The following is a 72089-nucleotide window of genomic DNA, read 5'->3' as shown; positions in this document are numbered from 1 at the left end:
TGTTACAGTTCTACGATCAAAAACTCTCTCAAATTCATGAACAAAATTTCTCCAGTTGTACAACAAGGGACTATTTTTACGCACAAGAGGAATTGCCCAAGTAGCTGCATCCTCAGACAGATATGATAACAAGAAAGCTACTTTGGACTGGGCATCGGGGAAAGTATTTTGTCTGCAGGTGAAGTGTAGTTCCACTTGAACCAGGAAAGATTGCGCTTTCAAAGGGTCACCTGAGAAACGTTCTGGGGGAGCTAAAGGAATTGCAGAAGGAACATTTAGGGAAATCGGATTACTTCCAGAAGCCTGAGAAGAAGTACCTGGCCAAGACACACCTGTGGGACTTTTTTCCTTCTTCTCTACCTTATCTTGCAACTGACTCACTCTCTCTGCTAAGCTAGTTGTCAATTCTTTGGATGATACCACCTCTGCTTGGAGCTGGGTGATAGCCTTGACTAACTCATCTAGCGTGGCCATGCTGAGAACATACACAAGCCAGGAGGATACTAATTTGTGGGCTCACTATTGTGTCAGAGTCACCAGATCCTCGTGGTCTGTGCACGTTCCCAACACGTCCACCACTGAACAGCTCCAAGACTCTGATTGATAAATCACAGAGACTGAGAGAGTTCAAGAGGGGAAGAGGGGATTAGGAAGGGAACAGCTGGGAAGGAGACCTGTAGTAAGAAAAAGGTTAGAACACACGATATGAAAATTATATCTCCTGAAAATCAATACTAGACTATGATTCTAAGCCTAGTCACTCTGAAAACATGAACAATCTAAGAGTTAAGTTTAAAATGACTACGTTTCAAGATGGCCGGATACCTGTAAGGGAATCAAGATGAATTAAATGAAAACTTTCTTATTCAAGTACTTTCCTTTACATGAGAATCAGAAAAAACATTCTGACTAAATTTTAAACCAGTCATATAAATCCTGTTTTGAGAATGTATATTAGGACTATACAATATTGCATCTAGAAACTCTGGCCTTCTGTGTACTCTTAAAATGTTTTAACACAAATTGTGCATATTGCAGATATATATATATATATATATATATATATATATAGTAAACACCATAAAAGGATTGTGCACCATGAATAACACAATACGGATTCAGGAAACAAATCACATAACTTGTCAACTCGAATATTACATAATAAATATATGAGAATAGTGGCATACAATAAACAACATGAAATAAACTCGAGGAGACAATCGTGCGTCTTGCCGATTCGAGTATCACCATATAAAATACCAAGAAATGGTAGCACGCAATGAATATCAAAGTCAAATCATCATTAATCGAATCGCGCGTCTTGCCGATTCGTAAAACACGATGTAAATGTCAAGAAATAACAGCTCACAATAAATAACAAGATCAAAGTACAATGAAATGAATCGCGCTTCTTTTGTCGATTGTTAAGCCACCATGTAAATGTCAAGAAATGGTAGCGCGCAATGAAGAACAAAGTTAAATCCTCATGAAACGAGTTGCGCATCTTGCCAATTCGTAAAACATCATGTAAATGTCATGAAATAGTAGCGCGCAATGGACATGTTTAAACACCATAAAATGAATCGCGCGTCTTGCCGATTCTTAAGCCACCATGTAAATGTCAAGAAATGGTAGCACACAATGAATAACAAAGTCAAAGATTTATGAAACAAATCGCGCGTCTTGCCTATTTGTAAACTACCATATAAATGTCAAGAAATGGTAGCGTGCAAGTAATCTGTTACTCATTTAAGAATTAAACCAAGAATATGAAAATTCTCAATAACGGTGTTGGAACAGTCCAACCACCGTCTTACCACCTGGAACAATGATCACCAATGAAGGATGAAGGGCAGAAGACTGGAAGATCCAAATAGGCCGCCGGGACAGGAGCTCAGGAAGAAGCTGCTGCTCTGCACCGGGACCTCTGAATAGTGAGCACTGGGAGTTGGGCTGGCTCTCTTTTATAGAGTCTTGGCCCAGCCCAGAACCACGCCCAGGCATGTTGCAGGGAAAGTCTCTGGAAGGCCCTGGAAAGGGGCCACACCCTAACACACTCGGAAAACCTGCAGCAATACATTGCAAAGGAACAGTATTTGTAAGCATATTAAAAATAAGTTTTCAGGATTGAACTCTGGAATGCAAAAGGTTAAACCACAACATATCAGCACAATGCATAAATTACGTTGTTTTGAGAGTGCTGGGTTTTTGCATTTTTGTCGCCAATAGAGCTCGTACTGCTCTGGTGTTGACAGCTCCCTCCAGAACCAGTGTGAAAGTCACCCACCTGAGAGACTGTGGCCTTGCACTCCTCAGCACAGAGAAATGGGCATGGAGCCCCCTCCAGAACCAGTGGGAAAGTCACCCACCTGAGAGACTGTGGTCTTGCACTCCCCAGCACAGAGAAATGGGCATGGAACCCCCCCCAGAACCAGTGGGCAAGTCACCCTCCTGAGAGACTGTGGCCCTGCACTCCCCAGCACAGAGAAATGGGCATGGAGCCCCTTTCAGAACCAGTAGGAAAGTTCCCGATTTCGGCTGAGGTGCCCCCCACTCCCATACCCCATCCCCCTGAGGTGCCTGCCCACTTACAAAATGATGCCCCTGCAGAGGTCTGTGCAGTTGATGTCAGGAGACAAGTTGGGCCTTGGACTGTGCACTGTGGCTATGCGGGCACTTTGTACTTTGGACTCGGCATTGGCCTTTGTGGACAATTGTACATATCATGTTCATGCGGTGGCTTTTCCCTTGCTAATACATTTTCAGTACTTGCGATATCTGGTCCATGTTTCATTGTGCCGTGTGTTGTGTACGATTGGTTTACATGCGCAGATGGTTGTGTGTATGGTGTGTGTGTGTCTGGTGTGTGTTGTGCATGTGGGTGTCACTCTAGTTTTCCTCCCTCCCTCCCTTGTGTGCTAGGTGGCTGGACTAACCGTCGTCGTCTTCGTTGACATTAGTGTTCCAGGTGGAGCATGGCGTAGAAGAGCATTGGGAAGACTTGCAGTTCTGGTTTTATGGCGGCACCGGAGTCCTCTGTGTACTTGTTGGTGAGGCTTTCGTTTTCTGTGTTCTGTTTTTTCCAGGCTTTTGATGACGTTGGCACTGCCCCAGAAATCCTGGCGGTTTCCTGTGTCATAATATGGTGGGCAGTACTTTGTCTTCCGCCTGGCTGTTGATAGTGACCACCATGGTGCGTGGTGTTAACGCCCTGGCGGATGGTGTGGTACATTGGCTGTCTATGGGAGTTCTCACCATCATGGTAATAATTTGTTGGCGGTATTTCCGCTACTTTCTCACTCAGCACCAATGTCATAATGAGGGCCATAGTGCCTAAAAGCTCAAAGCACCAGTTGCGGTCATCTCGTATTGGTATGTCATTACCATTGGACTCTGTGACTTCCTTGATGTTTAAGTCCAGTTCCTTTAGACTCACTTTATAAGCCCACAAAAGTTTCAATTCCTTCAGAGCTAGATTTCTTCCCTCCAGGGTGCTTTCTTCAGCTCTGTCTGCCTCAGCTCTTGTATCTTTTGCAGTCAGTTCCAGTTAGGCCAGCTGCAGCTTGAACTCCATTTCAAATTTCCTGCCCTATGGTGCCCCAGGGGGTAAGGATGGAAGGACACACTGTTTGCTCTGCTAGACCCAGTAGGTGACCTCATTCCTATGGGTCCCTACTTTTCTTTGCTTCTGGGTCTGGGAGCAGAATATTCTCCTCTCCTTCTAGCTCTGGAGCTGTTGCAAAGTTATCCTCCTTGGTCTCTCTTTCTTTTTCCTCCTTATCTATTTCATCCTCCTCCTCATCATCCTCCTGTTCCTGTGCTGCAGTTTGCAGTCTGTGGACCTCCTCCCAGGCTTGAAGGACTATTTCATACACCAATGTTAGATAGCTTTTCCAGTTCAACTATGCTGCACCTTTCAAGGTTGTCGAGATTCAACTCCATCTTTGCGGGAGTCAGAGGTGCACAAATGTGAGATAAGAATAGAATTTGGAAAAAGGAAGAACAGTCAATCAGGGAGGATTTTAAAAGAAGCTGAATCCAATATAAAGTATATTATACAGAAATTTAGTGTTACACAAAATCACTGAGTGATACTTCACAAACACAACTGCATCTCACCACTGAACACTTATGTAAGAAATTATGGGGGTCATTCTGACCTCAGCGGTAAAATGCGCTTACCGCCGGTCAGAAGACCGCCATAACACCGCCGCGGGCGCGGGAAACCGCCACGGTCATTCTGACCCGCAACAGGCAAACCGCCAAAAACCCGACATCCACAAAAGTCCGCCACACCAATGGGCAGGGGAAAACTGGCGATGACCAAACCTCCACCGTCACGCCAACAGAAATACGCCCATTCCACACACCACCACAGTCACCACACTCATCACCACAAACGCCACCCCACACCTCATCCACACCACCCCATGGCACCCCAAAGACACCCCAGGTTTACAGACGCTGAACTCAGGGTCATGGTGGAGGAAATAGTTTGGGTAGAGCCCCAGCTCTTCGGGGCACAGGTGCAGCACACCACCATTGCCAGGAAGATGGAGCTACGGCAAAGAATAGTGGACAGGGTCAACGCTGTGGGTCAGCATCCACGAAATCGGGACGACATCAGGAAGCGGTGGAACGACCTACGGGGGAAGGTGCGTTCCATGGTATCCAGGCACAACATCGCGGTGCAGAAGACTGGCGGCGGACCCCCACCTCAACCCCCAGAATTTACAACATGGGAGGAACACGTCTTGGCGATCCTGCATCCTGAGGGCCTCGTAGGAGTAGGTGGAGGAATGGACTCTGGTAAGTTGAATCTCAACTACTTCATCCCCCCCACCCACCGGCATGCCAAATCATACCCACGCCCTCCCTCCCCACCCCCATCACACATCCTCCTTGCTAATGTCTCACCATCACAACCCACCCATCCCAACACCAAGCCCTGCATGCGACCACAAACCATGGACACCCATCACCTAAGCATGCCCACTGCACATACCCATCCCCCCCCAAACCACCGTCTCAACAGCCCCCACAAGGGAATGCCAGCACTGGGGTACACGGGCACCCACCCATTGCACGCTATGGCACACACAGAAGCAATAACCATACTCTTATACCCCTGCAGGACCCGAACGCCACGACACCGCCCAGGAGGGTCCAGAAATGTCCATTCCACCCCCAGAAGAGGCCCACAGTGATGACAGCAGCTCTGTCTCCCTGGACACAGATGACCAGCCCGGCCCATCGGGGACCTCGGGACAGTCGGTTCCCCTCAGAAAGCCACAGGCCACAGCAGACCTACCCCCCTCTGGGAACACCAGCACAGCACCCACCCAGCGGGCCCATGCCTCTGTCTCCAGGACACGTCAAACAGCGGCGTGTCCACCACTACAGGGCACCCAGGTTAACCCACCACCCCAACAACAACAGGGACCTGGGGGCAGTGGTAGTGGGCACACGGTCCAGGGGACAGAGGCCCAGGGAAACAGGGGAACTGGGAGGGCTGCTGTGCGACAGGGGGGGGACAGGCCCAGGGAACCCACTCTCCACGAGGCCCTCTCCTCCATCATGGGAGCATACCACAGCTCCCAGGAGACGATGGCGACGGTCCTGGCCAGGTTCCAGGAGATCCAGGTACTGCAGGAGGAACAGTTTATGGGGTTCAGGGAAGAACTCAGAATCATCAGTTCCGCAATGGGCACCATCGTTGTGGCTTTCAATCAGATTGTCAGCACATTGCGGGACCATGTGGCACCACAAAGGGCCCCTGTCACTAGCATGGACCGAGAACAGGCTACCACCTCCGCCGGCACTAGTGGACAGGAGGCCCCGAAACAAGAACAACAGGCCACCAGAACCCCACCCCCTGCAGAAGGAGAACCACCCCGCAAGCGGTGCCTGAGATCTAGGAAGAAGACAGAGTAAGATGCCAAGACCCCCGCCAGGAAAGGATACCCCCTGATTGTCATCCCACTGTCCCACATTGTCACCCTGTCCAACCTTAAACTGCCCCTGCTCCACCTTCCACAGGCATATGGACAATGCACCTGTGAGACTGAAAATCTGGACTCTGCCATGGACATTCCTCCACCATCACCCATCACCGAATTGCAACCATTTCCCAAAATTTTACACTTTAATAAACACACTTATTGCATGTATTACACAGCACCGTGCCAAAATGTCCAGTTATATTGTGATGACAACATACCACTGTCACACAGCTGTAGTCCATGGGGAAACAAAGCAGAGGTCACGGAGTGGGGCCCACATCTCTGAAATTGGAAGGGAAAGTCACAACTCAGTCAACATACACTGGGGGGAAACTCAGACAGTAGAGAGGCAGGAGACTTTAATTAAATGTAAAATGCCGGTGTTGATTCTTACCTGTATGTCATTGAAAATACTGCAGCATTACTGTGTCCCTGTTGTCTGTGTCGTCCTCTTCGTCTTCCTCCTCTTCACTCTCCGCAGGCTCCACAGCTGCCACAACACCACCATCTGGACCATCCTCCTGCAGGAAAGGCACCTGGCGTCGCAAAGCCAGGTTGTGAAGCATACAGCAGGCCACGATGATATGGCACACCTTCTTTGGTGAGTACATTAGGGATCCACCTGGCATATGGAGGCACCTAAACCTGGCCTTCAGGAGGCCGAACGTCCGCTCGATCACCCTCCTAGTCCGCCCATGGGCCTCATTGTACCGTTCCTCTGCCCTTGTCCTGGGATTCCTCACTGGGGTCAGTAGCCAGGACAGGTTGGGGTAACCAGAGTCACCAATTAGCCACACACGGTGTCTCTGAAGTAGTTCCATCACGTAAGGGATGCTGCTATTTCACATGATGTACGCGTCATGCACTGACCCAGGGAACTTGGCATTTACATGGGAGATGTACTGGTCAGCCAAACAGACCACCTGGACATTCATGGAATGATAACTTTTTCTGTTCCTGTACACCTGTTCACTCGTGCTGGGGGGGACCAAAGCAACATGTGTCCCATCAATTGCACCTATGATGTTGGGAATATGTCCAAGCGCATAGAAATCACCCTTCACTGTAGCCAAATCGCCCACCTCAGGGAAAACAATGTAGCTCCGCATGTATTTCAGCAGGGCAGACAACACTCTGGACAACACCTTGGAAAACATGGGCTGAGACATCCCTGATGAAATGGCCACTGTTGTTTGAAATGACCCACTTGCCAAAAAATGGAGTACTGACAGCACCTGCACTAGAGGGGGGATCGCTGTGGGTTGGCGGATGGGTGACATCAGGTCTGGCTCCAGCTGGGCACACAGTTCCTGTATAGTGGCTCTGTCAAGCCTGTATGTCAGTATGACATGTCTTTCTTCCATTGTCGACAGGTCCACCAGCGGTCTGTACACGGGAAGATTCCTCCATCTCCTCGCAAGTCCCAGCGGATGGTGCCTAGGAAGGACAACATGGAGCACAGAGTCAATCAACCCACAGGTACGTTCCAACAGCTTGCACAGTACACGATTCTCAATGCATTGAATGGCTTGTATGAGTGTTGATGCAAGGCCTAGGTATGTGTGACGCAGTAGATATTAAGATATGGGGGCCCTTGAAATGGCGGCTGCCTGACCTGTGAAGTGCGACAGTGGGATGTGAGGTCAATGCGCTGGCGTGGCACACTGTGGCGGTAGGCGGTCGAAGACCGCGGCGCAAAGCCGCATTGGTTAACATTGAACCCTATGGGTTTCAGGAGCCAATGAGGATGTGCGCCGGCGGTCGCGGTACGCACCGCCGCGGTACACAACGCAGCGGGCGTGACCGCCATTTTCTATCTGCTTAATCACTCGATACCTGATCATCCACAGGAGAGGACCTATACTGCAAGTGCTGCTGTGACCTCGGTCTGGAAGAGACAATGGCTGCTGCGACTGGGGAAAGGGCCCCTGCCTTCACTTCTGAAGAATTGGAGAAACTCGTGGATGGGGTCCTCCCCCAGTGTGCGCTACTCTACGGTCCTCCAGACCAACAGGTAAGTACACTGGGACCATGCTTTGTGGCCAATGCCTGGGTTGAGTGGGGTGAATGAAAGATGGTGGGGAGGGGAGCGCATGAGGCATGCATCAAACGAAAGATGAGAGCATGTGCCACATGGGAAGGGTGGGGATGTGGGGCCACTCACATCGAGCATGCAGAAGGTGATGTTTGTTTTTCTTTCTCCCCCTGCACATGTCACATAGGTCACCGCCCATCAGAAAATCGACATTTGGCGTGCCATCGCCAAGGACGTCCGGACCCTGGGGGTCCACAACAGACGGGGCACCCACTGCCGGAAGAGGTGGGAGGACATCCGCCGTGGGAGCAGGAAGACCGCAGAGGCTCTGCTGGGGATGGCCTCCCAATGTAGGAGAGGTGCCAGTCGTACTTTGACCCCCCTGATGTCCCGGATCCTGGCAGTGGCCTACCCCGATTTGGATGGGCGCGTGAGGACATCACAGCAGACACAAGGGGGTGAGTACAAGCACATTCTGCTGATTTTGCGCACATTGGAGGTGTCTGGGTGGGGGAGGAGGGCTGTGGGTATCCCTAGGCCAGGGCGTTTTCTGTAGGTTAGGCCCCTCCGTTAGGCATGGCCCTGTACCCCCGCCCCCCTCCTCTGTAGGTTGCCTAGTACAGTTAATCATGGCCCTGTGTCACCTATGTGTGGAGTTGTCGTCCATAGGCTTGTAGGCCATGTCCCACGGATTGAGTAGTGTACCCCAAATGCGCGGCGTAGTGCAGGGGGCTTCTGTGTCTGTCCTCTCCGCCAACGGTGTCGCATGCACTCAACATGTCTTTGTTTCTCCACCCCCCCCTTTTTTTTGTGGTCTTCCTGTTCATGTGTGCATTAGCATCATCAGGCGGAGGAGAAGTGGCATCGGAGCACGAGGGAGCTGCATCTCACATGGCCATGGAGGGCCATGCAACTGACTCTGATTTCACCAGTGAGACGGAGGGCGAGGGGAGCTCCACACTGGGGACACGTGGTGACACCAGCGACACAGACACGTCCTCGGAAGGGAGCTCCCTTGTGGTGGCGGCTACATCCGTGCCCACCGCAACAACAGGTACAGCCGCCACCCAGCGTGCCAGCTCCGTCCTCCCAGCAGCCCCTCAGCCTTCGCTCCGTGCCCGCTCACCCAGGAAGGTGGGCATCTCCTTCGCCTCAGGCACCTCAGGCCCTGCCCCAGTTACCCCTGCTGCCCTCAGTGAGGAGGTCATTGACCTCCTGAGGACGCTCATTGTTGGGCAGTCTACCCTTTTGAATGCCATCCAGGGTGTAGAAAGGGAGGTGCACTGGAGTAATGCATACCTGGAGGGCATTCATTTGAGTCAGGCTGCCCATCAGCAATCGTTCAACGCTCTGGCCTCAGCACTGACGGCAGCAATTGTCCCTGTCTCCTGCCTCCCTCCTCCAACTTCCTCAACCCAGTCCCACTCCCCTGTACCTCTGCCTATCCCAGACACACCATCAGACCAGCCTGCACACACCTCAACACCCAAGAGAAGCTCGTCCAGACATAAGCACCACACATCACACAAGCATTCACACAAGCAACATCCACATGCAGACATGCCAACAGCCACTGCCTCCTCTGTGTCCCCCTCCTCCTCGTCTCCCTCCTCCCTCCCTGTGACGTCTCCACTCACACTTGCATGCACAACATCTTCAGCCACTACGTCCATCACCAGCACACCCACCAGAACACTCCGCACACGTGCAGTCACCACCCCCACTACCATTTACACGTCCCCTGTGTCCTCTCCCAGTGTGTCTGTCACCCCCTCTTCCAAACCACACAAACGCAGGCAGCCAACCACCCAACAGCCATCCACCTCACGACAGCCTCCAGCACAAGCACCTGCACCCAAAGACACCAGACTTCACTCTCCTACAACCACATCCTCTTCCTCCACCCCCATACCCACTACAACTACCCGTCCCTGTCTTACTAAATTGATTTTCCTTTCCAACCTTGACCTCTTTCCATCAACTGACCCCCCCCCTCCATCTCATAAGGCTCCAATCAGCACCTCAGCCACCACAAAACGTGGACCTACTAAGAAAATAGTCCAAGGATTTTGGAGTACACCACCTTCAAGCCCAGCTACTTCGGCTGGGAGTAAAGAGACGGCCAGCCCACCCCCTGCAAAAAAAGCAAAGAAAGCCAGTGCCCGGCGCGAGAGGCCAAAGACAGCAGGCTCCACAAGCACTACCCTGCCACCGTCAGGGAGTGGGTGCCACCTGGCACACCGGCAAAGGGAGGAAAGGGCCACAGACGAGCAGGGAAGGGTGGCAAGGGCAGCACACCCAACAAGTCCGTCAGCAGGCGAGCTGCCCAGGAGGGCCCCGCCAGCCCCAGCCCAGCTGCCCAGGAGGGCCCCGCCAGCCCCAGCCAAGCTGACCAGGAGGGCCCCACGAGCCCCAGCCAAGCTGCCCAGGAGGGCCCCGCCAGCCCCAGCCAAGCTGCCCAGGAGGGCCCCGCCAGCCCCAGCCAAGCTGCCCAGGAGGGCCCTGCCAGCCCCAGACAATCTGCCCAGGAGGGCCCCGCCAGCCCCAGCCAAGCTGCCCAGGAGGGCCCCGCCAGCCCCAGCCCAGCTGGGCAATGAAGGAGCGCCAGCCACAGCCCAGCTGGGCAATGAAGGAGCGCCAACTCAAGCAACGCTGAACATGGCAAGGACTGCCAAGGCAAGCACCGCTGAACAGGGCACCGCCATCTCAAGCACCGCTGAACAGGGCACTGCCATCTCAAGAACCGCTGAACAGGGCCCTTCAAGTCAAGAACCGCTGAACAGGGCCCTTCAAGTCAAGAACCACTGAACAGAGCCCGTCAAGTCAAGAACCGCTGAACAGGGCCCTTCAAGTCAAGAACCGCTGAACAGGGCCCTTCAACTCAAGCACCGCTCCGCTGGGCCCTTCAACTCAAGCACCGCTCTGCTGGGCACCGCCGTCTCAAGCACCGCCCCGCTGGGCACCGCCGTCTCAAGCACCGCTCCGCTGGGCCCTTCAACTCAAGCACCGCTCCGCTGGGCACCGGCGTCTCAAGCACCGCCCCGCTGGGCCCTTCAACTCAAGCACCGCTCCGCTGGGCACCGCCGTCTCAAGCACCGCTGGCCCATTGGCAGAAGGGGCAGGCCCGCAACTGTGTCGGGCAGGGCTGCACGAAGCACTCTGGGCACCATGCCTCCTCCAGAACCAGTGGAGTCTGTAATCCACTTGTGAGACTGTGGCTTTGCACTCCCCAGGATGGCACAGTGGGCAATCCACCCACTGTAGAGACTTGTGAGACTGTGGCTTTGCACTCCCCAGGATGGCACAGTGGGCAATCCACCCGCTGTAGAGACTTGTGAGACTGTGGCTTTGCACTCCCCAGGATGGCACAGTGGGCAACCCACCCACTGTAGAGACTTGTGAGACTGTGGCTTTGCACTCCCCAGGATGGCACAGTGGGCAATCCACCCACTGTAGAGACTTGTGAGACTGTGGCTTTGCACTCCCCAGGATGGCACAGTGGGCAACCCACCCACAGTAGAGACTTGTGAGACTGTGGCTTTGCACTCCCCAGGATGGCACAGTGGGCAATCCACCCACTGTAGAGACTTGTGAGACTGTGGCTTTGCACTCCCCAGGATTGAACAGTGGCCAGGGAGTCCCCTCGTGGATCTGGCGTCGTGGAGTCATCTGGCTGAGGTGCCCCCCCTTCCCTTCCCCCTGAGGTGCCTGTAGTTTTGCTATCTGATGCCCCTGCAGTGTTCTCTCCATTGGAGCCGGGTATCGTGTGTGGGCTTTGCCCATGTGTTTAGGCCCATTGGCCCACGAACAATGGCTGATACCCAATTTGGACTGGACAATTTACATATGTATATATAGTTAGAGATGTTTGATATATTTTTTTACTTAGCCGTACAATATACTTCAAATTTCAGGATAATTTATTTTTGTCTTTGCATTCTTCCGGGGGGTTTGGGGGTGTCACTCTGAGTTGTTGCTCTGCATTGATGTGTATGTAGTTGTGGGTGAGGGTGAGGGTGGGTGTGTCGCGTATGTGTGTCCCCGTAATTTTTTGCCTCCCCCCTCCCCTGTGTCGTAGGTGCAGTACTCACCGTTGTCTTTTGCGGCGGCGTTCGTGCTCCTGGTAGAGGAGCAGGAAGACAATAGCTGGTAGGATGTGTAGTTCGGGTTCCATGCTGTCCAGATTCCTCGTGGGGTGTGTAGAGGTGAGCATTTTCCGTTCAGAATGTCTGTTTCCGCCGTGTTTTTATCAGCGGGGCTACCGCCCCGGAAAAGGTGGCAGATTGGTGGGTTGTGATAGGGTGGGCGGTACATTGTCTCCCGCCTGTCTGTTTGTCCCGCCGTGGCGGTCGGAGTGTTAAAGTGGCGGTCCCTGTTGGCGGTTCCCGCCAGGGTCAGAATTCCATTTTTTTTACCACCTGCCTGTTGGCGGGTTGGCCGCCGCTTTAACACCAACCGCCAGGGTTGGAATGACCCCCAATTTCATTGGTTGAGGGAGGTGGAAGCCCCAGTCAGGAAACAACCACAATCCTTGTCAGTGTGAAAAACAAAACTCACTAAAGTAAACTGTGCTTAACACTCTGGCAGCTTGGCGCAACACAGCCAGACTTAACTTACAGGCAACATGTAGTGTATTTGTGCAGCACACAGACAGTAATAAAGTGAAAACACAAGACCAAATGTCAAACCAATTGAGAACAAGAGAGTACGTTTTAAGTAGATATAGTGGCTAAAAGTACAAAGCATCACTTGCGCTCATCTGTTCATGCTAGATTAAGAGAAAGTCATTTATTCAGGCCGACCACAATGGACCACTGGCCTGATGCAAGGACCAGGTTAGTCCCATTGAAAAAGCAAAAGAATTCCATTTGTGGTGAAGGAAGCTGTGAGGAGTAGGGAGAGCATCGCAGATGGTCCTCGTTGTAGCACAAAAAGCAGGGCTGGTGTCATGGACAGTCATCGCTATAGAGCAAAGATCGGGTGGGGTATCATGTATGATCATTGCTGGAGGTTAGCATTGGCGGCCACCAGAGGGTGTTGTTGATTTAGCGCAAAGTGCAGATCTCATGTTGCTTGTCATCGCTGGCAATCACTGTAGCACCAAGAGTCAGGTTCTCCTGAGGTTCGCTTTGGCAGCTGTTGTGAGCAGTAGAATCGCAGCACAAACAGGCCTGGTTGTGAAGAACCCAAAACGTCAGGGGGCACATCTTGGGAAAAAGGGACACAATCTTGTAGAGGCCAGCAGTTGTTCAGGCAGGTCCGGTTGCAATCTCATGTGATTCCAATTGTAGTAGTTCATCTGGGCAGCTACAGGGAGGCCCCTGGACCTAGTTGTGTCCCTGCAGCTCAGAACTGGAAGTCAGTCAATTGACAATTGGAGTCACTCAGATTAGCCTGAAATGAAGAGAGCAGGGCTAGTCTCCCTTCTCAGAGAGCAGGCAGGCTTGCAATTCATTTGAGTGTAAACATCATATCTCTATCTGCTCCCAATCGAAAATTATCACTTATTAAATGTAATAAGATAACCCAGTGTTAATCAATGGGAGAGAAAGGCCTTGTAACAATGAAAAACAGGGTTAATAGGTAAAGGGGGCAGGGTCCAAATGGCAACAAGCCCAGGTTCATCAACAGAAGGCAGAGATCTGGGGGAGACCCTGCAAAAAGGCCCTGGTCCATCTCTAATTCAGGCAGAGAACTACACTGTTGGGGCAATGTTGTCCACCTATTGTAACAAAGACTTAAAGGAACAGGACTTAGACCATTTCTGATCCACCCAGGAACCACCTAACAACCTGCCTCTATCCTACTTCTCGTCTGATTCCTGATGTCTCCCAAATGGCTGAAGATCATGAGGCGAGTGTCCCCTAGTTTCACACAAAAAGAATAAGAATTGGTCAGTGAGTGGGTCCAGGAGAAGTATACTTAGCTTTAAAGACCCAAATGATTAGAGCAGCACCGAGACAAGGCAAGCCATTACCGTATGCTGTAATGGAATGGTTATCTTCACAATAGAACCAGGGAGTTTGGCAAGTGCTGGAAGGACCTCCAGCATTGGACACATTTAAAGATGGAGGATGTTCTGGGGTAGACTACCAGAACCCCAAGTTTTACCCAGGCTCTCCTCAGTCAACAGGAGGGTTCTAAAAATAGTAAGGACAGCCCTCCACAATCAGCTGGAAGCACACAACAAGCAGGAAGGAGGCATGTTTAGTTTTCATGTGCTCTGAAAGGTTTGTATTGCCATTTCTAATTTTTAATATCTATGTTTATGCTTATGTGAGCATTGGCAATATCTATGTTTATGCTGATGTAAGCATTGGCAACTGCAATGTGGTCTAGAAAAAATGTTATTTATGTAGATATTGTAGTCCTGAATATATATATATATATATATATACATATATATATATATATATATATATATATAGAGAGAGAGAGAGAGAGATAGTAAATGTATATTTATGGAGGGTTGTGGTTGGCCTGGTCCTACTGATCCTGGAGCTGCAAGTTGCACTCAGTTGCTGCCCCGCAATGTTGTTTCACCAGTCAGTGTGGAGGTTTAATTGAGTAGCAATAGCAAGTTTGCATATTTGTGTGGGAGTTAAGTTCAAGGGCCACACTGATGGGTAAAGTTGTGGTGGCTTCTGCTAGGCTGTAAACAGGAGAAATCAGGGAGGAAGCAATGGAGCGCACCCCTGGGAAGACTGATCTTACACCAGGACAAAATACCCTTCTAGTACCGTATTAGTGTAGGCCAGGTAGATCTGGAGCAGCAGAAATCTATAAAAACATAAAGAGCAGTGGAATCTGTCCAGAGGATTCTTGTGGGGTAAGCAGAGAGAAGGATAATTGTACAGCAAGGTCTGGATATAACAGGAACCAAGACAGCTAAGATGAAACCCAGTAAGCTGAACTTAAAACTATTGTGAATGACCTAGTGAGTTTTAAGACTTGAGATGTGGACAGTATCTTAAAATTAGACTCTCAATTGGACACACTGGACAACATGGGTAAGTGGCTATCTTCTGGGCCTGTCCCATTGACAACTCTGCCATGGTCCTGCGAAATGAAGCATATGTAAGAGAGCTTTTCAACCAACAGTAGGAGCTGAACCAACACTTTATAAAACTAGCCTACTGTCCTCCTCCCTAAAATCCAAGGGAAGAACATTGTAGCTGGAGAGACAGTAATGTTGGCCTTCTATTCTGCAGAATTGAGAGATAGTTCTTCAAATGCTGATTCAAAAAGAGAGGGTACCCAGGGGAGAAATCTACCTGCTGTTTTTCTTTATTTGGCCTTGTTGCCTCTGTTGTATTTCCTGTAAAAACTAAATGTGGAAGATAAAAGAAGGCTCTATGTTTTCATCCTGATGGCATTCATTAAAACCTTTTAAAAAGTCTTTCCAATGGCCCACATGAGCTAGTTTCACTATTTCAGAAGTGATGCATAAGGCTCGTTGTTTGAACTTCCCAGGGACCTTCTGCGGCTAATGTTGGATCAAGTTATTAATTTTCTTCTGTCTCTCTCTTTCTTCTTCCCTCATATATTCTTCAGTGACAGTGTATATCTGGTAGTGAAATGTTTATATAAAAGTTCTGTGGTTTTAGTTTGAGACTAACTTTATGTGGGTGCTACTTTTGTTCTGAGATGGTTAATTGCTGTGCCCTGTTTGGTTGCTCAATATACAGTTTGAACCTAAAAAAAAATGTTTCACAGAGAGGGAGCACACTGCCTGCACTCCAGCAACACAGTATAACCCCAAAGCATCATGGTAAATGCAGTCGATTCGTAGTCCGTTCAAAAAGTAAAAAGAGTCTTTCACCTCCGTAGGCGCAGCAAGTGCTGTATATCCCTGTACACGTGTTTCTGTGTTTAGCCCGTCATCAGCAGAAAGCAGCGTGGACTAGGGGCTTGCTTGGAATGCCGCCAAATGTTTTCTCAGGTTTAAGTACCGCTCATGGCGCACAGGTGCCTTCCATGGATCATCAGCTGTGGCTCAAGGAAGCCATCAAAAGACAGTTTCAAAGAGAGGGAGCATGCTGCCTTGAACCTAAAACATGTAGGTTTATATTTGAACCTAAAACATTTAGGTTTATAATTTTATGTATATTATTTTGGCATAAAGGTTTTTTTTATTTTAATAATATCATGTTTTTACTTTTATTACATTTTCTTAAGCAACGTACAACATGGAGCATTTAAAGGCAATGATCTCACCCATCAATGCCATGCAGGCTGTACACGTCTCAACAGTTAACCCTTTGAACATTTATGCACTGCACATTTCTCTATCCAGCCCACCCTTCCCATGAGTCCTACACATGGAAGCTGTGCCTCCGTGCCCACTGCATCAACAGTCCACTTGCCATCCAGCAGGTGCTATTCCTTACACAGTCTCATTGCACATTGTCCAGTACATTATTTAGGTGAGGTCGGGATGAATGATCATTTTATTTTTTTAAATAATTTTAACTTACTATTGACATATGCCCTTATTTTTCAAAAGGACTATATTTTGTTATACGTTTATTATAGGTGATGTTTTTCAAGTCAGACACGTTATATAGGGCCTCATTATGACCCTGGCGGGCGGCGGAGGCCGCCCGCCAGGATCCCGCCCTCCAAATTACCGCGCCGCGGTCAAAAGACCGCGGCGGGTATTACGAGTTTTCCCCTGGGCTGGCGGGCGGTTCCAGTTAAACCGCCCGCCAGCCCAGGGGAAAACGACCTTCCCACGAGGATGCCGGCTCGTAATCGAGCCGGCGGAGTGGGAAGGTGCGACGGGTGCTACTGCACCCGTCGCGTATTTCACTGTCTGCAAGGCAGACAGTGAAATACATTTTGGGGCCCTCTTACGGGGGCCCCTGCCGTGCCCATGCCATTGGCATGGGCACGGCAGGGGCCCCCAGGGGCCCCGCGACCCCCCCTACCGCCATCCTGTTCATGGCGGCTTTCCCGCCATGAACTGGATGGCGGTAGGGGGGGTGAGAATCCTCATGGCTGCGGAGCGCGCTCCGCAGCCATGGAGGATTCCAATGAGCAGCGGAAAGTCAGCGGGAGACCGCTGACTTTCCGCTTCTGACCGCGGCTGAACCGCCGCGGTCAGAATGCTCATTGGAGCACCGCCAGCCTGTCGGCGGTGCTCCCGCGGTGGCCGCCAGGGTCAGAATGACCCTCATAGTGTGTTATTTATGATTTTAATGATTTTGTCTTAACCTACATACATTTGCCATTGTTATGCCATGTAAACGGATTGTTATATTATAAATTAAATGCATGGCATGTCCACATAATACACATGTATGCCATCACAAATAACCAAATGTTGAGCTCACAGTTCTCATTGTTATGCAGTGTACACAAAACATTCTACTATAAATGAAATGCATGCCATGTCCACACAATACACATGTATGCCATCACAAATAACCAAATGTTGAGCTTCTCATAGTGCTTTTTTCCATTGCACCATCATAACTCGGGCCTGATTTAGGATTTTGTGGGGGGTTATTCCGTCAAAATGATGACAGATATCCTGCTTGCCGAAATCTAAATCCTATTATATCTAATGGGATTTAGATTTTGGCGGATGGGTTATCCATCACCGTTGTGACGGAGTAACCCCTCCGCTGAGTTCTAAATCAGGCCCTTAATGTTTTGTTATCTATTATTTGAGTATTGAAAAATTAGTGACTATTTTTAGCATCTCTGTTATTCAATGCCACCCACTGTTTAGAAGCTTTCATGGCAATGGGTATTTACTTAAATAACATAGTAACACTCTGTCACACATTGTTTTTTTATTAAAAGTTTATATTTCATTCACATAAAGAAATTAGCATATTCACTCATGAATCTGTTTTAAATTCATTTGCATTTTAGTAGGCAGCCAAGGAGTAAGCAGTGGGAACAGGGGTGAAAGAGAAGGAAAACATTAGGCAGGCACAGGATGAAGACTGTAGTACCACTACAGAGGATGAGGAAGTATCCTGCTGTGCAATACTGGGCTAACTGAGGGTTGAGTTATGGTCTCAAGTAGCAGATGATTGATTGTTGTGTGGTGATTGTGTGGTATTGATAAGGTTTGTGGGAGGGAAGGGCCTAACTGGAAGCTTTCTATGCTGACAATTAGTAATGGATATGCACTGGCTTTGCAGATTGTCATGGGCACCAATGTGATATGGCCTGTATCATGTGCATAGCCAGGGCATGTCATCTTGCATTCTCCTCCCTTAACAAAAGAAGATGTTCCCCGGAAGTTGGTTTGGTTGGCTGTCATCAGGAGTTTTGAAGAGAAGTATTCGGTAGTGGGACATGAGACAATAACATGAACAATAAAAAGTGTACAACATGCTTGAAGCCCTTTAAATCCAAGCATTGAGATCTACTTGGGCATAAAAAATGTTTGAGTAAACCTGGCAGTAATTAGATTGGCGAGTTTGGTACAAGTGATCTAAACCAGCCATAAATTGCAAATCACTTCCCACCATGCGTTTACGCCCTGCAGCCTGTATTTTGTGTCAGCACGTGATTCTTTTAGGCCTTGGCAGAGCTCACGGAGTTCTATGCTGTGGAATTCCATGGAGTTGGTTAAAAACTCCATCGAATTCCTAGGGGTTCAATGCGCGGCAGAGTGCCGCTCCACCCTAGGCTGATTATTAATTATGCGCCTGATCTCAGAAGCGCTAAGCAGGGTCGGGCTGCCCAACCCTGCCTAGAACTTCCAAGACTGGGCATAAGTCTCCCCTTCAGTGCACTGCCACTTCCTTTCACCAACTGCCCTCCTTTACAAACTTGCTATAGAGGGCCAAACACAACCCTGTTTTTTTACAAGCACAAACCTCCACCTCCCACCCCCACATATGCAAATACAGTTGATGTTCAATGCTGGCCCCCATGTACACATGTAGGAAAAAATGAAAGAGGACTTACCTGAGTCCCTGTTGCGGCCTGGCTCTTTGCCTCCCTCTGCCTCCTGCTCCCGGGCTGCAGAGGACAGTGAAAAGAATGGAGGCCTGGAACCAGAGCTGACGCCGGTGCAGCCAGCCTCTTGCAGCAGCTCTGCTGCAGCCACGCCCGGACGCCGCCGACATCATCTTCCCACCAAGTGCGCACTGCAACGCAATTATGGGCTACACAGCACAAGCGCAGATTGACCCATAACAACTTGTGCAGTAAACTCCGCTCTGGGGCTAGCGTAATTTTTGGCCAAACTCTTTGCTCCAAGTGGATTTAGATTTTGGCGGATGGGTTATCCATCACCGTTGTGACGGAGTAACCCCTCCGCTTGGTTCTAAATCAGGTCCTTAATGTTTTGTTATCTGTCATTTGAGTATTGAAAAATTAGTGACTATTTTTAGCATCTCTGTTATTCAATACCACCCACTGTTTAGAAGCTTTCATGGGAATGGGTATTTACTTAAATAACATTGTAACACTCTGTCACACATTGTTTTTTATTAAAAGTTTATATTTCATTTACATAAAGAAATGAGCATATTCACTCATGAATGTGTTTTAAAATCATTTGCATTTTAGTGGGCAGCCAAGGTGGGAGGGAAGGGCCTAGCAGGAAGCTTTTTGTGCTGACAATTAGTAATGGATATGCACTGGCTTTGCAGATTGTCATGGGCACCAATGTGGTATGGCCTGTATCATGTGCATAGCAAAGGCATGTCATCTTGCATTCTCCTCCCTTAACAAAAGAAGATGTTCCCGGTGCAAGTTTGTCATGCTTTGGAGAGATAACACTATGGTGGTCATTATGAACATGGCGGTCTGGCAGTCATTATTACGGCGGTGGCAGTCCTAACTGCTAATGGCATGGCGGTCCAGACCACCATATGCTGAACACAGTAGTGAACTGGCTGCAAAGCAGCCAGTTCACTACCACCCACCGCCGGGCCAGATTCAACCGCCGAGCCGACTGTGGGATTTTGATCCCATTTCCACCAGGGATTTCCTGGTGAGATACCCCGCCAGGTAATCCCTGGTGGAAAGCATATTGGTGACAGGAATAACCATTCCTGCACCTGTATGTGACACACCAGGCCCCTCCCTTGCCACCACACCTACCCACCCCACAAGCCCCTAGATCCGCACCAGCCCCCACCTCCCGAACCCTGAAAACCGACCCCCAACCCTCCACCCCCAAAACCCCATGTAGGCCCCTGCAGCTCGACCCTCGCCATCCCCTACTCCCCACCCCTACATACAGGTTCTCCCAAACCCCAATCCCTCACATCCACATGCACCCATTCACCTACATGCACACACACATACATGCACTCAGACACACATCCCCCCACATACACTCACGCACACCCCCATGCACTCACTCACACACACACACCTCCCTCCCCCTTACCTCTCGGACAGCACTTATCTCTTCCGTCGCGCTGCTCCAGTAGGGAACGTACTCCCTGAATGCTTCTCCGCCGCCATCACCGCCTCTCCATACACCGCCATGCCTATAACTGCTTCATTATAGGTGTGGCGGTGTATGGTCTGATGTGGCGGTGAGGGTGGAGCAGCATCCACCCCCGCCACCGACCACCAGCATGGCGCATGGCGGCCCTCATCACCATCAATGGCGGTGAGGCTCCATGTGTCATCATTTGGTAGGATGCCAGTCGCCGCCAGTGGCGGTCTTACATTGATCGCCTGCACGGTTGGCGGCAGGGAATTCCGCCAGGTTCATAATGGGGGTCTATGTATCTCTCCTTCAACGGAGGTACCTCATTTTGGTGAGTCAGGTTGATATGAGGGCTCTCTTCCATTTGACAAATATCCCCTGTGCAGATGGTTTTTGCTGGTAAAAGTGATCCTCCCAGAGGACAGAATTTGCCCATGGAGCATGTGTGGCCACCTAATATTGTCAGCAGGTTATCCCTTCCATAGAAGGATAACATATGGGAGACTGCCGGAGGGACACTGTTGAATGGGAGAGAAACTCTCCTCGCCAAGGATTTCTTCCTCCTCAGATGATGAAGAGAAGACTGCACCAGTGTTGGAAAGTAAATTGGGGTAATTGTATGCTTATGATGGGTTGCAGAAAGTCATGTATAGCCGTTACAAGCATTTGTGGCTTTGTCGTTGATGCCATAGGTCTTGTAACCCAAAGGGATTTCCCAAGAGAGAGACTTCTGACTGGCCTTGAAGTCTTTTTGGAGAAGTTTTCCTGGCTGAGACCAATAGGCTCCTCCTCAGACAAATAAGGTTTTCTCCCAGGATTGCACACAATTTTCTATCTGTGAATGGAAAGGCACCATCACCATGCTCAACCTCTGCAACAGCTATAAAGGAAAAGGGAAATATATCTAACAGCTTTCATATAAGTGATTGTGTATATTCCTAAAACAGAAACATTGTATAGTATTTGTTTAACATAGATGACACTATCCCAGAGTAAAAATACATTTGAATATTGGCTAATGTTAAAAATTGAAAATGATTCCAAAGACACAATATAATATATTTTGGGATCTTGCCACTAAAGGCTGCCTCGGGGACTTTCCCTCCGACGTCAACTGCTGAACCAGTGTCCTAAAAACACACAAAACCAGATTAGTGACATAATGACTGAGAATAATTATGACATTTTACAATATTGTGCTCAATTTACTCATGTGCGCAATTATCAATTAAGAGAGAGAACGGATAATTTTTAGAAATGAGAAATGTTAAAAATAAATTTGAAATGAGTTTAGATTTTAGTACATATATAGATATAACAGATATAACTGACCAAGAGATGGCAGAGTACCAAAGAGATGCTTGCAGAATGTTCTCTGATGGGCAGGATGTAGTAATCAAACCAGGGCTGTTGGATCACTGAAGCTGTGACAATACAAATATAAAAACGAGTATAATAAGTGAACTCAAATAGTGTCAGTGTAAAGTAAGATGAATTTCACACTAGGGATGTATACTACAATAGGTTCCTCACCCTCCGCATGCTCCGCAAGATCTTCTGCTGGATCCCCGCGACACTAGAAAAACCGTGACCCACGCCCTCGTCACGAGCCGCCTGGACCACGGCAACACCCTCTATGCTGGGACCACCGCTAAACTCCAAAAACGCCTGCAACGTATTCAAAATGCCTCGGCCCGCCTCATCCTCGACGTACCCCGCAGCAGCCACATCTCCATACACCTGAGACACCTGCATTGGCTCCCAGTCAGCAAAAGGATCACCTTCCGACTTCTCACCCACGCACACAAAGCCCTCCACAACAAGGGACCGGAATACCTCAACCGTCGCCTCAGCTTCTACGTCCCCACCCGTCTCCTCCGTTCCTCTGGCCTCGCGCTCGCTGTTGTCCCTCGCATCCGCCGCTCCACGGCGGGTGGGAGGTCCTTCTCCTTCCTGGCAGCCAAGACCTGGAACACCCTCCCCACCAGCCTCAGGACCACCCAGGACCACTCCGCATTCCGGAGACTCCTCAAGACCTGGCTTTTCGAGCAGCAGTAACTCGCCCTTCCCCCTAGCGCCTTGAGACCCGCACGGGTGAGTAGCGCGCTTTATAAATGTTAATGATTTGATTTGATTACGTGTATTCAAATAGTATCAGTGTAAAATGCAATTAATTTCACAACAGGGGTATATAATGCAATAAGTACTCACATAGTATCGGTGTAAAGTAAGATGAATTTCACACCAAGGGCGTATAATACAGCAAGTGTACTCAAATGGTATCAGTGTAAGGTACAAAGAATTTCACACCAGGACCGTGTAATTCAGTAAGTGTACTTAAATGATGTCAGTGTAAAGTACAATTAATTTCACACCAGGGGTGTATGATAGAGTAAGTGTACTCAAATAGTATCAGTGTAAAGTAAGATGATTTTCACAAAAGGAACATATAATATAATAGGTGTATTCCAATAGTATCAGTGTAAAGCAAGATTAATTTCACATCAGGGGTGTATAATACAATAAGTGTAGTTGAATAATATCAGTGCAAAGAAAGATGAATTTCAAGCCAAGGGCATACCTTAGTCCATGAGATTCGGTGGGTGGGCGTGAGTCTGAGATTTCCCAGCAATCACCCAAGTGTAACCACCTAAAAATGATGATGTGAAGGCGAAAGAGGAGCCGGGAAGTTGGTTCTGTTGGCTGTCATCAGGAGTGTTGAAGAGAAGTATTCGGTAGCGGGACATGAGACAATAACATGAACAATAAAAAGTGTACAACATTCTTGAAGCCCTTTAAATCCAAGCATTGAGATCTACCTGTGCATAAAAAAATGTTTGAGTAAACCTGGCAGTAATCAGATTGGCGAGTTTGGTACCAGTGATCTAAACCAGCCATAAATCGCAAATCACTTCCCACCATGCTTTTACGCCCTGCAACCTGTATTTTTTGTCAGCACGTGTTTCTTTTAGGCCTTGGCAAAGCTCACGGAGTTCTATGCCGTGGAATTGTATGGAGTTGGTTAAAAACTCCATCAAATTCCTAGGAGTTCCGTGTGCGGCAGAGTGCCGCCCCACCCTAGGCTGATTATTAATGATGCACCTGATAACAGAAGCGCTAAGCAGGGGCGGGCAGCCCGACCCTGCCTAGCGCTTCCGAGACCGGGCACAAGTCTCCCCTGCAGTGCAATGCCACTTCCTTTCACCAACTGCCCTCCTTTACAAACTTGCTATAGAGGGCCAAGCACAACCCTGTTTTTTTACAAGCACAAACCCCTCACCCCCCCACCCCCACATATGCAAATACAGTTGATGTCCAATGCTGGCCCCCATGTACACAAGTAGGAGAAAGCGAAAAGAGGACTTACCTGAGTCCCTGTTGCAGCCTGGCTCTTTGCCTCCCTCTGCCTCCTGCTCCCGGGCTGCAGAGGACAGTGAAAGGAATGGAGGCATGGAACCAGAACTGACGCCGGTGCAGCCAGCCCCTTACAGCAGCTCTGCTGCAGCCACGCTCGAACACCAAGTGCGCACTGCAACCCAATTATGGGCTACACAGCACAAGCGCAGATTGTCTGCACTTGCGCTGTGTGACCCATAACAACTTGTGCAGTGAACTCCACTCCGGGGCTAGCGTAGTTTTTGGCCAAACTCTTTGCTCCAAGTGGAGCATGGAGCGAGGAGTGCCAAAAACTCCATTATTTCTGCCAGCGGAGCGGAATTCACCGCCCACCCTTAGTTTCTTTACCATTTCGTGAAGCTTTCGGTCTCTTGTAAGCACAATATGTGTATAGTGCAATCAGGCCAGACAGTGGTTCCAATGGTTCACAGGGCAGAGCCCAGGTAAGTTTCGGCTGAAGGTTTTTTTTTTTTAGTGCATAAGTTAACAGAGGTAGGGGGAGTGCTGGGGGGAGGGCTTAGCAGGTACAATGGTCCAACCTAGGCTCCAGTAACTGTATCAGAGTTAGAAGGCCTACGGTCATGGTATGTGCAATTACCGATTCCAAGACTGAGGGGGTCATTCCGAGTATGGCGGTAACTGACCGCTGCCAGGGTGGCTGTGCAGACCGCCATATAACGAGTGTGGCGGTTCGGCCTGTTCCAATCCGCCATTTACCCGTTCCTACCGGCAGGGCAGTTGGACCCGCCGGGCCGGAGACGAGCATCTCCGATCCTGCGGGCCACCCAACACCGCCGCCGGTATTCTGAGTCCCCTTACTGCAAGGGATTCCATGGCAGTAGCACTGCCACAAAATCCCTGTTGGAAAGGCTACCGGCAACAGGAATTTGCATCCCCCCTCCCAGTAGTGACATCCCCCACCCCTCTGATCCCCATACTTAAACCCACCCCCGGCATGCACACACGCACCAATAGTCATGCCCACCCTGACACACACTCACTCACACTCACAACACCCTTACACTCACGTGCTCACACACGCATCACCATCACCACATTTCCACACAGACACACACATGCACGCACAAACAACACTACGCTCCCACCCCCATTTCATGACATGCATACACACAGACACAGTCACACACCCCACCCCACTCGCCTTGCGGAGGACACTTACCTCGTCTGACTAGGTGCTCCTCCCTGAGGGGATGGTACCCGGCTCTCCCACCACTGGCAGCGCCCCACCATCAGGACACCGTCAGGCCATATTACAGGTCGTAATACGGCTGGCGGAGTTGTTTTGGCGGGGCGGGGCTGGCAGTGGAACTGCCTCTGCACCTCCGACCGCCAGCAGGACTACTGGTGGATTTCTGCCCAAATTGTGGTGGAAATCCTTCAGTACCTGGAATATGGCAGTCAGAGGACAGCCAGCACTGGCGGTCCTCTGGTGTCTGCGACTTTGGTGGTCTAAGGAAAAGACCGCCGAAGTCAGAATGAGTCCCCAAATCTTTTTTTAGTGCCAGATGGGCTGGGGTGATTGCAGGTGACACACAGATCTGATGGTAGCTGTACAGCCATTAAGCAGGCCGGAGTTTGAATTCTGGAATGTGGTCAAGCCAGAAAGGCTGGGGACTAGAGGAGCCCCAGAGCTGTGAACAGGCACATGACTCTTTAGTCAAGTGGTACCTCTGTCATTCAAGAGAAGAATGACCAGTCAAAAAAATCTAACTGACCCACTTGTTACCATCATGCAGGTTGTCAGGGGCTACATCATGAGTGGATGGGGTCATTGGGTGGAGGTAGTGATTAAATGAGTGATTAAGGGATAAAAGGCCTACTGGAAGGATGGGTGATGTTGACAGGTGTAAGGATTATGATAGAGTTTGGGCTGATGGATAGATTACGTGATGAGTTGAAAGATGGATGGAATACTAAAAGTATATGCACATTTTTACTTTAATGACAAACACTTTTTTTAAAGGCATGGGAAAATTATGGATTTTTTCATACAGTGTGCATACTTGGATAAAATCAATGTGATTTTCTTTATCCTAATGTGTGCACTTCTGCACCCCATGAAAAACATTCCTGTGCACATGCAAAATGCCCATAAAGTATTCAGCCCTCTTCACAAGTCTGACAATTATGTTTACCAAAAACAGTTAAGACCTTTGTTAGAAGCCACATCCTCTTATTTTCTAAAAAAGCAGTAGACACATGCCATGCTCTGCAAGCATGTGCATGGAGCCACTCAAATGGACATCACCACGCAGATCTTGATTTAGGTCAGCACCTCATCTTAAACATCTGCCAAATAATAAAACATTCCCATCTAAAACACTCACAATTAACAGACGGGACTTGGGGAACGGTGTAGGGCTAAAGGAAAATCTGACAAAGTGCAGTTAATGCTGCAGTAAATTTTAGCAGATTGGAATTTCCCGCAGTGGCACCTTGCCCACAAGTAAGGACAGAGGAGCGGCTGGGTAGCCCGTCAAAGAGCTCCTGAAGTCCGACACACGGAAAGAAATTAAATATTTCTAATGTTGGAGGGAGGGGGCTTGCCAGGCTGTGAAGCTACTCAATCCATCTGCTGCTTTTCAAGCTACAATAGACAGCTGATCCAACTTTGTAAGCAGATTCCACTCCCTGGAGTGGGCTCAGTGATGCTGATGCCACACCCTACACCGACACTGTCAAATCGAATTAGGAGACCGGGCCAAAGTTAATTTGTGCCTGTTGTTTCCCGTGCGGATCATGGGGCACTTATTTTTGAGGGCCTTATTTTTCTGCCTCAAGCATTTACTATGAGGTCAAGCATTTACTACGAGCAAAAGACACATATGGGAAAGACAGAGGAAGAGAAAAATGAAAAAACGTTACAATGGAAGAAAGCAGAAAGCTGCAAGAGTGAGCTGAAGGGGCAGGGAGTGGCTGTAAATAGATTAAAGAGACCCGAGATGGCTTCAGAATTATGTTGCCTGAGTATTCCATGTTCACACATTTTATTAGGAATTAGAATGCCGCGAGTAAGACGTGATGGATTGTAAAGCCCTAACAAGAAAAATGCCGCATGGTTCGAGTTGTGTGCAGTAAGACTTTGAGGTTAATTTTAATAGTTCTAAGATAGCACTAATTGAAAACAAGTATACAAACCCTGTGTATTAATCCGAGATTGGTTTCCGCAATGGAAAGAAAGGGGTGCCAGTGCCCTTTGACAGTCCTGAAGAGGCCATGAGTTTTGAGGCCGAAACGCGTCGACACCAGTTTAGTGAGATCAAGGGTTTTTGAAACCAAAAAATTGATAAACAAAATCGTTAGAGCACTACATAATACCTGTTAAAAAATAGTGAGGAATTCTTTAGCTGGGTGCTAACCCCTTGGTCACCTATAGGATATAGGATCACATTGCTAATTGTGCTACAGTGACCTTAAGAAGTTATATTGTTGGGCATAACCCTCACTTATGTTATGTGTGTTATTTTTTTATGAGTATATGTTTTTTATGAGTATATGTAATTAATGAATGAGATGTAAATGTGATGTATATATATTTGTGCCATAGTGATTGAATAATATGTGTTGTCATGATGAGGAGTATACTGCAGCTTGTGAATAAATTTAATAAATATGGGAAAGCAATTCACCCTTGTAACCAATAGTGAATATTTGGTTATTGAAATAATGAGTAGATTTGTCCCTGCCTGCTAATTTTTGTGATTATGTTTAGGATAGTACCCTAAGCAGGTTGGGGTTACAGGGTACCTCCCCTTTTTGTGAATGTTAACACATTTTATTACAGCAGCCGCGTGTTTAAGAGGAGGGCTTTGGGCATCGGCACATTTTTATTTAGAAATTGAGCACTGGGACACCGCAGCACCCTACTGCTAACCCCAAAATGCATGTCTTTGGGGAAGTGACACGTCGCACACTCCCTTGAAGATACTCCCCTCTTTCATACACATATCAAAAAGCAGAATATAAGTATTACTTGTGTCAGAGGTAGTGGGATGCAGTATGTATTTATAGGCATATACTAACACCAGACAAGAGATTTTGAAGCAGCATGAATAACAAATGTAACTCACCAAATGAATGCAAGGAAAACTTTGGTGACTAGAGTGGATGATAATAGACATTCTCTGATCCCTGTTTCCAAATTGTGCTCTCTACATTTCATTAATTAATTTGGAGTAATTCTGAGTTATATGTATGAACTTAAGACACTGCCAACACCAGTGGCGTAACAAAGGCTTCTGCAGCCTTCGCGGTCCCCCTCAGCACACTACACTGTGCACAGGTGGCAGGCCCTTGACTGAGTCCAGGGGAGATGGGGGCCCCTCCAAAGAATTTGCAGGTTGTCCCCCCTCAAGTTTCCTTGCGCCACTGGCAAAAACAAACAAAAAACAGGTGCTTTGCTCAGAAATATGCAACTGCACCTCTTAAGGTATGTCCCTTGAAGATTGAGTTGTAGCCTCATATCATTTTTTAATTTTATTTTTTGTGCTTATGATGTGTTAAATCATCCAGTCTTTATAGAAATATAATTGATTATACTAGCCTACATTTAAATGTTAGCAATCCGATCCTCCAATAATTTAAATACCTTATTTGCAACAAATGTTTAGAGTGCCCAATTTGAGGTTAACGTTTTTATAGAGCCTTAAAGGAAACAAATCCTTATATTTGGCATGGGGGCAATTCATGTTTCTCATACACCTAGTTTTAAAACAATTCTTTTGCTGAGCATATTTGAAGACAAACATTTATATTAAGCTATACTAACAACATCTGCTACATTATAGATTTGAAAAGTAGCACATTGACTCCACTGCAACCCCGCTACAAAATTATTTTTGAACTGCAGAAGTTTTAATTATATGTCATTAGATTGGCTCATAAGATTGGTTTTTCTGTATATGTTATGCTAATTAGATTTTTAAGCACTATAATTTGCCAGCTAGAGGCTTTTGTCAGAGATCTGCTCCCAAAAACCATATAATAAATTAATTTTTATGCATTTAAAAGAAGATAATATTTGCAAAAGTCTTGATCTGCTTCCTGAATGTCACATGCACATTTTGGCCCTCATTATGTCATTGGCTGTGAGTCCCGCTTACCGCCATGTCGACCTCCGCCAACATACCACTGGTGCAGCGGATTACCGCTACCCATATTATGACACACACATAGCAATCCGTCACTATACAGCCACACACACAAGTCCGCCAGCCCAAAGGTCTGTGATAAACTGGTGGTACCAAAACCCACACCGTTATGCCAACAGAACTACACCCACAGCATCATGACCCACGAATCACCACGGCAGACATTTAACCATGGTAAACCATTGGCGGTACATACCGCTGCACTCAAAATACGCACACACATACAAAACAACGCCACATTGGTCAATCTGAACAACACACACATGAAACCCATACACACACAACCCCCCCACACCACTATAAAACACACACCCACACTACCCACAACCCCTTACAACCCAAAAATATTGACAACTGAGAGAGACAGACCAAGAGCACCCACAGAACCAGAGCCACAAAACACCATTACCCATCCACCATCCACACACCTTACAGCACACACCCCAACACATCACCCCACACACCCTCACACACACCACCCACACTACACCCATGGCACCACAAAGACACCTCAGGTTCTCAGAGGAGGAGCTAAGGGTCATCATGGAGGAAATCATCCAAGTAGAGCTACAGCTATTTGGATCACAGGTGCAGCAGACATCCATTGCTAGGAAGATGGAGCTATGGCAGAGAATCGTGGACAGGGTCAACTCTGTGGGACAGCACCCCAGAACAAGGGATGACATCAGGAAGAGGCGGAACGACCTATGGGGGAAGGTGCGTTCCACAGCAGCAAGACACCAAAAGCAGTGCAGAGAACTGGCGGTGGACCCCCACCTCCTCGCCCACAACTAACAACATGGGAGGAGCAAGTCTTGGCAATACTGCATCCTGAGGGCCTGACAGGAGTAGCAGAAGAACTGGATTCTGGTAAGTCAACTCTTTACTACTTTCGCCCCCAACCTGCATGCCTTCATATACCCCCACCCTCACCATCACTCCCATCACTTCAATACCTCACACACAACCTACCATCACAACCCACCCTTCCCAAAACCAAGTCCTGCATGCAACACCATTGCATTGACACCCATCACAGACCTGCATGGACAACTATCACTAAATCATGCACACTAGAGACCTTCACCTAGCCCACCAAATCACTACTCACACAAGGCAAAGCTGCCAGGGCAATAACAACCATACAGGGCAACACACCCATGCACAAGATGTCACACGCAGAAACAATAACACTACCATTACATCCCCACAGGTCCCCCATCCAACGTCACCGGAGAGGAGGTGCCAGCAACATCCAGTCCCCCCCCCCCACAGAAGAGGCCCACAGTGATGACAGCAGCTCTGGACACCTGGATCTGGATGACCAACCTGGCACATCATTGACCTCCGGACAGTTGGTTACCCAGGCACAGTCCCATACCACCACAGAGCCTCCCCCTCAGGAAATACCACCACAGCACCCACCCAGTGGGCCCAGACCTCTGTCCCCAGGACATCAGCAGTGTGTCCACCACTAAAGGGACCCCAGGACACCACACAAACACAGGACAATGAGGGACCAGGGGTGAGTGGCAGTGGACACACGGTTCAGGGGACAGAGGCACAGGACAACAGGGAAGCTGGGAGAACTTCTGTGCGACAGGGGGAGGACAGACCCGGGGAACCAACTCTCCACGAGGCACTCACCAACATCCTGGGAGCATACCACCCTTCCCAGGAGACGCTTGGCCAGATACTGTCCAAGCTGCAGGAGACCCAGCGGCTACAGGAGGGACAGTACCTGGGGATCAGGGAGGACCTGAAGGACATCCACACCACCCTGGTCACCATTGCAGGGGTGCTGGCAGACATGGCCAACACCATGAGGGAGGCAGTGGCACACAAACGGGCCCCTGACACTAGTCACACCGATGAACAGCCCTCCACCTCCGATGCCGCTAGTGGACAGGAAGCCCAACCACAGGAACAACAGGCCACCAGCACCCCTCCCCCTGCAGAAGGAGTACCACCCCCCCAAACGGTCCCTGCAATCCAGGCAGAAGCCAGAGAACATTGCCAAGAACCCCACCAGGAAATAAGACTCTCCTGAATGTCACCCTTGTGTCCCACTTTGTCACCCTGTCGACCTTGAACTGCCATTGCTCCACTTCCTATGCCCCCTTTGGACAATGCACCTGTGATCCACATAGACTGGACTCTATCCTGGACTTTCCTCCATCAGCAACCCAGCAAAATTGCACATCCTCCCCTCCACTTATTAGCACCTAAATAAACACCCTTGGTAAACCTACAAGTATGGAGTCTGTCTATTGATTGAACTATGTATTCGTTTTAACAAGCTGTAAACATTGCAATTCAACCGTACAGTAATGTATACATAGGTATGACCTGTAGTTGCCTGCAGTCAACACACCAGGAGCCAGAGTGGGGCACAGATATCTGCAAATAGAGATACCAAAGGGTTCAGTAAGTGGCCATAGTGGTGTGAAAAACAGCTTGCCATATACAATGTACAACTCAAAACTGTCAATGGAAGGTGAAGTTACAGTGTCCTACCTGTGTGTCATTGTCGAATGATTGCTGTTCTGTTGTCCTCATCCTCATCCTCTGCCTCCTCTTCGTCACTGTCCACAGGGTCCACTGCTGCCACACGCCCATCTCCAACCTCATCCTCCTGCAGAAAAGGCACCTGGCGTCCCAAGGCAAGGTTGTGCAACATACAGCATGCCATGATGATCTGGCAGACCTTCTTGGGTGAGTAGCACAGGGAACCACATGTTAGATGGAGGCACCGAAACCTGGCCTTCAGGAGGCCGAATGTCCTCTCGATTATTCTTCTTGTTCGCCCATGTGCCTCATTGTGATGTTCCTCTGCCCTTGTCCTGGGATTCATCACAGGGGTCAGTAGCCATGAGAGGTGGGGGAACCAGAGTCACCTGCAAATATCAAGGGATACCTGTTATCCAAACACTAACCCTTAGGGCCCACACCATACCGATACACCTACATATACTGGGTGGGAATCATGAGCTCACCTATTAGCCGCACCCAGTGCCTCTGGAGTTGAGCCATCACATATGGGATGCTGCTATTCCTCAGGATAAAGGCATCATGCACAGACCCAGGATACTTTGCAGTGACTTGGGAGATGTACTAGTCCGCCAGGCACACTATCTGCACATTCATCGAAGGAAAGCACTTTCGATTTCTGAACACCTGTTCATTTCTCCGGGGTGGGGGGAACAAATGCAATATGTATACCATCAATAGCCCCAATAATGTTGGGGATATGTCCCATTGCATAGAAGTCAGCTTTAACTGTGGCCAAATTCTCAACCTTGGGGAAAACAATGTAGCTGTGCATGTGTTTAATCAGGGCAGACAACACTCTGGTCAGCACAATTGAGAACATTGGCTGTGACATTCCTGATGCCAAGCCAACTGTCACTTGGAAAGCACCAGTTTCCAAGAAATGGAGCACCGATATGACTTGCACAAGAGGGGGGATCCCAGGGGGGGGTGACGGATAGCAGACATCAGGTCTGGCTCCAATTGGGCACACAGCTCAGTGATTGTGCCCCTGTCATGTCTGTAGGTGAGGATAATGTGCCTGTCCTCCATTGTTGCCAAGTCCACCAAGGGTCTGTAAACGGGGGATGTCTCCATGTCTCCATCTCTTATTCCTCCGCAGCGGTTGTAATCTAGGGGGCAAAACGGGGAGCGGCTGGTCAGTATTCCACATTTCCAAACTGTACACTGCATTGCATGTTGTGACTGAAACAGTATGTTGTTGGATAGGCCCAAATGGTGCTTACGTGTACTGTGACGCAGTTAGGTGCCATGGCCTGCCTCCCGCTGCGGAGTTGGAGAGACTGGTAGATGGGGTCCTACCCCAGTACCGAATGCTGTATTGGCCTCCAGACCAACAGGTGAGTACACTGTGAGCATGATGCATAGGGCATGAATGCATGGAGTGCTGTGTGTGAGGGCCCCGTGTAAGGGAGGGTGGTGGAAGGGTCCTGGGCAGCGTGCTGCATGTATGCTGGGCAATGTCTGTGTGTAAGGATGTGAGGGATATGGTGGGTCGTGAGTGTAACAGGCTGAACGGTATGGCTGATACCTTTTTCTATGTTTATTTCCCTGCAGGTCAGCGCCCATCAGAAAAAGGGTATATGGCGTGCCATCGCCAAGGACAGGCGGAGCACCCACTGTCGCAAATGGTGGGAGGACCTGAGATGCAGGGAACGGAAGACGGAAGAGGCCCAGCTGGGGACGACCTCCGAACGAGGAAGGGGTGCCCGTTGAACCCTGACCCCCCTGATGGCCCGCATACTGGTGGTGGCCTATCCGGAGCTGGATGGGCACTTGAGGGCATCACAGCAGCCACAAGGGGGTGAGTACAGTGTCCCAATATAGTACTTGCGCTTGGTGGGCTGGTCTCTTCGGGTGGGGGATGTGGGCCTGTGGGTGCCCCTAGGCCAGGACATTGCAGGGTAGGTCCCATGTTGGGCAGGGGCTGATGAACCCCACCTCCTACTAAGCTAGTAAGCATCCACTACTGGGCAGGGGTCTATGGCTGTGAGGTATGCTGCTATTGGAGTTAGGTATTCCTTTCCTTGGGCCGGTGACTAGCATTGTGACTGATAGTGCATTGCATAGTGCGTAGGCCTTTTCCCTATGTGAGGGTGCTGTGTACGCCAACTGTGGTGTTGGTGCAACCACTGACCAAGTGTATCCTTTGTCTCCCCCCCTTTTTGTTTTGTCACCCTGTCCTTCTGTGCATTAGCATCATCTAGTGGAGGAGCAGAGGCATCGGCGACGGAGGGAGCTGCATCCCACATGGCCCAGAAGGCCGAATCCATAGACTGTGAGGGCACCAGTGGGATGGAGGGTGAGGGGAGAACCACGGTGGAGACTGGAGGGGACAGTTCTGACAGTGATACCTCCTCCGATGGAAGCTGCCTGGTGGTGGCAGTCACCTCTGTGGCCACCCAAACTACAGGTACAGCCGCCACCCCCGTACCAGCACCACCCTCCCAGCAGCCCCTCAGCGTGTTTCCCTTGCTCGCTCACCCAGGAGGCTGGGCATCTCCTTCGCTCCAGGCACCTTAGGCCCTGCCCCAGTTAGCCCTGCTGCCCTGAGTGAGGAGGCTATTGACTGCCTGAGATCCATCTCTGTTGGGCAGTAAACCACAGTGAATGCCATCCAGGGGCTGGCAGGCCATTTGCAACAAACAAATGCATTCCTGGAGGGCATTCACTCTGGCATGGTGGCCCAACAGAGATCAATCCAGGCTCTGGCCTCCTCCCTGATGGCAGCCATTGTCCCTGTCTCTAGCCTCCCTGCTCCAACTTCCTCTGCCCAGTCCCATTCTCCTGAACCCCAAACTATCCCAAGCACACATTCAGACCAGCAGGCACCCAAGACAACACACAGGAGTAGATCTGGCAAACACAAGCACCATACATCATCACACAGGCACTCACACAAACACCATCCAGATGCAGACACACCAACATCTACTGCCTCCACTGTGTCCCCCCCCTCCTTGTCTTCCACCACCCTCCCACTCATACCTGCATGCACTACATCCTCATCCCCTACTGCCATCACCATTATGCCTATCACTACACACCCCTCACTGGCAGTCATGCACAAGTCCCCTGTGTCCTCTCCCACTGTGTCTGTGCCCCCTCCTCCCAAAGTACACAAACAGAAGCACTCAGACACCCAACAGCCATCCACCTCACAACAGCATCCAGCCTATGCACCTCCACCCAAACACAGCAGACAGACACCTCCAACAACCACTCCCTCTTCCTCCACTCCCAAACCTTCACACTCTTCCTGCGCCAGTGTCCCTAAGAAGCTTTTCCTCTCCGCCGTTGACCTCTTCCCTACCCCTCCCCACCCGTCCTTCAAGTCGGACCAGGGTAGTCAGAACCTAGGCAAGCACCTCAGCCTCCCAGTCCATGGCCACAGTAGTGTCGGCAGCTACTGAAGGTGGGAGAGGCTCCAGGGAACCAGCCATCAGCACAAACAATGTGCCTGCACTAGCTGCCAAGGAGAAGGACAAGGAGGCACCACCAGCTGCCAATGGCAAGAGCAAGGAGGCACCACCAGCTGCCAAGGTGAAGGGCAAGGAGGCACCACCAGCTGCCATGGGCAAGAGCAAGGAGGCACCACCAGCTGCCAAGGTGAAGGGCAAGGAGGACCCAACAGCTGCCAAGGGCAAGGGCAAGGGCAAGGAGGACCCACCAGCTGCCAAGGTGAAGAGCAAGGAGGCACCACCAGCTGGGAAGGACAAGGGCAAGGAGCCTGCCCCTGCAGGAAGGAAGGATAGGAGCCCTGGTGCTGGGATTGAATTTGAGCCCCACCACCAACCATGGCGGTTCAGCCGTCCGAGGCTGCAGGGAAAAGGCTGGAGCCCCCCCCACCACTGGCATTCCCAACAACAACACAGCCACCAGCACCACCAACAGCACCGCCACCAGCAGCAGCAGCCCCAGTGGGCAGCCATCCGAGGCTGCAGGGAACGGGCAGGAGCCTCCCCCCACCACTGCCAGGCCCGACACCAGCCCAGCTACTGCCACCACTGAGCAGCCATCATCGCCGGCGGGCAGTGTGTATTCCTGCCTCCATGGACTGTAGTGCATCCAGGACCATGCAAATCCTGTGGTTGTGACACCAAGGTGAGAGACTGTGACCTTGCACCCCCCAAGATCAGCATCACTGGGCACAAAGCCCCCTCCAGAACCAGTGGAAGAAGCCATCCACTCACCACCTCCTTGCCAGGATGAAGCACACTGGGTACAAAGCCCCCTCCAGAACCAGTGGAAGAAGCCACCCACTCACCCCCTCCTTGCCAGGATGAAGCACAGTGGGCACAAAGCCCCCCCAGAACCAGCGGAAGAAGCCACCCACTCACCCCCTCCTTGCCAGGATGAAGCACACTGGGCACAAAGCCCCCTCCAGAACCAGCGGAAGAAGCCATCCACTCACCCCATCCTTCCCAGGATGAAGCACACTGGGCACAAAGCCCCCTCCAGAACCAGTGGTAGAAGCCATCCACTCACACCCTCCTTGCCAAGATGAAGCACACTGGGCACAAAGCCCCCTCCAGAACCAGTGGAAGAAGCCATCCACTTGAGCGACTGTGGCTTTGCACTCCCCAGGACCAAGAAGTGGGCAAACCACCCACTAGAGAGACTGTGGTCTTGCACTCCCCAGGACCAAGCAGTGGGCAAACCACCCACTAGAGAGACTGTGGCCTTGCACTCCCCAGGACCAAGCAGTGGGCAAACAACCCACTTGAAAGACTGAGGCCTTGCACTCCCCAGGAGGAAGCAGTAGGCAAACCACCCACTTGAGAGACTGTGGCCTTGCACTCCCCAGGACATCGCACAGGGCATGTAGCTTCCTCCAGGACCAGTGGCATTGTGCCATCTTCCGGCTGCGCTGCCCCCCATTCCCTGTCCCCCTGAGGTGCCTGTGTATTTTCGACTTGATGCCCCTGCCGTGTTCTCTCTGTGTTGTTGCAGGAAACAAGTGGGGCCTTGGCCTATATGATGTGGCCCTGTGGCCAACGGACATTGTGGACTGGGCTGTGTCCCTCTATTTGTATATATGTATATACTGTTTTGATTTTGAAGCACAAATATCTAGATTTTTATCTTATTACACTCACTTTAATCAATTCCTTTTGTCCTTGCATAATTCCTGAGGGGGCTGGGGCAAATATGTTTTCTTACTGCATCTGCTTGTGTGTCTGGCGTTGGGGGTGGGGGTGTTGTGTGTGTGTGTCACTCTCTTTTTCCTCCCTCCCTCCCTTGTGTGCTAGGCGGCTGTACTCACTGTGGTCGTCTTCGCCGGCGTTGATGTTCATAGTGAAGAAGGAGATAGACGAGCATGGGGAACACCTGCAACTAGGGCTCCATGGCGGCGTGGTTCTTTCCTGAGTCTCCACAGGTGAGGCCTTTGACTTCTGAGATCTGTTTCCACCGTGCTTTTGATTTCGTTGGTACCGCCCCAAACTTAAGGTGACCCCCAATGTCCCCCACTCCATCCTCCCCTGGAGCGTAGGCTCACTTGAGAGTAGCAACCAACCAGAAGTGCAGTCCCCTGCCACAACATTTTTTGCCCCATCCCGACCCAAAACCCCTAAGTGAGTGCCCTGACACAGTAGTCATGAGACTACCTACGGTGGTGACCGAAGGCCTGCTAGTCTGCGTAATAGCCTGTAAAGTGTAGTCCATAACTCCCTGTAGGAAGGTACAGTGAGTAACTCCACCAACAGGAAGTCCTCAGACACAAGGTTGCAGGGAAGCGACAAGTGCTGTATTTATTAATGGCTCCACGGCAGGCACAGACGTCCGTACAGGATAGAAACCCAGGCGCCAATGCCTCCCCATGAGATCTGGAACCTCCAGCAAGGTTCCACCCAGAGTTAACAATAAAAGAACTTGAGAATAATAAAAGTAAACATTGTTCTAACGTACAATAAAACATAACGTAACAATCATAACATTATACGCATACACATATGTACTACATCACATTATACGCATACACGTATGTACTACCCTCCCAACATGTAACCATTGCCAGAATTAGGGCATTACATCATGAACTGCATAGCTCCATCTCACCCCCACCCTTTACTGAGGCATTTTGAATAGAAACTAAAAAGCCTTTCGCCTGGATGACTGAACGTGTTGATGTAAGCAGTTGAATATTGGAATTAATCTGACACAATTGTTCATTGGTCTTTTGGTGGGCTTCCTCTTGAGAGATCTTCATAGCCCTCAATTCATCTAGGTTTTGATGTAACATTGTCTCTGCTGGGCTCGTCTGAGTTATGCATGGCCCTGCAATTTGCGGTGCTGCCATCACCTGTGCTTCCGGGTATTGTAGATCTTCCCAGGGATTCCACTATGCCTCCTGAGAACTTTCCCATCTCATCTGTGAACTTGAATGAGGCATAGAAATTACTGGAGATGTTGGAGTATGCTGTGTCTCTTCTGCCCTTTTGCTACCTTTATTATTCATGCTAGCTTTGATTTGTGCGTTTGCCAAATCTAAAGCATCCTTCTGCAGTCCCGTAGAGCGAATGTCAGAAAACATGGGATTGGCTGGATGACTTTTAGATGCCACAGCATAAGACAGAGCACTTGCAGAGTCGAAGCTTGCTATTGGGTGGTTATGTCGGGTCCTCCTTTGTTGATTGCCTTTCATTGAGGATCAATGTGGAAACGACATTGATGTAGCAAAGTTAGCAGGGTCAATTCTGTTTTTATTAGCTGATGCTGCAGAAGTTGGCAATGTACAACGAGTTCCCAATGTTTATGCTTGTACTTTGACTTCCTTAGGGCGCTGGTAAGGCAGTTGCTCCGGGGAGGAAATTTGCAGAGCCATTTCCAAAGTCTTTGAATCTTTTGTCATATTAGTTGTGAAATAGCTACGATGTTTCATGCCTCTTAAGGCCTTCCCAGGTGGGCGTGCTTTAGCCGACCTGTCTCTTAAATATCGCTTCAACTATACGTGATAAAGGTTTATGACAAATTATGAGGCCTTGTACGACATTGAAGTCACAAGACTGGGAGAATCACCAGAGATCTCCCAAGGTATCCCGAGCCTTATCCATCCCTACACGGACCTCCTCAGCAATCCCCGTGGTTCACTACATCTGTGGGGTCACCTATTTTGCCCCCACCTCCAGGCTGCCATGCTCCCTTAGCAATCTGCACAGGGTAGACACAGTCCATTAAGGTATCAAGGCTGCTGCATATACTAAACAATTTGCTCTTAGCAGTTTCCTAAAATATGCTATTTATAGGATGTCCCCCAGGCACGTCTATGCAAGTTTGTTCTGCTGTTTGGCCATCCTGGCCCACTGCGTGTTTGCTTCCCCCCCTTGCCTCTGCACCTCGCTTTAATCTTGCTTTCAGTTGCAGTGTATTTAGGCCTATACCTATGCCATGAGTCCTTTTTGTGCAAATACCCCTTGCCTCACTTCGGGTCCCCATGAAAAACAGCTTTGCATGCTATGTTGACACAGGCACAGAAAAGTTTTTATGTAGCGTTACAGTGCTTGCAATGGTGCCTGCAACGATGAAATCAAGTGATTCTGCTCGACCATACCTATTGGGGTTCAACCACCTCAGTCCTGCATTAATGCATGCAGCCCATAAAGAGGACGCTGGCTCCTTCTCAAGTGTGTCCCGTTCCAAACAGCCTTGTGTGGATCCGAAGAGTAGGTGAGCAGGAAGGGGGAAAGATTACATCTGATCTCCGGGCTCAGTGAAATCAAAGCATGGCACACTACTCACTCGCCATCTTGGCAAATGCTTTTGGCCGATCCAGAAGCAGTCTCAGCCACAGAGCATGATGGTGCTCTATGTGGCCACCCCAGAGGATATTCGAAGAAGATTATAAACCAGCACATTTGCTTTCAGAAGTACTGTGAAGAAAGTGAACATGCCGGGCGGCTCCCTGCCTTGTCTATCATGCACAATTAGAATCGAGACGCTGTCAAATCAATTGCTGACAGAGCCAGGAATCTTATAGTCGCACAGCCTCTGTACCCCTAGGGGTAATACTTCAGTGGAGAAAACAGAGGAATTTTTACATCCACTAGAGCTCCCTGTATTTAGTAGAGCAGTCACGGCTGGCGACTCAGCATAATGGCAGGGCAGGGGAGGGGGAAGCAAAACAAAAATGCAAAAAAAACGTGTATATAAAAAGTTCTACTTGCCTAGTCGCTGCGCTGCTGCTGCATTGCCGCCGTCGGACTCCAGGCAGAGGCTCCCAGGCTGCCCTGCGCCAATCATGCCGCTGCTCAGAGGAGCGTTATGATTGGCTGGAGCACCCTGGCTGGGCCCTCCAACGCAGACTCGGACCCTGGGCTGGCTCTCTCTAACTCAGCTACACAGTCCTGGGCTGGAGAGAGCCCTTGTGTGCATTGCACACTGAGGGGAGTGCTCTGTGCACTCCTCTCACTGTTCGTCACCCCCAGGGCCATGCCCCTTTAGAAACAAAATGACAATAAACAGTGTTTATTGTCGTTTTGTTTCTAAAGGTTTGCAGGCCCTGCTGCTGCTGGCGAGGTGCAATGCTCCTCCACCCTAATGGAGGAGCTGCCCCTGGAGTAGTGACCAACAAGCCTCAGTCATCGCCCCCATTTCATTAACAGGAGTGAAAGCAGCTATCAAATCTTTACCCAATGCTACAACATGTGGAGTGACGGCCTGCTGGCAGAAATGTATAAGGTGTTTAGGGAGCAGTTGACAACTTTTTAGTTGTCCTATTTAATGTATTGGAAGGGAGCAAGGTCCCAAAATCCTTTACTGAGGCAGTTATTGTTAGATTCCTCAAAAAAGACAAACCATCTGAGCAACCTGGTTCATGTTGTCAGATCAGTCTATTAAATAGTGATTACAAACTTTTTACTAAAATGATAGTGTCCAGGATAGCCACTCCAGCCGAAACTGTAGTCCTTTGGGATCAAAGTAGATTTCTGCCCACAAGATCAATCTCATCTAATATCAATTTTTTGGTGCAGGCAATGGACTACTATTTGAACAACAATATTAAGGTGGCCATCATCATGTCGGATGCTGAAAAGGCTTTTGATCTAGTTCCTACTCATAGACAACTTACAAACTGTAGGGAGCATCATAATTAGAAGAGGTATAAAGCAAGGCTGCCCTATGTCACCCATTCTCTCGACTCTCTTCATCGAGTCTTTGGCAGCCGCACTAAGACAAGAACTGCTGACTTGAGACCCCTTTGCAGGAGCACCAAAGAGCAAGCTCTTTGCAGACAATGTGATCTTCTACTTAGCTACTAAAGGACAAAACATCCTCGACACTTTTGCCAAACTTCAAACACTTACAAATATTAGGGGCTATAAGACCAATAAAGATCAGTCTGAAGTTCTCTTATTAACTAGCTCCCCCTTAATGCTACCCATAGAAATGTGGCAGCATTACTCTACTGCCCTTCCTATAAGGTACTTAGGAATCTTTGTTTCGCACAAGTTTATCGATCTTTTTGAATTAAACTACACTGCTAGGTATGTGGCTTATCACTTAAATGTCAATCTTTACCTGTATCCATTGTCAGACGTGTATCCCTAATTTAAATGTCCATTTGTTATATTACTGTGTGCACGAGAGGGTTAAGGGAGCTGGAGCGTTTGTTTGAGTCCCGAACGCGCTCGTGCGAGTGCAAACGAATGTGAGGTTTTAAGACAGGACGAACGGTTAACGAGGGAGACGGCACCGCTCGAGTGTTAAACAAACAAACTTGGCTTTATTGTGGTTTGTACAACATTGTTTTGGCGACGAGGAAAAATCCCGACCCATCGACCTACTGAGCGGCGCTCCTTTCAGCAGGCTGATGTCGTTCAAGACACGGTGACGGAGGAAGCTGCCTTCTCTTCTTGGAACAACGCCTCCTTTCAGGAGATAGAGGCGTGGCGTGTCCCCTATCCAAGAAGCTGCAGTGTATATTAAAGGGGAGTGCCTTTAAAGGGGAAGTCACTCCTGAAGCTGCCAGTTCCTTAGAACTTAAAGGAGAAGTCACCCATAAAGCTCCTGTGCTTTTACAATTAAAGGGGAGTGCTGCTAATGGAAAAATCATTTTGAAGCTGCCAGTTACCAAGAATTTAAAGGGGAAGTCACCCTTGAAGTTGCTGGTTCTTGCAATTAATAGAGAGTACTCTTGATAGTTGCTGGTTTCCAGGAATTTAACAGAGAAGTCACCTCTGAAACTGCTATTTTGTGGCTGTGAGCGTTTCTGTATACTTTTATTGTGACTTAAACTGACAATGGTGCGCAGTGATAATATACACAGCGACACGATTCTTCTTGTGTTGGAGTCATCAACAAGGATAATTGTGGAATCCTTCACAGCATTGCGAATATCTTAGTCATTTGGGATTTGTATGCTGCTTCTGAACCTTTGTTTTGGGCTCACCTATCTTTGTGAGCAAAGGAGCACGTTTCAATTACTGCACCACCTTGTTTTCTTATACATACAGGTATGCCAGCGATCCAGTGGGAGGACTGGATAGACATGTTTGACAATTATTTGTTGGCATTGGACAGCAAAGAGTTTACTGCTGCACGTAAAAAAACTATTTTATTGAACTGTCTAGGTTCAGAAGCGCAGAGATTGTTCAACTTTATGCCAGTGGCTACAGACAATGGCGCACGCATTTCAGATGAGTATAGGGAAGATAGATTAAGATTGAGCAATAGTTTTGCTAAAGAAACCAATGTGGTCTTAGCAAGGTACAAGTTTTATACCCAACCACAGAGGGTGGGGGAGTCTATTGAAGATTTTGTATCCAGATTGAGGGAGTTGTCAGTTCAATGTCATTTTGGGGAGATGTGTGACGAGATGATTAGGGATCAATTAATGGTTCAATGTAAGAGCAGAAAGATTCAGGAAAGGCTGTGGACTGCAAAGAATCCCAGCTTGAGAGATGCTGTTGACATGGCGAAAGTTGTAGAAGAGTCGGAACTCTGCATGGGAAGGTATGGCAATGGGAGTAGGGAGCAACAAGTCCTGCAGGAAGTTGTGGGAGACGTAGAAACCAAAAGCAACAGTGTGGCTGTGGTAGAGAAGAAAACACAGGATCTTCTGAAAACCCAGAAAATGAATGTGAACAAGAAGAAGTGTAACAGATGTGGTAGCAGTTTTCACAATAGTGATTTTAAGGGGTGTTTTGCAGTGGGGAAGGAATGTAGAAGGTGTGGGCGCAAAGGCCATTACGCGTGTATGTGTGTCGAGTGGTCAAAGTAAAAAAGGGTGGCGGTGAGTGAAGATAGAGGTGAGGTGGTGGACCGCATACTTAGCCTAGGCAAGGATGATAAAGTCTACTGTGGTAAGAGGGAAAGTAGGCCCAAAGCATGGTTCACTGTTGGAAAAGTGAGTGTTGAGTTGATGGTGGATACTGGATCTAAGTACATAATAATTCCCAAAGATATCTTTATGAAGAATTGGCCTCAGCTTGAGTTGAAGTCTAAATATATCTGTCCTGGGGGCTATCAAGGGGAGGAGATTGAGATCCTGGGCTTCTTTCCAACTGTCATAGGCTTCAAATCAAGAGAAACCTTTGGCAAAGTGTATGCGGCCGAGTCCGGGCCACCAATTTTGGGTTGGATGCACCAGTACGACTTGAATATAATTGTGAATCCCAGAAGTAAAGAACACATTTTGGTAGTGGATTACGGAGATGTCAATGCGAATCTGGAGGAGGTGGGGGTGGTGTTTCGAGAAGAGTTGGGAGAGTTAAAGGGTTATGTCAATAAGATTCGTATGAAGCAAGGAACCGTTGCAGTGAAACACAAAGTGAGGAAAGTACCTATTGTTGTTAGAGAAGAGGTGAGCAAGATGTTGAAGGATATGTTGAAAAAGGGGGTGACTGAACCGTTTGAATCTCTGAATGGATTTCTCCAGTGGTCATCACGAGGAAATCAAATGGCCAATTGAGATTCTGTGTGGATCTCCGCAACGTCAATCAGAACATTGTGACAGACAACTTCCCTCTACCGAATATCAATGAACTCATTATGTTACTTAATGGAGGAAAACATTTTTCCAAATTAGATCTCAAAAGCGCCTATCATCAGATATGATTACATCACAATTTGCGCAATGTTACAGCATTCATCACCATGGATGGTACTTTCTGTTTCGTTAGAATGCCCTTTGGGTTATCATCGGCTGCAAGTGTTTTTCAGCGTATAATGACAAATGTTTTTGAGAGTTTCAGTAATGTCTTATTCTTTCAGGATGACATTTTAATTTTTGCGTCAACTATTGAGGAATATAATCAAATTTTGAGGAAAGTATTAAAGAAACTTTTGGAGGTGGGACTAACACTAAGAAAAGAGAAGTGTGTTTTCTTGACTAAAGAGATTGAATATTTAGGACACACCATTTCGGGCGAAGTAGTTAAACTGAAAAAAGATTTGTTGGAGGCCATCAAACTCTCTCCATCACCAAAGAACAAAGATGAGCTGAGGTCCTTTATGGGTCTCATTGAATACTACTCCAAATTTGTTCAGAATTTCGCTGATAAAACAGAGGGGTTGAGAATGTTGTTGTGCAAAGGTTGCAATTTTGTGTGGTCAGAAGTACAGCAAGAGGGTTTTGATAACATAAAGCAAGAGGTGAGTGCTGCAAAGATTGAAGTACCCTTTGAAACTTCTTCTCCCACTATACTGACGGTGGATGCTAGTGTGTCTAGTGTAGGTGCTGTCCTGTCTCAAGTTCACCATGGTGCAGAGAGGACGGTGGCTTTTGCTTCGCTCTCTCTCACTGAGAGTGAGAGGAATTACTCGGTGATTGAGCAGAAGGCTTTAGCAGCTGCATGGGCTGTAGAGTATTTTAGAACATTTTTGTGGGGCATTTCTTTCAAGTTGAGAACTGACCGCAAACCTTTGGTCAAGGTCTTATCAGCAGGTGGTGCCGGTAAGGGTTCTGCGAGGTTAGCCAGATTGGCAGCTCGCTTGCAGGAGTATGTATACAACCTGGAATACATTCAGGGATGGAGGAACATACAGGCTGATCCTCTCTCACAGCTGGCTGTGGATTGGAAGTTGGTTGACGGGGAGGCACAACTGTTGAAGGGAGAAGAAGGAGCGGTGGCATTGGTGGAAGACTTGGTGCAACATGGAATGGCGGCTTTCTCTAAAGAAGAGTGGTTGCAAGGTTTGAGGGATGACTCGGTACTGCAGTATGTGAGTAAAATGATTGTTGAGGGAGGAAGGAGAGAGAGTGCTGTGGCAGTGTCGGTAAGGTCCTACATCAAGGTTTTGGATGAGTTGTCGTTGGGGGACGGAGGTGTAATAATGAGGGGTGACAGATTTGTACCTCAGGAAAAGTTACAAAGAAAAATCATACATTTGGCAGATGAAGGGCATTTGGGACAAACATTGACTCAAAGAAGAGTTAAGGAAAACTTTTGGTGGCCGTGGGTCGATTTGCAAACTGCTCAATGGGTGGAAGAGTGTGTTCAGTGCAAGGAGAGTGAAAAAAGGCTAAAGCTGGGAAAAAAATCTTGGATGGGGCATATTGAAGATCCAGGTGAAGCATGGCACACTGCTTGTATGGACTTCATTGGGCCACAATAAAAAATTTGCTTTAGTCCTGGTGAACGTGTCTTCTAAGTGGGTGGAGGTTGAGTTTATGAGGGAAGTATCAACAAAAAGTACTATTTCTGTATTAAAGGTCCTGTTTCGAAGGGAAGGGTGTCCCCATACACTCATTACCGACAATGGTACACAGTTGACCTCCCTGGAGATGAAGGAGTTTCTGTTAACCCACAGTATCACTCATAGGCGTACTGCACTTTACAATCCTCAAGCCAATGGTATCGTGGAGCGTGTGAAGCGTATGGCCAAGGGTAAAATTCAGTTGGTTGTGCAGGGGAACCAAAATGTTGGTTCTGTTGTGCAGGAGGCGATCTGGGCTCATCGCACCACGCAGTTGAGAGATAAGGGAAAAACACCATTTGAGTTCATGAGAGGGCATAAGGCCAGATCGAAGATAGTGCCTGGTTGGTTGGAGGGTGTTCGGATCAAACTAAGGAATCAAGTGGAGATACCACGGACAGGCGGTTACTCCGATATACAATTTGGCGATTGGGTGAAAGTCAAGGATGGACATGTGGGGGCGGGTTGGACAAAGTTTCGCGGCCCTTTCGAGGTTAAACATGTAGGGAATTTTTATGTGGTTTTGGCCGATGGCACTAAATGGAACAAAAGGAGAGTGGCCATATATGAGAAAGGCAGTGGAAGTGCAGGAAACTTAAATGTTACTGATGGAGATGAAGAATGCAGTGGGTTTATGCTATCTGAGGGAGGTGTTGAGAGACCGGATGCTGACACTTCGCATGAGAATGAGAATGGGGTGGAGGTTTTGGATGAACAAACGGGTGTGGAGAAAGAAGGAAATAAGATAGAATTCAGGAGTGGGAGTGGTAGAATGAGAAGACCACCTGCTTATCTGAATGACTATGTGAGAGATATAAGAAAATAAAATGAAATCTTTTGATTAAAAAAAAAAAAGTAATGAGGAAATGGTAATGAAACTTTTCTTGAAATGTATTTCTCTTAGCTTATGTCGAGTTATCGGTTAGTTTTTATGCTTTTCACTTAAATTGAACAGTTTATCATTCTTTTTATAATATATGGTTATTATTGTCGTATCATTGTTAAAAAAAAAATAATAATGTGATGACGGAGGGGGATGTGTTATATTACTGTGTGCACGAGCGGGTTAAGGGAGCTCAAGCGTTTGGTCGAGTCCCGAACGCGCTCGTGAGAGTGCAAACGAATGTGAGGTTTTAAGACGGGATGATTAGTTAACGAGGGAGACGGCACCGCTCGAGTGGGTCGATTAAACCATGTGTTAAACAAACAAACCTGGTTTTATTGTGGTTGTACAACACCATTCTTCTGTTGTCTTTCTATTTTCGAATGTTATAATTAAAGTCAAACAACATTTCTTTAATTAGATAAATCAAGCAATTCAGCATTTCTTGTGGCAGCGGAGGAGGACTCGGACTAACCTGAGGTCAATCCAGATGAATATTGAAGATGGTGTGTTTCTTGACTTTCTCACTCGAGCAGAAACAGTGAATAGCCATTCGCATTGTTTTTACCTGCAAAGAAATTGCTTTTCAGTTACCTGTATTTCTTAAGATCCCCAAATTGACAAAATGCACCAGATATAAGGTCCCACATATGCTTGAGCACAGATTTATGAAACTCAAAAGAGCACATTCAAATTCCCATGTTACAGTGCAGATGTATATAATGGAATGCACAAGGTTAGGATTATTTTTTAGAAACCAGAACCATAAAAAAATGGAAAAAGGTGGGGTTACCTAGATTAAGCGACAATGTTGGAGGGGGAAATTAAATCTTGGGAATAGATGACTGCTGGCAATTCTGCTATTACTCCTGAGCTAGCATTTTCTTATCTACAAATCACTTATTATATGTCTCGCAATCAAGTGGAGATGAATTCATTTGTGGAAGGAGTCAGTAAAGTCTAATTTGTGAACATCCTTAATGGAGTAGGGAACTGGTATCACCTGCTTTATCATTATTTGTGGGACTAAACGATTCATGCAGCTAGGGACAAAATGACTATCTAATCTGGGGTTTGCCCAAATGCTCCCACATATCCTGGCCAGACACCAATCTCAAAAGAAAAAAGAAGAACAGTGGAAATAAAAAATACTCAAGTCTTCTAACAGTATCTGTGGCTTCAACATCATTAAATCACCATGAAGTCCACACAGCGAGGTAGTCCCATTCTTCACCGCAGATATTAGAGGTTCCTAAATCCCTTCTTAAGCTATGCGTGAAATCACTTTATGACCATAAGTTCAAATGTGTACGGGACCCCTCTTTGGAGGGGCTGAGGAGCCCCTAGTACCTGTGGTGAAGGATGGGACCACCTCATTGTGTAGACTTCATTGTGATGTAATGACGTTAAAGCCATCTGTTAGACTTGAGTATTTTTTTTATCTAAATGTCTTTTCACATATTGTTTTTGTATTGTAAATATTTACGTAATATATGTACATTATGTTTTGTAGTGTATATGTGATCAGATAAGTCTATGTATGTGATAATAAGGCTGTAGTGTGTATTGTATTCTGTTGAGAGTTTGTACGAATAAGTAACAAGATGAGCACAGGAACTGGAGCTTATAGGTAATAAAATTTGATTACGTTTTTGGTGATCATTTTACACCATAAGGTACAGTGTTTAATTTTGTTCTTCACCGTAAATTGAAAGTTTTCATTTATTCACACTATTCTTTTTTCTTTTGAAATTACAATTTTGACAGGTTGCAAGATAGTCCCAGACTTTTGGAGCCACTATAATTTAATGGCCCACAAGGCCATATGTGGTGCTAACTTGAAAAGAATGGCCTTCTACTCTAAATGGATGTTATATAATACTCCCTGTCGTTTGCAGAAAATGTACCGTTCCATCTCAGCTGCATGCTTTAGACGCGGTCATGATAAGGCAGACTGGCTCCATATATGTTTCACCTGTCCATCACTTGCATACGATTGGAGTAAAATATTTTCATCAATTAGTAATAAGTTACAGATATTCGTGACGTGACAATCCTAGCAGATTTCCTGGGGAAACATGGTGAATCCTCCTTAATTCTAGGAGGCGATTTTAACACAACGTTTGAGGCCTTAGACAATAGGAACATTGTTTTAGGGAGGGAACAGGATGAGTTTTGGGGTGTTCCTCAGCTCAACATACCTTCAATCCAAAAATGGTCCGAGGCAGCTCTACAATTAAAGACTCTTTTCCTGGAATTTGGAGTGAGATCCACAAACGGAAGAACATTCTCTGACATGAATGGTGCTTGTACCTATAACAATCTTGCTCTTTCCAGTCAAATTGATTATATCTTGGTAGATCTCAATCTCTGGCCTTACCTCAGGGAAATGATTGTCAGGGTAAGAATTGAAAGAGATCATAAACCGTTGTGTCTCACATTGTCAGCTTTTTGGTCTATGGTGAGGCACTTTCAATCTGCTTCAGTTCTTACTATGGAACTTTGATGTTCTAACGACATGCGCCGCTTAAAGTGGTGCCGGCTGCATCCCAATAATTTCTCTTCGATTAGCACTGTCTTGCAAGAACGTTTAATAGGAATGAAAGAGAGCGTCTGTAATTCAAGGGAGGATGATATTATCATAGAGACCCATACCAACTTTTAAAAATATATTTTGACCTATTTTATCATTCCATCTTCCAATCTTCGGAAATGATCACCAGTTCTCCCTGGTAATTTGACTTTAACTAAATCCCCTACACTAAAAGGCATCTCCTTTACAGATTTTCTCACATCATACACAAGTTTTCTTTTTTCCTGGCAAGACAAATGTTTACTCATTGCTGAAACTCTCCTGCCTTCATAATTGAGATGTTCTTTGGTATCATTCTTAACCCACAGTGGATTTATCACAGTGTGAGGTATATGTTTCTTGAACATGATGAACGGAGATTGACCAGTGCTAGTGTGTGGGGTGAATCTATATTCCTCAACCTTCTTCTTGACCATATACTCCCAATCACAGTTTAAATGATTTGCTAACTGGGTGGTCTCTTTTAATGTTCTGTTGAGGCATTCTACCATGCCGTTGGTTTCTGGCTGGTATAATGCACTCTTTTTATGTAAAATCCCTCTTCTCTTCAAAAACTCACACATAAGTTTGGATGTAAATTGAACGCCATTATCAGTCAAGATAGACTTAGGAGATCGCGCTGGGTTTAAACACAAGGTGTAAACGCCAAAGGGATTAAAAGTTCAAATATGAGAGTAAAAATAAAATCCAGGAGGTCGCAGAGTCCAGGATGTAACCTCCGGTAAAGAGGAGTCTGCAACAAGTATAAGCATAAACAAAAAAATATTCACAACATAACAGGAAAGGATAAAAGTTCAAAATCTTGAGGGCTGGAGTTTCAAAGGGCGCATCCCATCCTCGTCGCCAAAAATGAGTTAATCCAAGAAGTAAAATGCCAATTAGAAGAGTAAATATACTTGCATATTTATTTGAGTCAGGAAGGATAAAAACTCCAGCCACTCCTGCTCTGCTCCTTCTTCAACTGCCTCCAATACAACATTCTAGGCAGTACCGTTCTAAGAGCAGGGGAGGCAGGAAGATACCATTTTACATAACAAATATAAACAAAGAGTAAAGAGACAAGGTACAATACCTTAACCTTTGAAATAAATTAAACATACATAAAAGTTTTACTACAAACAGAATACTACACCAAGGCTCCAGGACCTGATGGTATTCTGGCAGATCTTTTTTTGTATAATAGTGAAAATTGGTCAAGATACATCATTTTGATTGCCAATAACGGGATCTCCCATATAAGACTCATGGAAGAGGGCTGAAGTAATCTACATTTACAAGAAGGGAGAAAAATCATTGCCATCTAACTACAGGCCAATTAGTTTAATTGATTCCATACAGAAAATCTTATTCTTGGTCAGGGTACAGTATTGGATCACTGACAATAATGTTTTACCATCTTTTCAAGAGGACTTTCAAAAGAAGGTAGGCACTGTTCATGATGTTATTTTGGAAGACTGTTGGCATCGGCGAGGGTAGCATGTATGTTGCCTTTGTCGATATTGAATCAGCCTTCGATCTTGTCCCAGGTGAGAGGCTATGAAAGGTCTTAAAGTGTATGGGTTTGCCTTTGGATTTCCTTACTGTGCTATCATGTTTGCATGATGATAATTATGCACAGGTACATTGGGGGACTCAGGGAGACCTGACCAAACCTTTTCCTATTTATCAGGGGGTTCGTCAAGTTTGTGTTTTGGCGCCTACTCTTTTTTCCCTGTTTTTAAATGATATTGTTCACTCCCTCGCTGACCTTTCTGTTGATGCACCAATTTTGGCATAAGTTAAAACATCTATCTTATTGTATGCAGACAGCGCCTTACTAATTTCTAAAACCCACAGTGGTCTGCAGCATGCCCTTCTTCACTTTGAAGAATTTTGTAATTCTCATGGTCTCATGATCAACTTCTCAAAGACTAAGCTCATGATGTTTAACAAACACAAGTTCTTTAAGGGCAGGCTGGAACTGGGAAGAGAACCTTTATAAAGGGAGGAGGTCTTCACTTACTTAGTGGTCACACTTTCATCAGCCTTTACCTGTAAGTCTCATATGGAGTCTTCGCCCTTAAACATAGACAAATTGCGGGAGCTATAGTTAAGGAGCATGTTTCCTCCTACTCAAAACCCATTGCTCCCATTCTGCAAATCTATGACGCTAAGGCTGTTTCTTCTGCACTGTATGATTCTGAGCTGTGGGACTTTGCTAATATAGCCTCCCTTAGACGTTCTGAGAACAAGTTTTTAAGAACCATATCTTGATCCCCTGCAAGCCTTCCAATGATACCACTAATGTATGATAAGGGAGTAAGATAAGTGGCTGACGTAGCTCTACTCCACCCTCTTTCATTGTGGAGAAGGTTATGGTCCAATTCAGAATTAGTCCATTATAGATTAGCCTGCCAGGATGTAATTAAGGCTGATTGCTTTAAAAAGATTGTATAGTTGAATAAAATTAAAAAAACTATTAACCAGCATCAGCCTTTATTCTCTGTGGGACAATACTACCTTAGCCACATCACTATTGACACAGAAGCTGAAAGAATAGTATTGGGTGTGGGTCAGGCATTCCAAAGTAAATTGGTGGTGGATTAATTCCTGACAGGGACATTTCTAGACTTCAAAGAGAGTAGTTTTCTGGAGCCTTACTGGGATCTCATCACTGCACCTGAGATAGGAAACTTTAGTTTTCAGTTTAGGATAGGCACCCTTCCTGTGAACTCATTCATGAAGAACTGGACCCCTAATGATGATTTATTGTGTTCAACCTGCAAGTCATCTGCTGAAATTATTGCTCATGTCTTTTTTGTCTTTCCGGGTTATGTCATCCCTTGACAAAAATGGATTAAACCTATATGTAGATCTCTGGGGACTCGTAGCAGTTTCAAGGCACTTAGAGTCCTTCGGTCCGATCTGAATCCCCAATACGCATGTGCTATTGCAAAATGTCTAAGGTGGACTTGGATTATTAGAGCCACATTTTGCTAGAATGTACTAAGGAATGTTATCTTTGTAGCCTTTCCCGGTCTTCAAGTCATTTTTAGAAGCCTTTTTATGTATACCTATGATTACCATCTTTGGTCCCCTTGAATATGAGTATTTTCTGCTTATTTCACCGTATGTGGGGTTCTGTACTGTTGTTTTATAGAGTTATGGAACTTTACCCTTGTATGCTGCGATGCTTTGGCTTTCATACTTGGATTTATTTAGGTTTTACTAATTTATTGATGAATGAGTTTTATATGTGCTTTTATGACTAATCATTGAATAATGTTTATTGAATGCAGATCTGCATAACCCCTGACCCACAGGATGCTTTGTCAGTATGTCATCTCCGCAAAGGCAAGTCTTAGCAAGACAGCAGCAATTTCTGTATGATCCCTCTTTGGTCGCACAGTCTTTAATATTACAAAAGTGGCACTCTCCCGAAGCCCCCAGTTTTGAATCATGGGTGAACGCAATGCAACGGGTTAATCAGTGAGAGAAACTGTATGCTCAAAGAATCGGGGCCCTTTGAGACTGTTAATGCTCAATTTATTAATGAATAGTCATGTATTTTGAGTGTTGAATTTGTGTAGAAAATGTATTAACTTAGAGAAAAATAATGCACACAGTTGAAGATGCGCCCATGTGAGAGGCCGCCAATGTTGACTAATTGTACTTATTAATACCTTATTAATGTGAAATGTTGAGCTTATGTTTGATTAATGTAGTAATATGTCATATTAAGAGTCACGTCTTTTGTATGAGCTTTATTAATCGTAGGCCTTAACTTAGCAAGGTCTTGGGCCTAGCTGCACGGCCTCATGTCAAGCTGCATTTTCTTAGGAGTTTTATAAATTGGCTGCTTAGAGAATTAAATTGTGATTTTCCACTGTACTGACCATGTGCTCCTAGCTGAAGTTAGTTCTCATGAGAAACTGCTTGCTAGATGTTGTACTAGCCAGGGAAACATTGTATATCGTATTATGTGTAAGACTGACCTTCCCAGGAGACGACAATGGATGCACTGACTGGAGCATAAGTTGCAACAATATTGATACCTGAAAAGCCGAATGACGAGAACAGCAGAAGAGGAGCCAATCATCGACATTTGAACCGTATAGTAGTAAAACTTTAGATTAAGGGGTTTTATTCTTATTGGACTAAATGTAAACATGCAATTCTTTGATCAATAAGGATGTGGGAAGTAGTTTTAGGAAATCTAACTTAGCCGGACTGGACCGAAAGTAGGACACAATTTTTCAGTTTTCCACTTCGCCATTAGCTGTATTCTTTCAAACTGTCTAGGGAGGCCATTCTCCCCTTTCTTTCTGAGCGTTAGCTATTCTTTTCTGAACTGCCTGAAGAGACTTTGGCCCTCATTACAACCCTGGCAGTAAATCCCGCTTTCCGCTGTGCAGAAGACTGCCAACATACTGCTTCGGCTGTGGAATTCCGCTACAGGTATTATGACCCACAGCTCGGAATCTGCCACAATACAGACACCCACACAAGTCCGCCACACCAAAGGTCAGTGATAAACTGGTGATACCAAAACCTACACCGTCACGCCAACAGGAATACGCCCACACTATCACGACCCACGAATCAACGTCTTTCAACTGCGGTAATCCATTGGCGGTACACACCGCCGCGCTCAAAATACACACACATTTACAAAACACAACCACATTGGACAATTTGAAATACACACACACCTGATACACATACACACACCACACCCACACACCCAATCCAATATAAAACACACACCCACATCACCCACAAACCCTTACAACCAAAATTTTGAAAGAAGGCCAGAGAGAGACACTACCTCAAACAACACCAGCATCCACAGACACACAACACCATCACTTACATAACATCCACGCACCTCAAACAACACACACCAACACATCCCCTCTCACATCACAACCGACACCACCTCACACATCACCCACACCACATCATGGCACCTCAAAGACACCCCAGGTTCTCTGAGGAGGAGCTCAGGGCCATGGTGGAGGAAATCGTCTGGGTAGAGCCACAGCTATTCAGATCACAGGTGCAACAGACATCCATTGCAAGGAAGATGGAGCTTTGGCGCAGAATTGTCACACTGTGGGACAGCATCTAAGAACACGGGATGACATCAGGAAGAGGTGGAACGACCTACGGGGAAGGTACGTTCTGTGGTATCCAGACACCAGATTGCTGTACAGAGGACTTGCGGTGGACCCCCACAACTAACAACATGGGAGGAGCAAATCTTGGATATCATGCATCCTGAGGGCCTCGCAGGAGTAGCAGGAGGACTGGTCTCTGGGAACTCATATCTAAACTACTTTATCCCCCCACCCCACCTGCATGCCATCAAATACCACCACCCTTACCCTCACACCCATCGCCCCAACAACCCACAGATACCCATTAACACAACTCACACATCCCAAAACCAATCCCTGCATGTAACAACAATGCATGGACACCCATCACCAAAGCATGTCCAGTAGAGAGACTCACTCATGCCCCCAAATCACCAATCACACCATGGCCACGGCAAAAATGCAAGCACAGGAGTCGAGGGTCACTCACCCATTACACAAGATGGCACACACAGATACAATAACTATGCATTTACACCCCAATAGGACCCCTACCCAACGTCACCGGACAGGAGGTGCCAGGCATATTCAGTCCACAGAAGAGGCCCACAGTGATGACAGCAGCTCTGCACGCCTAGATCAAGATGACCAGCCCGGCCCATCAGGGACCTCTGGACAGTCGGTTCCCCTGACACATTCACAAACCACCACTGAACCTCCCCCCTCAGGAAACACCACCACTGCACCCATCCACCGGGCCCATCCCTCTATCCCCAGGACACGTCAATCAGCAGTGTGTTCACCACTACAGGGAACCCAGACAAGACCACTAACACAGGACGATCAGGGACCTGGGGGCAGTGGCAGTAGGCACACGGTTCAGGGGACAGAGGCACAGGATAACAGGGAAGCTGGAAGGACTGCTGTGCGACAGGGGGAGGACAGGCCCAGTGAACCGACACTCCACGAGGCACTCTCCAACATCATGGGAGCTTACCACCATTCCCAGGAGACCATGGCCACGGTACTGGGCAAGTTTCAGGAGACCCAGCGGCTGCAGGAGGAACACTACCTGGGGATCAGGGAGGACTTGAAGTCCATCAACACCACCCTGGTCACCATTGCAGGGGTGCTGGCAGACCTTCTCAACATCAGGAGGGACACAGTGGCACACCAACGGGCCCCTGACACTAGCCTGGACGATGAACAGCCCTCCACCTCCGCCGGCGCTAGTGGACAGGAGGCACCGTCACAGGACCAACAGGCCACCAGCAACCCACCCCCTGCAGATGGAGAACCACCCCGCAAACGGTCCCTGAGATCCAGGAACAAGATAGAGAACATTGCCAAGACCCCCGCCAGGAAATAAGACCCCCCTGAATATCACCCTTCTGTCCCACTTTGTCACCCTGTCCACCTTAAACTGTCATTGCTCCAATTCCTATACCCCTTTGGACAATGCACCTGTGAAACAAATAGACTGGACTCTGCCATGGACATTCCTCCACCATCACCCCAGCCCATTTTTCAACCCCCTCCACTTATTTGCACAGAAATAAACACACTTCAATCAAAAAACAATCTGGAGTCAGTCTGTGCTTTCACAAATGTGTAATTGCAATATCTATGGAATATAGCAATGTCAATTTACTTGTTCACATACTAATGTAACACAGCTGTAGGCCAGCAGTAAGCATAGCAGAGGGCACAAAGTGGGACCCAGATCTGTGAAATGGAAAGCCAAAGTAACAAGTCAGTGTCCATACACTGAGTGAAAATGACAGACTTATGCTAGCTCCAACAATAGTATGAGATGTGGGAAGCAGTTACATCTTCCTTTCTGTGTCTCACTGGAAGTATTGCATGATGATGTTGTTTCGGTTGTCCACATCCTCTTCTTCTGCCTCCTCTTCTTCACTGTCCACATGCTCCACAGCTGCCACAAGACCACCATCTGGCCCATCCCCTGCAGAAAAGGCACCTGCCATCGCAAAGCCAGGCTGTGCAGCATACAGAAGTACACGATTATCTGGCACACCTTCTTCGGTGAGTAGTATAGGGATCCACCTGTCAGATGGAGGCATGGGAATCTGGCCTACAGGAGGCCGAAGGTGCGTTCTAAAATCCTCCTAGTTCATCCATGTGCCTCACTGTAGCGTTCCTCTGCCCTGGTCCTGGGATTCCTCACTGGGGTCAGTGGCCATGACAAGTTGGGGTAACCAGAGTCACCTGCAAATGTCGAGGGACAACTGTTAGACACACACTAAACCTTAGGGACAAGCCCATATCCGGAAAACTATATCAACTGTATTGGGACCTTGGGCTAACCTATTAGCCACACCCAGTGCCTCTGGAGTTGCCCCATCCCATAAGGGATGCTGCTATTCCTCAAAATGTAAGCATCATTCACAGAGCCAGGATACTTGGCATTGACATGGGAGATGTACTGGTCTGCCAAACACACCATCTGCACATTCATCGAATGGTACCTTTTGCGGTTTCTGTACACCTGTTAATTCCTGCCGGGGGGGTACAAATGCCACATGTGTTCCATCAATGGCACCAATGATGTTGGGGATATGTCCCAGGGCATAGAAGTCACCTTTCACTGTGGGCAAATCCTCCACCTGAGGGAAAACGATGTAGCTGCGCATGTGTTTCAGCAGGGCAGATAACACTCTGGACAACACGTTACAGAACATTGGCTGGGACATCCCTGATGCCATGGCCACTGTTGTTTGAAAAGACCCACTGGCCAGGAAATGGAGTACAGACAGGGCCTGCACTAGAGGGGGGATTCCTGTGGGATGGCCGATAGCTGACATCAGGTCTGGCTCCAACTGGGCACACAGTTCCAGGAATGTTGCACGATCAAGTCTGTATGTGATTATGATGTGCCTCTCTTCCATTGTCGACAGGTCCACCAAGGGTCTGTACACCGGAGGATGCAGCCATCTCTTCACCTGCCCCAGCAGACGTGCCCTATGGAGAAGAACAGCGAGTAGAGAGTCATCCAACACTGAGGTATCACAATGTGTTATTTGCAGAAATGTTTGTAATTCGCAATGTGCCGGTATCTGTCTGTATTCCCGGTCTAGATAGGTGTGATGCAGTTTTTATCTATCCCATGTGGCCCCCTGAAACAGCGGCTGCCTGACCTATAAGGTGGGACAAGGCGAAATGAGGTAACTGCGCTGGCGTTGTACACCGTCGCGGTGGGCGGTTGAAGACCGCAGCACAATTCTGCATTGGTTAACATTGGGCCCTATGGGTCCCAGGAGCCAATGACGATGTACGCCGGCGGTGACGGTACGCACCGCCGCGGACATGACCGCCATTTTCTGTCTGATTACTCACTTGATACCTGATCCTCAACAGGAAAGGACCTACACTGCAATTGCTGCTGTGACCTGTGTCTGGAAGCGACAATGGCTACAGTGTCTGGGCAAAGGGCCCCTGCCTTCACATCAGAGGAGTTGGAGAAACTAGTGGATGGGGTCCTCCCCCACTACACACAACTGTACGGTCCTCCAGACAAACAGGTGAGTACACTGTGAGCATGCTGCGTGGGCAATGCCTGTTTTGAGTGGTGTGGATGAAAGATACATGGGGGGGGCTGAGGCCTGTATGTGCGGATGGTGGGTGTATGTGCATCAGGGCATGGGTGGGAACTAGTGGGCAATGTTTATGACGGTCCGGACAGGTGAGTAATTTCCTTTCCCCCTGTACCATTCCTCTAGGTCAGCACCCACCAGAAGAAGGGTATTTGGTGTGCCATCGCCAAGGACATCCGGACCCTAGTGGTCTACCACAGATGGAGCACCCACTGCTGTAAAAGATGGGAAGACCTGCGATGTTGGAGCAAAAAGATGGCGGAGGACCACCTGGGGATGGCCTCCCAATGTGGAAGGGGTGCCCATCGCACCATGACCCCCCTGATGTACCGGATCCTGGTGGTGGCCTATCCGGAGTTGGATGGGCGCTTGATGGCATCACAGCAGCCACAAGGGGGTGAATACACTCTCATTCAGCTGACTCTGCGCGCATTACGACGTGTCTGTGTGGGGAAGGTGGGCTGTGGGTTCCCCTAGGCCAGGGCCAACTTGGTAGGCAAGGTCCCTTGTTAGGCAGGCTCTGTGGCACCCCAACCCCACTAGTGGTAAGACCCATCTACACCTAGTAAGGCTCCTGTGACTTCCAGGTGTGCAGCAATTGGGCCTAGGCCTCGTACCCCATGGGCATGTGAATTTTATAGGAACTGTTAGTGCATGGCGTAGTGCTGAGGGCTGCTCCCTGTGTTCTGTGTCCGCCAACGGTAGTGGTGTTGCATGCACTGAACATGTTTTTCTTCTGTCTTCCCCCCACTTTTTGTTGTCTCCCTGTTCTTGTGTGCAATAGCATCATCAGGCGGAGGAGCAGTGGCACCGGAGCAGGAGAGAGCTGCAACCCACTTGGCCCTGGAGGGTGAAACAACAGAGTCTAAAGCCACCCGTGGGACGGAGGGCGAGGGGAGCTCCACGACGGGGACAGGAGCATACACCAGTGACAGCGACTCCTCCTCTGATGGGAGCTCCCTTGCGGTGGCAGGAACCTCTGTGCCCACCGCATCAACAGGTACAGCCACCACACCCCCTACCAGCACCGCCCTTCCAGCAGCCCCTCAGCATGTTTCCTGTGCCCGCTCACCCAGGAGGGTGGGCATCTTCTTCGCCCAAGGCACCTCAGGCCCTGCCCCAGTCAGCCCTGCTGCCCTCAGTGAGAAGGCTATTGACCTCCTGAGATCCCTCACTGTTGGGCAATCTACCATTTTGAATGCCATCCAGGGTGTTGAGAGGCATTTGCAACAAACAAATGCATACCTGGAGGGCATTCATTTTGGGCAGGTGGCCCAACAGAGAGCATTTCAGGCTCTGGCCTCAGCACTGATGGCAGCCATTGTCCCTGTGTCCAGCCTCCCCCCTCCAACTTCCACTACCCAGACCCAATCCCCTGTACCTCTGCCTATCCCAAGCACACCATCAGACCAGCATGCACACTCATCAACACACAAGAGTGGACATGGCAAACATAAGCACCACATATCCCACAAGCACTCACACAAGCACCATCCCCATGCAGACACAGCAACATCCACTGCCTCCACTTTGTCCCCCTCCTCCATGTCCTCCTCCTCCCTCCCTGTCTCGTCTCCACTCACACCTGCATGCACTACATCTTCAGCCACTGCCTCCATCACCAGCACGCCCATCACCACACACCTCTCACGTGCAATCACCACCCCCACTACCATGCACACATACCCTGTGTCCTCTCTCAGTGTGTCTGTGAGCCCTCCTCCCAAAGTACACAAACGCAGGCACACACCCACCCAACAGCCATCCACCTCACAACAGCCTCCGGCCCATGCACCTTCACCCAAATTCAGCAAACGTACACCTCCTACAATACCTACCTCTTCCTCCACTCCTAAACCCCCTCCATCTTCCCGTCCCAGTGTGTCTAAGAAGCTTTTCCTGGCTAACATTGACCTCTTCCCTTCATCTCCCCCCCGTCCTTTCCCTAGGGCCAGGCTTTCCAGGTCTCAGCACAGCACCTCAGCCACCAAATCCCCAGGCACAGTGGTGTCAGCAACTGCGGGGTCATTGAGTGCGCCACCCATCAGGGCTGCCAGTGTGCCACATACCGAGGGCAAGGACATTCCGCCACCTGCCAAGGTGAAGAAGGTGCCCGCATTACGGATGGAGAAGCCGAACCTACCAGCCACCAAGGGCTCCGTAAAAACAAAAGGGGATAGTTGCAAGACACCTGTGGCACCTTCAAAGTTGGGGGAGGGACAAAAGCAGAAGAGCAGGTCAGGACAGGGCACGGTGGCACCGACTGAGGGACCAGTGTCACCCCTTCTGTCCACGACAACACCAACCTGTACGGCAGCAAACACCGCAAGCTGCACTGCCGCCAGCACCACCACCTGCACCGCCACCTGCACAGCCACCGGCACGTCTGCAGCCTCAGCGACAGTCCCCAGCATCTTCCCCAGTGGGCAGCCATCCGAGGCTGCAGGAGACGTCCTGCTGTGTCCCTCAGCAGGTGCTGACCCATGCACCACCGCCAGCACCGCTGCCACAGACACCGCCACCAGCCCCGTGACGTGCTCGGACAGTGGTACCACCGCTGACATGGCTACCATCCTCAGTGGTCAGTCGTCGGAGGCTGGAGGAGACTTCCTGCACCCTGGCCAGCTTCCATGAGGCATGACTTCCATCACTGTTTGCACCTGCAGGTGGAAGGCGAAGCCGCAGCAGTGTGGGGTATGTCGCTGCCTCCATGGCGTATCATGCTACCTGTTCCTCAGCAATCTTGTGGCACACACCCAGGTGAGGGAATGGTACCGGCCACACTGCACATGGAGCACTCTGGGCTCCAGAACCAATGGAGAATGACATCCACTACCTGAGTCCTTGGCAGGATGAAGCACTCTGGGCACCAGGCCCCCTCCAGAACCAGTGGAGAATGACATCCACTAGCTCAGTCCTTGGCAGGATGAAGCACTCTGGGCACCAGGCCCCCTCCAGAACCAGTGGAGAATGACATCCACTACCTCAGTCCTTGGCAGGATGAAGCACTCTGGGCACCGGGCCCCCTCCAGGACCAGTGGAGAATGACATCCACTTGAGAGACTGTGGCTTTGCACTCCCCAGGATAAAGCAGTGGGCAAACCACCCACTGGAGAGACTTACGAGACTGTGGCTTTGCACTCCCCAGGATAAAGCAGTGGGCAAACCACCCACTGGAGAGACTTGAGAGACTGTGGCTTTGCACTCCCCAGAATACAGCAATGGGCATGGATCCCTCTCATGCAGCAGTGGTGTTGTGCGTTCATCTGGCTGAGGTGCCCCCCTCCCCCTGAGGTGCCTGTTTATTTTATATCTGATGCCCCAGCAGTGTTCTCTCCGTTTCCAGTCAGATATCTTGTGTGGGCTTCGCCCATGCATTTTGGGACTAGTGGTCCACGGACAATGATTGGTACACTATCCAGAATTGTGTAGTTGGTGTACATATTTGTATATACTGAATTTTGAACTTTGACTATCAGATTTTTCATGATTACAATCGTTACAATCATTTAATTTTGTACTTGCGTTCTTCCGGGTGGTGTGGGGTGTATATGTAATGTTGCTGCATGTATTTGTGTTTATGTTGTTGTGGGTGGGGGTGGGGGTATTGCGTGTTACATGTGTGTGTCACTCTCTTTTCCCTTCCCCCCTCCCCTGTGTTGTAGGTGCAGTACTCACCGTGGTCGTCGACGGCGTATGTCCTGCTCCTGATAGAGCAGGAGGAAGAGCAGCATAGGCAGGACCTGTAGTTCGGGCTCCATGGCGTCCTGGTTACTCGTTGGGTGTCGAGAGGTGAGTGGTTTCCCTTTTGTGTATTGTTTCCGCCGTGCTTTTGATAGCGTTGGTTCCGCTCCCGGGAAAAGGTGGCAGATAGGCCTGTTGTGATAGGGTGGGCGGTACATTGTCTTCCGCCTGTCTGTTGGCGGTTACCGCTGCAGTGTTTGTTTCTACCGCCGTGGCGGTCGGAGTGTTAAAGTGTCTGTCTATGTTGGCGGTTTCCACCATGGTCGTGATTCCATTTTTTTTCTCGCCGGCCTGTTGGCGATATTACCACCTCTCTAACACTGACCGCCAGGGTTGTAATAAGAGCCTTTATTTTTCTGAACTCTAATGCTGAATCCTGATGCCTTGCTGACTGAACTGATGTCCTGTTGACAAAGACTATCGCATCTTACTGAACTATACTGAGGTAAGGTACAAGACGATGTTACTGATTGTTTTGTCTATTTGCTTTTGTTTCTAGGTACCAACCACTAATTTGACAGAGCCATAGTTAGATGATTTTCCAAAATTGTGTGACTACATTGTTTTGCATGAAGCCCAAACATGCTATTCTAATCTGATGTTAGTTAGGGTTCTCACTGAGGAAGTTTGCTATATGTAATAACAATGGATGTCTTTTCTTCGCTGAATCTAAATGTATGCTAGTTATTCATATTATTAATTTGTACTGTAACCTCAGAATGTGTGGTAGCTCAAGCTTTGATTAGATTGCGTTTCTTTTGCCGCTTTGATCAGCCAGTGTTGTTCTTGTATGTTTACCATTTGATATTGTGACTAAGCTATGTGACATTAGTGTTGTTAATACAGGGAAATAAACACTCTAACTTTTAAATAAAATATTTGGTTATTCATGACTGCAAGGTCATGGTGTGTGCAAATTACTGACTGTTATTGATTACTGATGTCATTGATTGCTATTTGATATTGATTTGTACTGGTACGGGGTTATATGGTGGGAACAACTCGAATCGCAGTCAAAAGGTCCATCGGCCTATATGCATCTCCCTTGTAAGTTTACTTAAAAAGGTCTTACGTGCTCACAAGAGTACCCAGGATTTTGGGGTCATGAGACAGAATTATGAAATGCAGAGTTATACTTGAGAATGTTATATTAATTATGGTGGTCATTACGATCTCAGCGGGTTTCCCTGCCAAGATCTGCGCTGACGGTCCACAGAAGACCGCCAGCGCGAAGAACCCCCGCCGGCCACAAAATGATCATCCGGCTGGGCCAGCTGGAAACAGGGCCTGAACATTGCCGCCGGCTTCAAATGGAGCCGGCGACAGTGGTGTGCATTGGGGCCCCTGCCCTGCCCATGCCAAGTGCATGGGCAGTGCAGGGACCCCCGGGGGGGCCCGAGTCACTCATTTCCCCAGCCTTTCCTTGGCGGTGTAAACCGCCAGGGAAAGGCTGGTAGAATTTGACTCATTATCCGCCTGTTGGATGTGAAACGCCGCCAGGCTGCATGGTGGCGGAAGCCTGGCTGTGGCGGTGTTTCAACCGTGGCGGTTCAGGCACATTCGTAATATGGCGGTCTGGACCGCCATGCCGTTGGCGGCAATTACAGCCACCGCCGCCATGTTCATTATGAGGGCCTAAATGTTTTGATGTTTGGCTTTCATGTATAAGTTGTGATTCTGTGCAGACTTCCTGCAGACGTTCTGCTTTCTCACTTGGATGACTAAATAAGAATGGTGCTATTTTTACGTTTTTAAGTTTTTGTACAGCTATTTATGATATTATGTAGTAATTAATTTTTTTCTACTTGATTTCAAAAATAAAATATTTAAAAAGGCAGAGTGGCAAATATTTGTCACATAGAAAGAACTTTAAGAAGGACTACTGAGAAAGGAGCTTTCGTCTACCCATATGTTAATCATCTTTTCAGCATATAATTTGTCTGCTTCCATCAGTGGCACCTCTAGAAGAAACATCTGTGAATGTATCCCTCTCTCTCTCTCTCTCTCTCTATATATATATATATATATATATATATATATATATATATATATATATATATATATAGAGAGAGAGAGAGAGAGAGCGATATATATATATACACACATATAGATGTAGATATATATATATTCACTGAAAAAAACAAAAATTACAGGCGTGTTATAGTTAGGCTTACATTTTAAACATACACAACCATAGAAATTCACCTGTTATAGAGTTATCTTAAGTAACTATTACTCGGGTCCTAAGGTAACTCTAACTCACACCCCGCCATGCACAGTTGTTTTGTAATTGTTTTTACTGCAAGTATTACATTGATATTATCAGTGATGTTATCAAAGATGTCATGAGTGCTGTAATTTGTGGGGAATTAGAAGTGCATGGTGAGGGCACAGTTTAAAATGTGAGCCTAACTATAACATCCCTGTAACCTTTGTTTTTTTCAGTAAATTTCCATGTTTTTTAATTATATTTCCGAATTATAACATCCCTGTAATCTTTGTTTTTCTCAGTGAATTTCTATGGGTTTTTTTCAATGTCTAGTAATTTTCATTACTACATGTTAATCCAACCACCGCAGTGCACAGCCTCTGGCCGTGCGTGGCAGTGAATAGCCAAAGGGCCTGGCCTGTTGCCAGACCCTGATGCGAACCCCTATAAACAACCAGCCACAGGGTTTGCCCGCAAGGTCTGGCCTGCAGCCAGACCCTGCAGTCAACCACCCTAACCACCCAAATCTACACTGCACACAGCCCTTTGGCTATGTGCAGCAGGAGTTGGTTGCAGCCTGTCTCTCTGGGTGCGAGAATAGGTGTGAGATGGTGTATCTGGGGTTGAGAGTGGCTGTGAGAGTCTCTGGGTGTGAGAGTGTATGCATCAGTACAGTGCTTAATTTGTAAATAAAAACATGCCGGTGCCCATAGCCCTCCTCTTAAATACACAGCTGCTGCCGTTAAATGTTCGAGCACAGAATACTGAGGCACCGTAATCCTAAAGCCATCTCGGGCATCTTTAATCCACTTACAGCCAGTCCCTGCCCCTTCAGTTCACTCTTGCAGCTTTCTGCTTTCTCCCTTTGTGACGCTTTTTTGTTTTTCTCTTCCTCTGTCTTTTCCATTGGTGTCTTTTTGCTCGCAGTAAATGCTTGAGGCAGAAAAGTAAGTGCCAGCCCTCAAAAACAAGTGCCAGTGCTCTGCACCAGAAACAACAAGCACAAATTAAGCACTTCATCAGCATCTTAGTGGGTGCTTCATTGTCTGAGCAGGTTTGTAAGTGGGTGCATGCGAGTGTCCGTGGGTCTGTGAGTGGGTGTGTGAGAGACTGAGTGGGTCTGTGAGTGGGTGCGTGAGAGTCTCAGTAGGTCTGTGAGTGGGTGTGTGAGGGTCTGAGTGGGGCTGTGAGTGGGTACACGAGGGTCTGAGTGGGTTTGTGAGTGGGTGCGTGAGTGTCTGATTGGGTCTGTGAGTGGATGCGTAAGGATCTGAGTGGGTGTGTGAGTGGGAGCAAGAGATTGAAATAGCGATAGAGAGCGATAGTGTGAGAGAGAGAAGGAGAGTAAGAGTGAGAGTGATAGTGAGTCTATTAGGCTTTGATCGATGATAAACTTAGAATGAGATATTTCTGGACAAATTGAAAATAAAAATGTGTTTGTCTATTAAAAAGAGTGCAATCACCTTTCAGTATGAACCTTAAACATTTACATTTTGAAAGAAATGAAAGGAGGAAAATGATCAGGGACACACCTGGAGTAGAACCCTCACCTGTCAGTGTGAGGGTCTGAGACCGTAACCATTTGGCCATAGATGAATCCTTATTGTGTTTTGTCCAGACATAACTATGACATTCAGTCCACACACCTGGAAAGGAAAGAGGCATGAATGTTCATTTACTAGGAAGGTTTAACAGTCTAAACACTAGTAAATAAACAAACACGCTGCCAGTCGATACTCGTTAAAAGAGATGGCCGGGCCGGGAAACAACCTGTGTCACAAGGAGAGGCTAATGAAGTGTTCCATAAGATTGAGCCAGCTGTCGGCTCCAGAAAGCAACACTTTCTTTGCACTGCCCTCCTTAAGCAATGAGCTCACCCTCTGGATGGCGAGAGAAGCCTGGTGAGGGACAAACCATCCATGAAAGAGTCCCAAACTAAAATAGATAAATACACTAAACAAGCATTGCAGGTGGAAGAAGGAGGCACAGTGAGGAGAACATCCCAACAGGACGAGACTCCACAAAACCCTGCAGTCTTACAGGCGATAAAGGACTTCAAAGACACCCTGGAAGCAAAGCTGGGGGAATTAAAAGTTGATTTTTCTCTGATTCATCAAGGCCTTTGAAATGCAATGCACATGGTCACAGAGGTTGAAAGCAGGGTCTCAGAAACAGAAAATATGATTAAATCACACAAAACACAATTAGGAGCCTTGAACTACGAGGTCAACCAGTTATAGGCACATCAGGAAAACACAGAAGGTAGGTCTAGACAGAAAAAACGTTTGTGGGTGTTCCGGAAGGACCAGAAGGGACCTCATCTATGACCTTCATATCTGACTGGCTGAAGAAATTGGTACCCACTTCTGACCTATCCACCTGTTTTGTAGTTGAAATAGCTCATTAAGACTGGACTGCTAAACCGCTGGTGGGTGCCCCACCCAGGCCCTCTGTTGCCTGTGCCCTTAATTTTGCAGACAAAGACCCAATTATCAGGGCAGCGCAGGCATAGGACCCTTGGTGTACCACTCCTCTCCAATGATGATTTTCCCAGATTACACCCAGTAGGTCCAGCAACAAAGGCACTCATTTTAGGAATGCAATGACCATGGAAATAACCTATATGCTGTGCTTTCCTGCAAGACTGAGGGTCCTTTTCCAGGGCAAAACCTTGTTTTTCGACACCCCCAAAGCTACTTGGGATTGGATTGAAGAATGCCCCAACCTCTGTTGCAGGGGACTGACTCACCTCGAGGGGGGACAGCAACAGATTGGAGAGAAAGAGGAAAGAGGCCCAGCTGGAGGTTGGCGTATGGCAACCAAAAAATGTCTGAAATGCAGAGACTGGAGGGCCAGGTCCTCGGCTCATGAGAGCAACCACAAGAGACATGATATCTCCATAACTACAGAAGGCACCCCCCCAACAGCTGAGACTGCTCCACATGGGCCATGATCAACGTCTGAGGACTAAATTTGGATCCATTGGCCCTCAGCACTAACATGCATGTAGTTATGGCACATGGAAACACAACAGGCATTAGCTTACAGTTATCCCCACCCCAATTGACAGGTTTAAGTTGTAGAGTTTGAGGGTTGTGTTAAAGGGAGGGAGTTCACTCTTAAGGGAATTTGGAATGTCTAGAATAAGCTGGTTGGCTTTCTGTGTAAGGCACATGACAGGTACTTCTAGGTTGCGAAGTATGGGGAATCTGGGTAGAGGGAGGGAAAGGATTGTTCAGGGTTTTAATTTCATTCAACATTCTGACCTATGCACTGTGGACAGGGTACAAATGAGTGACATACTACCACCTAAATCATTGATATTGCACAACCTTCCTCCCCAAGACAGGTCTCATGGAAGGGAGAGATGTAGCTGGGCGACCACGCCCATTATCACTTTTATCCTGGAATGGTAATGAGTTACTGTAGGAAGCTGACTCTCTATATAGTGCTCTAAAATGAAGTACACTGTGCAGCGAGTTCAGTGGATCCCCAACTGGTAGTGCAGAGGCAAAAGTAGATAGGACTAATGAGCTATTTATAGTAGTGTGGGTGAGCTGTGATATAGAGGGTAGTGCTAAGCATTTGTTGTACTCACAGAATAAATAAATGAGACATATACTCAAAGAATAAATCCAAGACCAATTTAGAAAAATAAAATGTATTTTTATGTATGTTTCAAACTCAAGTACTTCGTAATCCGGTAAGTAGACTTTCAAGAATAAATACCTTGCAGTGTAAAAAAGCAACACAGTGTAATGCAGTTTTCTAGGTAAATATACGGCTTACAAATCCAGTCTTCGGGGTATCTGGTCAACCCAAGACAAGGTTCAAATCCTTACCAAAAGTGCACTGACAGCAGCACAGGGGCGGCCGGGTGCAGAGGTGAAATTCGAGTCAGGTGCCCAATGTTAGCCAAAGGACATTGGGGGTGAACGAAGATGCGCTGATAATAGGTGAGTAACGCGGTGCCAGGGATTGATCTCCTAGGGGTTGAGGTAAGCACGGAGGAGGCTACAAGGCAGGACCAAATTTATACCCTCAGCAGCAGAGTGGTGGCCAGGTGCAGAGTCCCAACACAGCGAAGGGTGCCCAATGTTAGCCAAATCAGACAGGGGGTAACCGAAGATGCGCTGCTTACAAGTGAGTAAAGCTGGGTCAGAGGTTGATCTCCTGAAGCTGAAGTAAGTACAAGGGGGGCCACAAGGCATCACCAAACTTACACCCTCAGTGGCACAGGGGTGGCCGGGTGCAGAGTGCCAACACAGTGTTGGGCACCCAATGTAAGTCAATGGAGATCAGTTTTGGAAAAAGGCTGCAGGCTCGGGCCAGGAGGCTGAATGAGGAAAGCCCACAGCTGCCCGGGTAAGTTCTGATGCTCGGGGACGAAGGGACACTAACGTTCTAGCTCCCCATGGCACAGGGGCTCCAGGTGCAGGGGGTCTTTCGGCATCGGAAACAGCTTACTGGGCAGGTCGCGGTCAGGGGAAGTCTTCTGATTGAGGCTGAAGGCTTGGAGACAGAGTCCGGCAGGGGTCAGCGCATGGTGGACTTGGACTTGGAATCACTGGGGAACCTTCACATAACTGGTGGGCCAGTTGGACTCGGGCTGTGGGCATTGAGTGCAGAGGTAGATCCAGAGGCAGTTTTGTGGTTCCTCAGTGCAGAGTTATTTGTCTTTTAAGTTGTTTTTGTCTTTAACAGGTCCGCTATTCTCAGGAGAGCTTGGTCCTTAGGCAGGCAGGCAGCCCTTCTAAGGCTTTGGAGGTTACAGGGCTGCAGGATGGGTCACCTTCTGGCGCAGAATATTTGAGGGCTGCAGACAGGCTGGTAGTGCTGGGTCCAAGTTAGTTGATGTCTGCAGTCTTCTCTCCTGGTGGGGCTCTGTAATGTCCGGATCTTCTTAGGTTGTCAGGAATCTGAGTTCTATGGTTCAGGTGTGCCACCTAAATACTCAATTTAGGGGGAATTACAAGGAGTGCCAGGCGGTAGCCAATGGGCTGACCACCTTCAGGGTGACTGCACCCTTCATATGACCACTTCCAATGGGAAGTGGGCATAACCCTAACCCCAGTGCCCTAATTCCTTTCACACAAGAAGGAGGAATTTAAAAAGAAGTGTACACTTCAGCTCACCCACCTTAGAGGTGGGACTGGCCTGAAGTGGGGACTCCTCCTAATTTAACTAATTTTCCCACCTGTGCTGCCACCAAAAGTGGGGTCAGGACACGGGGATTTGTCATTGCCACCATTTTGAGAGGCCTGGGTCGCATTATAAAGGTGGCAAGGCCTTTGAAGCTCCCCACTCTGGAATGTTCATCCTGCCTGGGAGAAGAGGTAACACCTCTGGCCAGTGCACGTTTTTATCTCCAGGCCTCAAGAGCACTGGCTGTCACCGTGGGGGTCCAGGAATGCATTTGTGGTGGCTGAACTGGTCAGGAGTCAGTCAACACACTAGTAGCTGGTTAGTTTCCAGGGGGCACTTCTAAGGTGTCCTCTTTGTGCATTTCTTAAGAAGCCAATCAAGAAATGTAATTTCTTTAAAAAGCTATCAATTGTTTCAATGAGGGTTTATTATTCTGACATGTTTGATTCCAAACATCCAAGGTTCAGAGAAGCCATCGTGTAACTGCACATGGATTTAAAATGGCTTCACTGTAAACTTACTATGTCTAGGAATCAACAAAGATGCATTCTCATGCATATATGCCCTCACTTGTATCCTGTCTTAGGGCTGTAAGACCTCTTTCGAGGGGTGACTTACATATATTGCATGCAGTGATAGGGGACATGGCACGCAGGCTGTGTGCCACATCGTGTTTTCAATTTTGGGAGCACCTTGTCACACAGCCTGCAATGGCAGTCTGCATAAGGTTACCATTTACTAGGGACTTATAGGCTGCTGAAGAGAAAGGTCACTTGGGGATCAAGTGACCAGGTGTCTTGTTTTAGGGCAGGGACACTGGTATTGGGGACCTGGTTAGCAGGAACCCAGTGCAAATCAGTTGAAGTTGTATCTAAAAACCAGACTCAAAAGCGGGGGTTGTACTGTAACCAAAACCCAGCTCCCTTCAGTTACTGGATAAGGTTAAAAGTGGAGCGGTGCTCAAGTCGGCTCACCATCATGGAGCGGATATCCTCCTGCTCCAGGAGATGCATCTTATGGGCACTAGGGGCCATATTTATACTTTTTGACGCAAAACTGCGCTAACGCAGTTTTGCGTCAAAAAATTTAGCGCCGGCTAACGCCATTCTGAAGCGCCATGCAGGCGCCGTATTTAATCAATGACGTTAGCCGGCGTTAGCCGCCGGCGCTGCCTGGTGTGCATGTAAAAAAACGACGTACACCAGGCAGCGCCGGCGTAGGGGGATATGGGGCTTGGGCGTCAAGAAATGGGGCAAGTCAGGTTGAGGCAATTTTTTCGCCTCAACCCGATTTGCGCCATTTTTTTCAACTCCCAACCCCCATAGAAATGACTCCTGTCTTAGCAAAGACAGGAGTCATGCCCCCTTGCCCAATGGCCATGCCCAGGGGACTTATGTCCCCTGGGCATGGTCATTGGGCATAGTGGCACGTAGGGGGGCACAAATCAGGCCCCCCTATGCCACAAAAAAAAATGAAAAAAAACACTTACCTGAACTTACCTTAATGTCCCTGGGATGGGTCCCTCCAGCCTTGGGTGTCCTCCTGGGGTGGGCAAGGGTGACAGGGGGTGTCCCTGGGGGCATGGGAGGGCACCTCTGGGCTCCTTCAGAGCCCACAGGTCCCTTAACGCCTGCCTTTTGCAGGCGCTAAAAAACGGCGCAAAAGCGGCCGTACATCATTTTTTTTGACCCGCCCACTCCCGGGCGTGAATTTTGCCCGGGAGTATAAATCCGACGCACATGCCTCGGAGTCGATTTTTTAGACGTGAACGCCTACCTTGCATCTCATTAACGCAAAGTAGGTGTCCACGCTAAAAAATGACGCAAACTCCATGGACTTTGGCGCTAGACGCGTCTAACGCCAAAGTATAAATATGGAGTTAGTTTTGCGTCGAAATTGCGTAAAAAAAAACGACGCAATTCCGGCGCAAACGGAGTATAAATATGCCCCTAGGTGTCCATACCTGGCCCGCAGGGGCTACTCCCAAATTTATCATCAAGGCTTCCATCAGGGATAGTGGGGTGGCCATTTTGATTCACAAGAAGGTTCCCCTGATGGTGACAAAGACATGGCATGACAATCTAGGTTGAGATGTGGTACTCACGAGAGCACTGGGGGCTCTTTGATATCCATTCTATATGTGTACGTTCCTCCCCCCTTGACTGTTACCTTTTTGGACATTTTAGGCACTCTTATATGGGAGCTGCCAGATGGACTGTGATTCCTAGGGGGTGAACTTTAACGGGGTCTATGATGCCAGACTTGACCGCTTCGGCAGAACCTCTGACATAGGTGGTGGCCCTATGCTGCTATCTGGATTTTTGCATAATTTGATTACAGTGAATGTTTGGAGGGTTCATCACCCAAAAGAGAAGGGGTGCACATTTTGTTCCAAGCTCATCACTCCTTCTCCAGACTGGACTACTTTGTGACTCCTCGGTGGGAGGGTTCACATGTTTGGAGAATCGTCATGATGGTGAGGGGTCTCTCTGATCACACCCCAGTGCTCATGGAGGTAGAATGGAGCCTCCCAGAGCAGCGTCTAGCTGGCATCTAAATGGATGGTTCCTACAAGAACCTTACTTTAAGGAGACGTGAATACAGTGATGTCAGAGGTTCTCTAGCGAGAACCTCAGCTCCATTGACTCCCCATGGTTATGTGGGTGGCTGAGATAGAGATATAATAAGCTACTACAAGAGACAGCAAGCCCGCCTTTGTCAGATGGTAACTGACCTTGATATGTATATAGTATCCCTCAAGAGCCAATTTGTGGCCACAATGCAGGGGGAGTTCCTCTGGGATTCCCTTCATGCTCAAAGTGCTCCTAAGCAGGAGCTTACCCAAGAAGCTAGGGAGGCGTGGGTGGCCACCCAAAGCCACATATACCAGCGGGCGGTAAAACGAGCAAAGCGTTGCATTGACTTTGCACGCCCCACAAGTCAGGATCACCGGTAGCATTCCCAGAGAAGGATGACAGCACTGGGGTGACAGGCAGCACAGATATCATGGCTGTGTTTACAAACTACTATAGTAACCTTTATGTAAAGCAACCGGAAGGCCCAGCCAAGGATCTAGAACAATTTGTAACTGATGTGCCACTTCCATGATCAATGTCTGAACAACAGGATACTTTAGAGGCGGAGGTCACTTGTGAAGAGCTGGGGACAGCATTGGGCCGGCTAAATGTGGGGAAGGTGCTGGGACCCAATCAATATTGGCACCTGCTCTGGCCCACCATGGGCCCCCAGATGCTGGGCATGTGTTAGAAATGGGATTTTGGTTGGCAGTGAGGTTACCCCCTGTCCAAGCAAAGACCCTCACTCTAGATAGGGTAAGTCACACACAATCCAAATTATCCTGTGCTCACCCTCTGTTAGCTTGGCACTGAGCAGTCAGGCTTAACTTAGAAGGCAATGTGTAAAGTATTTGTGCAATAAATCACGCAAAAAAACAGTGAAAACACCACAAAAAGACACCACTCAGATTCAGAAAAATCTAAGATATTTATCTGATTAATTTAAGGTTAAAACAAGCAAAGTTTGATAATCTCTAATTGAAAATATCACTTTGATATTAATAGTCTTAAATTCTTAATAGCAACAATTGTCTCTTGTA

The sequence above is a fragment of the Pleurodeles waltl genome, chromosome 4_1 (genome assembly GCF_031143425.1).
Source record: "Pleurodeles waltl isolate 20211129_DDA chromosome 4_1, aPleWal1.hap1.20221129, whole genome shotgun sequence".
NCBI lineage: Eukaryota > Metazoa > Chordata > Amphibia > Caudata > Salamandridae > Pleurodeles > Pleurodeles waltl.
Note: the sequence above shows the minus strand (reverse complement) of the source record.